We start from the raw sequence: 70,863 nt of genomic DNA on the forward strand, positions 1-70,863 counted from the left end.
TGGCTTACATCTCCAAGCAGGGAGGGACTCATTCGAGGAAGTTGTTCGAGATCGCAAGGGACCTCCTCATTTGGTCAAAAGATCGAAAGCTCACGCTGGTAACGAGGCTCATTCAGGGCGATATGAATGTCATGGCAGATCGCCTCAGCCGGAAGGGTCAGGTCTTCCCCACAGAGTGGACCCTTCACAAGAATGTTTGCAGCAGACTTTGGGCCCTGTGGGATCAGCCAACCATAGATCTATTCGCTACCTCGATGACCAAGAGGCTCCTCTTGTATTGTTCTCCGATTCCAGACCCAGCAGCAGTTCGCGTGGATGCCTTTCTGCTGGATTGGTCCCATCTCAACCTGTATGCATTCCCGCCGTTCAAGATTGTCAACAGGGTACTTCAGAAGTTCGCCTCTCACAAAGGGACACGGCTGACGTTGGTTGCTCCCCTCTGGCCCGCGAGAGAATGTTTCACTGAGGTACTGCAATGGCTGGTCGACGTTCCCAGGACTCTTCCTCCTAGAGTGGACCTTCTGCGTCAACCTCACGTAAAGAAGGTACTCCCAACCTCCACGCTCTTCGTCTGACTGCCTTCAGACTATCGAAAGACTCTCAAGAGCTAGAGGCTTTTCGAAGGAGGCAGCCAGAGCGATTGCCAGAGCAAGGACGACATCCACTCTCAGAGTCTATCAGTCTTTATGGGAAGTCTTCCGAAGCTGGTGCAAGGCCAATGCAGTTTTCCTCAACCAGTACCAATGTAACCCAGATTGCTGACTTCCTGTTACATCTAAGGAACGTAAGCTCCCTATCAGCTCCTACGTTCAAGGGTTACAGAAGTTTGTTGGCAGCGGTTTTCCGCCACAGAGGCTTGGATCTTTCCTCCAACAAAGATCTACAGGACCTCCTTAGGTCTTTTGAGACCTCAAAGGAACGTCGGTTGTCCACTCCAGGCTGGAATCTAGACGTGGTCCTAAGGTTCCTAATGTCATCAGGATTTGAACCGCTCCAATCAGCCTCTTTTAAGGACCTCACATTAAAAAACTCTTTTCCTCGTGTGCTTAGCAACAGGTAAAAGAGTAAGTGAGATCCACGCCTTCAGCAGGAACATAGGTTTCACATCTGAAACGGCTACATGTTCCTTACAGCTCGGTTTTTTGGCTAAAAACGAGCTTCCTTCCCGTCCTTGGCCTAAGTCGTTCGAGATCCCAAGCCTGTCCAACATGGTGGGGAACGAACTGGAGAGAGTACTTTGCCCAGTTAGAGCTCTTAAGTACTATCTAAAGGTCAAAACCATTACGAGGACAATCAGAAGCCTTATGGTGTGCTATCAAGAAGCCTTCTCTACCATGTCTAAGAACTCAGTTTCTTACTACATCAGGCTTCTGATTAGAGAAGCAAATTCTCATCTGAAGGAAGAAGACCTTGCTTTGCTGAAGGTAAGGACACATGAAGTGAGAGCTGTGGCTACTTCAGTGGCCTTCAAACAGAACCGTTCTCTGCAGAGGATGCAACCTATTGGAGAAGCAAGTCAGTGTTCGCATCATTCTATCTCAAAGATGTCCAGTCTCTTTACGAGTACTGCTACACCCTGGGTCCATTCGTAGCAACGAATGCAGTAGTAGGCGAGGGCTCAGCCACTACATTCCCATAATTCCATAACTTTTTAACCTTTCTCTTGAATACTTTTTATGGGTTGTTCGGTCGGCTAAGAAGCCTTCCACATCCTTGTTGATTTGGCGGGTGGTCAATTCTTTCTTGAGAAGCGCCGAGGTTAAAGGTTGTGATGAGGTCCTTTAGTATGGGTTGCAGCCCTGTATACTTTAGCACCTTTGGGTTGATTCAGCCTCCAAGAGGAACGCTGCGCTCAGTAAGGAAGACGAACTTAAAAAAGAGACAGAGTAACGGTTCAATTCGACTTCCTTACCAGGTACTTATTATTTCATTGTTATTTGAGATAACTGTTATATGAAATATGGGATACTTAGCTATCCTTTAATCTTGTACACTGGTTTTCACCCACCCCCCCTGGGTGTGAATCAGCTACATGATTATCGGGTAAGTTTAATATTGAAAAATGTTATTTTCATTAGTAAAATAAATTTTTGAATATACTTACCCGATAATCATGATTTAATTGACCCTCCCTTCCTCCCCATAGAGAACCAGTGGGACCGAGGAATAATTGAGGAGGTGTCAACAAGAAGTACTTGAGTACCTGGCCACAGGTGGCGCTGGTAAGAACACCCCCTTCTAGTATTGTGATAGCTGGCGTATCCCTCCATAGAATTCTGTCGGGCAACAGAGTTGACAGCTACATGATTATCGGGTAAGTATATTCAAAAATTTATTTTACTAATGAAAATAACATTTTACTAATAAAAATAACATAATTCACACGGGAGAAAAGCCATACAATTGCGATGTCTGTGACAAAACATTTACTGCAAAACATAATCTCACTGCACATTTAAGAATTCACACAGGAGAAAGGCCCTACAAATGCAATGTCTGTAGCAAAACATTTGTTACAAAACTAAGACTCGCTGCACATTTAAGAATTCACACGGGAGAGAGGCCATACAAATGCAATGTCTGTAGCAAAGCATTTACTTGGAACCCATCTCTCAATAAACATTTAAGAATTCACACGGGAGAGAGGCCATACAAATAGCGAATTCTTTACTTTGAAAAACTATTTCACTAAACATAAGAAATCACATGAGAGATCTATTGCAATGTCATGAATGTGGTAAAACATTTGATATAAAAGAAAGACTCGATAAAAATTTATGAAGAACTCACATGGAAGGGAAACCAGTCAAGTGATAGGACTGTGGTAAAGCTTTTTGGTCTAAAAGTTTCAAGAATCATTATAGAAGGAGGTGCTATAAAATCTGATATTGTGATCTGGAATAAAGAAGAAAAAACAGCAAAGATTATAGATGTGAGAGTTCTTACCCCTTCGCACGATTGCCCAGACCGTTAGCTCTCAGAGTCGACGAGGTGGTGATGCCTCCAAACAGCTCATGCGAAGCACAGAGTAACACCTTAGGTCAGGCACTAGCCAGTTAGTTTTTTGGACTTACACCCACCCAACGGTGAGTCTGCACTGTAAATATGGTAAGGGTTTGTATGTAGTGCGATAATAAATGACAAATTTGGAAGAAATTTGCATTTTCCCTATGTATACAATTCTGGAGCTCTTAACACATACTGGTCCTGCCATCACCTTCCCCCAGGAAGTTCTGCCGCAATTGCACAATGACTTTCATTTACAAGTGGTGGTGTGAGCAGAGTGGTTGGTCCAACCCTTGCTCTCCCTTCGCTAAGTAGCTAAAAGTTTTACAGCTTATTCCAGCTGTTGCCAAAATGCGTCTCTGCTGTAAAGAGCTCCAGGTTTGTATAGTTAGGAAAAATACAAATTATTTCCAAATTTGTCATATTAGCATAATTGTTACTATTAGAAGCCAAGGTGCAAAAGCAAATTGCCACTAGCCCAAGGGACCAAATAGTTGACAGTCTGGTGCAGTGAAGAAATAGGAATGTAAAGAATAAACTACATAAGAGAAATGGAAAATGAGATTATTTGAAAATAGATAACAATGTTGAATAAATGAGCATTATAAAAACCAGGAAATGAAACATCGTCAACAGAAAAGCATTTGTACCAAGTTTGAACTTTGAAATATCCGCTGATTCAGTTGCAGAATAATATACAGCATTAAGCCTTTTGAAACAATGTTGGTGACCTTGTGTCTTTTTGAGAGTAATACTGGATGATTGTACCTGCTTCCTGTACTGTAGTGAAGTTATGAATGTTAGCAGGAAGGAAGAATCAAAATCTAGTCTACTTGTATTGGAATATGAAGCCGTGTAATTATTTACAAAGTACTATGGTATGGAGATAGCTTCATTTTGGGGGTTTGAATATAAGTTTAGTAATAAGGTAGAAAAGTATGATTTTTTAAATTTTTGTGATTTTGTTGATGTTATCTCTTTTATGGTCTTAGTGATTAGTTTAGGTTTTATAATTTTCCATTGGATTGTCCTTGAGAGGAGAATCTTCATTAAAATATCTAAATATTTGGTTTCTCTTTCATTTCCACAATTACTCTTCTCAGACATTCCAATCTGCATTGGTCTCTCTGGAGAGAGAGTTTCTCATCAAATGATTTTACAGCATTCTTAGTACAGTACTGTATTCAGGTTTCACAAGAATGAAGTTAAGATTTAAAGATATTTTGCTGAGTAATATTCCAAGTCCCAGGGCTGGGTCTTGTGGGTAAAATCCATAACCCAATTTGTTTAAGAATAAATTCTACAGATTTCAGTATTAATGTGAGTTAACGAAATTAGATATCTGATGTTTCTGGGTCGAACCTGTGGCGCCCGGTGAAAAGTCCTTCTTGTATACCTTTTCTGATAAAATCCTTCCAATTATACCAGAGAAAGATAAAAGCATGGAATGCTGAGGTTACAACCCTCGCGCGAGCACCTTTTGGGTGTCGTGTATAAAGCAAAGGCGCGTGAAATCCACTATTCACAGGTTGTCTTCCATTTAGTTAATTCCTTCGCCAAAGGGATGGGCCGATACAGAGGCACTAGACACACCCCCATCGCCGCACCACCCATGCCACGACGCGAGCGCCATCTGAACAACATCCTTCTTTTTGGAATACAAAATGTTGAATTGTTTCGTTGTGCATGGCGGCCATTGTTTGTTCACTTGTTTGGGAATTCTTCTTTATCTGCCCGTTTAGTACTCTGTCACTTAGGTTCTTGGTTAAGTCCCTGGCCTTATGCCTTTAGAACCGTTATTATTTTTATTTTTATTTTTTTGTGTATTTATGCTCATGGTACTTTTTGCTAGTAAGTCCAGCCTACGAACGAGATAGCGATTTAGCTTTGTTTTTGTTTAGTAACCGCCCGAGGCGTTCGTCACTCGACTGTGCTATTTATTTTAAGTTTTAACGGATGCTATTCTTCGATCGTAGTGTTATATGGATGTACATTTTTATTTTATACGTTTATAATAGTGTTTTGTGATTTTTAGTCCTGTTTTTGTGTCCAAGAGAGCGAGAGATTGGGGTCCCCGTTTTCTGTTCGCAGTCACGAGTTACCCCTTTCTCTCGTTTTCTTTCTTAGTTCCGGTGGGGGAGCGGATTTCCCGTTTTCCGTTTTGTGCGTTCAGCGGGTTCTCCCTCCCTCACCTCTCCCCCTCTGGGTGGATGATAACTTATGAGTTATTTATTTTTCGTGACTTTTCAATTGTTAGCGTTATTTTGGTCCGTGTTTCGTCCTCTCCCCGTTACGGCTCGGGAGTAGTTATGAACGTTTTCCACTCCGCCTTGAGTTATACTCCGCCACGAGGGATTCTCAATAACTTTCGTTCTATTGTTATATTTATATTGTTTACTACATGGGACGGGCTTCATATTGTTTAGATACGACCCTCCGGTGGCCCTTACTTCGGTCTCAGGCCACGGCCATATCCACAATAGCCTTGGTTATTACAACTGTGTTTGTTATTCACAATAATTATTCAGGACCTTTCTTCTCCCTCCGGCCTCACCGGAGATCGTAAATACGCTTTACTATAATCTAAGCTTTAGTCTTTAGCTACGACTTAGCTTTTTATCTTTCACAATTGAATTATTAGCCACAATTGAATTATTCAGGGCATCTCATTATCCTCCGGCGTCACCGGAGGTCGCCCAAACACTTCACACTTAAAGTTGCCTTAGCTAATTAGCTAAGGCTCCTTTATTCAGGACATTTCATTACGATCCGGCCTCACCGGAGGTCGCCCATACACTTCACACTTATATTTGCCTTGCCTTTAGCTAAGGCTGGTGTTTGTATTTATTTTAAGGGCATGTCACTGCTTCCCCGACCCTTGGAGGTCGGCGGATTGCTTTAAGCTTATTATCCTTATGTCATTAACAGACATTGGGTGCATTACAAATATACAGACAATTGAATATTAAAGTGCCAACAATGGTATGGGGCGGTATCAACTTAAAGTTAATAGTCAGTTGTTTGGTCAATGCAATATGGGTGCTTAGGTAATTCAGTGAGTGCCAGAACTCTAAAATAATAGGTTTTTTATCCCTTATCAGAGTTTCAAGCAACACCAGACTCATATCTCCTTTCTTTTACAGAAGGCCCGTTGTACTGCTGAAGGATGCTCTGCCTCGTTCAGCGACCCCGTTGGGCATGACCTCTGCCGGTCTCATGCTCACTGCTCCATTCCCTTTATCCAGGAACCGGGACAGGCCCAATACCCAGTGTGGTTCCCGGATTTGTGCTCGTTCTGTTACGAGTTGTCGTCAGTTCTGCTGAATGATGATGTAAGTGGGTTTTCCCTTGTTCCTTATTTCTCGTTGGCAGACACTAATATAGACATGAATATGATATACACAGTATATTTGGGAGGGCAAACCCCCTCCTCCATCACTAATCACTGCAAATCTTACAGGCCGATGATGTCTCTCTTCGGTCAGCAAGGGCTACTCTTCGTCCGTGGGTGTCGGGCTTTGGCAGGAATGCCCCGTCTGGCGCACCCTATCTCCTCGATGGGGATATGGCTTCCCGTCTCTTCCCAGGCTCGACTACTGCTGCAGTCTCTCCTGACCTTGCTGCCCCTTTAATTGAAGAAGTCAGGGCTACCATTTCCGTGGAGGACGAAACCCTCGTACCGATGGACATGGCTGGTCTGGATATAGACGTAGAACCCAGGGACGAGCAGGTAAGTGGTGCCGAGTTGGTGGAAACCCTTTTCTCTCCTACTCCCTCTTCTACCTCTTCCTTTCTAGGTTTTGATAACTCTAAGGCTTCTCCTCGGGATCCCTCTGCCTCCGTACGACCCAAGGTGAAGCCACTTCGAACTTATAAGACTTCAGCTTTGCCAGTATCAACGTCACCGGTCCCCGGACCCTCGACAGCTCCTGATATTCATATTGCTCCTCGTAAAACCACTACTCCTAAGAAGTCTAAGTCTACCAAATCCAAGAAAAAACCAACGGGTGACTTTCAGGTACCCTGGGCTGATCTCCTCCCCATCCAACTGATCAAAGGATTGGTCAGGGATCAAGTTCAACATCACTCTGGTGCAATAACAGAGATTAAGGATATGATGGCTACTCTGATCCGCGCCGGAACTCAGTTCCCTCCCCCTTCTGCCCCAGACGCATCGAAGCTGCCGCCCTTCGATAAAAACAATCCTTGGCGGTTTGCTTTGCATGCTCCATTCGTAGATGGCTCCCTAACTCTGGAGGGCATGGGCACCCGCCCTCTAGAGGACCTGGAGTTCTATCCCCCGGGCCTAGCATTCCCGTTCAATGGTTTTGTACGGTTAAAGGAACACGCATTGGTCCGTATGGACAAGGTACCGAAGGAAACGGTCATATTTCCAAAAGAGCAGGCCCAGGCTATCTGGGCCAGAACACTATAAGAGTGGGGGTGTATTAACTCCAAGCTCACCCCTCACAAGGGTTCCTACACTATTTTTACGACAGCGGCCTCCATCTCTTTGCCGCTCATAGACAAAGTCACAGAGTTGACTATACAGGCCATCAAAGAAGGCTCTTCCAAGCCGGCTCTCAAGGAGACGGACCCCACCTCTTTGCTTATTCCGGGTTCCTCGGCAGCCTGGGATGCTGCGGCCTCTACCTTCACGGTGGGGAAACTAGACCCGGACTGTGCCTCTACTCTTTTCTCTGAGAAGCTTCCCAGATTAATAGAGAGTCTTCTCAAAACTGAGTTCGAGACCCGTACTAGACTTGCTAGGTCCCTCCAATCCATCACCTCCATGGAGTCCCTTGCATCTCTTTACCCAGAGGAAACGCTGTTCAGAGTCGCCACAAAGAACCAGCTGCTATCCTACCAAATAGATCTCCATGACTTCTGGTCAGCTCGGGTTAGTTGCAGGAAGTTCGTTCTGTCGGAGGCCACCATCAGGCATGAGCCGAACAGACTGATAGCTTCCTCCTGCTGGGGTAAGACCCTCTTCCCTCAGACCGAGGTGGATAAGGTTCTTCAGGATGCAGCGAGGGCAAACCAGAATTTGCAGGTAAGGTGGGGTCTCTCAGCCAAAAAGAGGTTCGAACCCCAGAGACACACATTCTTCAAGAAGAAGCTGAGGTTTAGTCCTTACAAAGCGGCCCGGGGTACCTCGTCCCCACAGCCTTCCGCGGCCTCGACTTCTCGACAACAGGCGCCTCCTCAGCAGGTAGTCTACCTCGCTGCTCCCCCTGGTACACAGCCCAACCCCTCTTGGATGCCCTCACCTGCATACAACCCTGCCTACGAACCCTCCGGTTCCTTTCGTGGATACCAAAGAGGGAGTTCCAGAGGTAGAGGACAGTTCCGCCAACGCGGCGGGCCCAGAGCAAGGGGTTCCCGTGGAGGGAGGGGCCCTAAGTTCACTCCCTCCCAATGATGTGATGCCGGTAGGAGGGAGACTTTATCACTTCCGGGATCATTGGACCTTCAGTCCATGGGCTCACAGCATAATATCAAGGGGCTTGGGTTGGAAATGGTCACAGGGATCCCCTCCTCCACCGGTGACCTTCTTCCAGAGACCCACTCCCATCCTGGAAGAGTACACTGCGGAGTTACTCAAGAAGAGAGCAATCAAGCGGGTTCGATCCCTGAAATTCCAAGGCCGCCTGTTTACAGTCCCGAAGAAAGACTCGTCGGCGTTGAGGGTAGTTCTGGACTTGTCGAAGCTCAACTCTTACATCCTTTGCGACAAGTTCCGTATGCTGACTATCTCTCAGGTACGGACCTTACTTCCCCGTGGGGCCGTCACCACCTCTATCGATCTTACCGACGCCTATTATCATGTCCCAGTAGCTCGAAACTTCTCTCCTTACCTAGGCTTCCGTCTCGGCAAGAGAGCCTTCGCATTCAAAGTCATGCCCTTCGGTCTCAGCATTGCCTCCAGGGTATTCACGAAACTGGGGGAGACGGTGCTCGAGCAACTCAGACACCAAGGGATACAAATCGTCGCCTATCTGGACGATTGGCTCATTTGGGCCCAGTCGCACCAGGAATGCAAAAGAGCTACGTCGAAGGTACTCCATTTTCTCGCCAAACTGGGCTTCCAAGTCAACCTCCGGAAGTCCCGCCTACAACCATCAAGCCTCTTCGAATGGTTAGGCATCCGTTGGGACCTCTCAAAGCACAAGCTCTCCCTTCCTACCAAGAAGGTGAGGGAGATAGCTTCCAAGGTCAGGAACTTTCTCAAACACAAACAGGTGTCCAGAAGAGCTTTAGAACGAGTCCTCGGCCTACTCCAGTTTGCCTCACTGACCGATCTCCTATTAAAAGCCAAACTCAAAGACATCAATCGAGTTTGGAGGAAGAGGGCGACAATACCTTTAAGAGACAAGGCCTCGAAGATCCCCTCTGTCTTGAAAATGAGACTACAACCATGGTCCGATCGGAGGAACCTCTCCAAGTCGGTTCCTCTACAGTTCCCCTCTCCACAAGTGACAATTCATACCGACGCATCTCTGAGTGGTTGGGGGGGTTACTCCCAACATCAGATATGTCATGAGACAGTTCCATATCAATGTTCTCGAAGCCATGGCGGTGTTCTTGACCCTGAAGAGAATCTCCCCTCCGAGGTCGCCCCACATCAGAGTAGTCTCAGACAGCACGGCCGTAGTCCACTGCCTCAACAGGGGGGGGGTCCAAATCACCCAACCTGAATCAGATCCTGGTCACTATCTTCACCTTGGCAGCCGACAAAGACTGGTTCCTGTCAGCAACTCACCTAGCAGGAGTCCAGAATGTGATAGCAGACGCATTATCCAGGACGAGCCCACTGGAATTGGAGTGGTCCCTGGACATGCACTCCTTCCGGTGGATACTCAGGCTGGTTCCAGGTCTCCAGGTAGATCTATTCGCGACCCGACTCAATCACAAACTCCCATGTTATGTGACACCGAACCTGGACCCTCAGGCTTATGCCATGGACGCATTAACCCTGGATTGGAACCATTGGCAGAAGGTCTTCTTATTCCCTCCAGTGAATCTTCTACTGAAAGTCTTGCACAAACTCCGCTCCTTCAACGGGGCAGTAGCTTTAGTGGCACCTCACTGGCCAAAGAGCAGTTGGTTTCCTCTCCTCCTCGAGTTGAAACTCCGTCCCTTCCGGATCCCATTCCCCAAACTGACCCAGGTGGTCCAAACACGGACTGTGTCAGATTCCTCAAGGATAGCCAAAACCCTAACTTTGTGGATTTCATGAAGTTTGCGGCACGTAGGGACGCAAACATCGACCCAGATAATGTCCTCTTTATAGAATCAGACAAAAGGGACTCAACGATTCGCCAATATGATTCGGCGGTTAAGAAACTAGCGGATTTCTTAAGGACTTCAGACCATTCGGTTATGACTCCTAATTTAGCCATCTCCTTCTTTAGGTCCATTTTTGACAAAGGCCTAGCAGCTAGCACTATAACCACCATTAAGTCAGCTCTGAGGAAAGTCTTCCTGGTTGGGTTTAACATTAACCTGGCGGAGTCTTATTTCTCATCTATTCCAAAAGCATGTGCTAGGCTTCGACCTTCGGTCCGTCCTCAAAAGGTCTCTTGGTCTCTAAATGATGTCCTCAAACTGGCCTCCGACACGGACAACGAATCCTGCTCTTATATCACTCTTCTTAGGAAGACTTTATTTCTAACAGCTTTGGCCTCGGGTTCCAGAATCTCAGAACTAGCAGCTCTCTCACGAAACTCAGAGAACATGGATTTCCTCCCTTCAGGTGAGGTACTTCTTTCACCAGACAGGGCGTTCCTAGCTAAGAACGAGGACCCCCAAAATAGGTGGTCCCCTTGGAAGATTATTCCTCTTCTCCAAGATACTTCTCTATGTCCGGTCACCACTCTCAGGGCCTTTTTAGCCAGGACTGCTACCCGATCGTCTGGCCCCTTGTTTATCAGAGAACAAGGAGGTACCATTTCCATACGTGGCATTAGGCAACAGATCCTATACTTCATTAAACAAGCCAATCCGGGATCATTTCCCCATGCTCATGATATCCGATCGATAGCTACCTCCATCAACTATTTCCAGAATATGGACTTTGATAACCTTAAGAAGTACACGGGTTGGAAATCTCCTATGGTCTTCAAACGCCACTATCTAAAGAACTTACAGGCTCTTAAATACCCAACGGTTGCAGCTGGGAGCCTTATCTCTCCCCATTGATCTTTTGTTCTTCCTTTCATCCATCTCTTCTCTTCTCCCTCCTACCCGCCACTCGCACCACGACGCCGCTTCCTTGGTGGTTCGTTAGCCCTAAGTGTATTACATATTAGGTTAATATGATTGTAACTATTATTGTTTTCCCTTGTTATAAAGTTGGGATATTCTTAGCCATGTCAGTTTTGTTGCATGTTTTCCTCTGATACTCAGAGGTTTCCTTGTTATCATGTTTGTTTATCCTTACTCTCACTATGCCCTGTGGCTAGTTTATATTTTATGCCTACTTACCTTAATTATATATGATTTTCTTTACATGGTGTTGTTTCTCTCCCCTTATTAAATTAGTAGTTATTGTTGGGCTTGGAAGGCATTCTCTGGTACATTTTCACCGGGCGCCACAGGTTCGACCCAGAAAAGGGATTTTGACGAAGGAAAAATCTATTTCTGGGGAGAGACCTGTGGCGCCCGGTGAAACCCTTCCCCTTATTTTACACGATCCCACCCTTTCCTTTCCAAGCCATCATGGCCAATACAGAAGGATGTTGTTCAGATGGCGCTCGCGTCGTGGCGTGGGTGGTGCGGCGATGGGGGTGTGTCTAGTGCCTCTGTATCGGCCCATCCCTTTGGCGAAGGAATTAACTAAATGGAAGACAACCTGTGAATAGTGGATTTCACGCGCCTTTGCTTTATACACGACACCCAAAAGGTGCTCGCGCGAGGGTTGTAACCTCAGCATTCCATGCTTTTATCTTTCTCTGGTATAATTGGAAGGATTTTATCAGAAAAGGTATACAAGAAGGACTTTTCACCGGGCGCCACAGGTCTCTCCCCAGAAATAGATTTTTCCTTCGTCAAAATCCCTTTATTAATTAAGTTTACAGTATATTGATTTTATTTGTGGTACAGAGCAGTAATCATGTCCAGAGGCTGTCATGGTTTGTTTTTGGAAATCCAATTTGTTTGGACTCATAGCTCACCCTAATGTTAACTGTACTAAGTACAATCATTTGGGTCTAATTTCGTGTCTTAGTTGTCAGTGTTTGATTAAGAAAAGTAGAAGATTGAAGGATTAAAAGCAATTTTTTTTTTCTGTAACTTTTAAGAAATATTTCTTCTGTCACTCTATACCTTCGCTGTTTATAGGGATATTACTTTCGGCGAGGCTGGAAGATGAGCCATAAGACCTTTAGTGAGGGATAATTACCTAAACCGCCAGTTAGCAGAAAGGTTGTGGGTAGCCGGCTACCCTGTTCACTCACACACTGGGCTGAGCATCTACTTTACTTTCGGCTTGGTGGAGAACGGACATTGCTGCTCTCCTGCTCCCTTACCTTTTTGACTTGCCATTGAGTGATAGCTTTGAATTATTCTTTGTATGTGCCGTAACTGGAATACGAACCTACCCTATTCAATAGGGGTATTACTTTCAGTGAAGTTGAAATGACGAGCCATTAAGATTTAGTGAGGTTTAACTTACCATTCCGCTAGTTAGCGGGCTTGGGGAGGGGGGGAGTAGCTTGCTACCGCTCCCTCTCACACACCGGTGATTTACTTTGCTTCTGGCTCGGATGGTAAACGTTGTTGCTGCTTTTCATCCTCACCAAGTTATATTTTGAACTGCCATTAGTGCTTTTTGTTTATGCTTTCTCTTTAATAGTGTGTGTTTGTGTTGACTTGCGCAACCATGCATACTTGCCCTGGACTTGAAGGCCAACCCTGCCGGACCTTCACGTCAGCCATGGGCACTAACTGCCACACCCTTTCTCCCACCTGCAGAGGTCAACGGTGTGATTGTGGTAATAAGTGTAATGAGCGTCGGGAGTGGTCTGCTTCCCAGTGGGAAAGATTTTGGCGAGGGCGGAAGAAGAAGTCAAAGCGGGATATTTCTCTTTCGAAGGTTCCTTTGTATGAAGGGAAAATAACACAAGATCTCTTCTTCTGCCTCCCGACCTTCTTTCGAAGCTCCTATTCTTTCGGGCTCTTCTGAGAGACCGTCGAGCAGTAATGTAGACTTTAATTTTTGCCAGCCTTTTTCCTTGAGAGATGGTGTTGTTTCCCCTAGCGAAGTGGCCCCACCTCTCCCCCCGGGTAAGGCCTTTTGTATGGGTTCTGTGTTACAGGTGTGGTCGTCCTTCCGGCTCCCGGGTCCGCAATGCGAGTTTGCAGCCGTCGTTGACTTCTGAGTTGGATCCTCTAATTCTTGTCGATGTTGTGGTGTCAGAGGCCTCTTCTGTCGCCGCTGTCGACGCCCCTGACCCTCTAGACTCTCCTGCTGTTGCTGACGACTATGTTCCCCCTGTTCTGTCCATCCTCCGAGGGGGAAACTAAGTCCATCGTCTGTGTCTCATATGAGTGGTTCTCCCGTCGGGTGAGTTCTCTCATAGAGACTCCTCTTCGGAGGATTGCTGATCAAGGTCAGCTTGCTGCTCAAGGTCAGCTTGCTGATCAAGGTCAGCTTGCTGCTCAAGGTCAGCTTGCTGATCCCACGTCGCAGAGCTCTCCCTCTGCTTTGACTTAAAGGGTGCCCTTCACCATCATTGAAAAGGTTCTTCAGCCTTGTCTTCACAGCCGTCGCCCACAGAGGAGCTGCCGCTTCAGTGGTCTTCTGGCCCTCAACTTTCGCCCTTTCCTGGTCCTTCTCCTGACGACGCTGCGGCTAGTCCTCGGACTTCAGCCCTGGACTCTTCTGCGTATCGTTCACGATCGCCATTGGTGGATGTTCGCCCTTCCAAAGGGCACATCCCTGTTCCAGTTCGACATTCCAGTCGACCTCCTGACCTGTCGTTACTGTTCCCATCTCCTGTACATCCTCGGATGTTCTACCTAAGTGTAACGGAGCGCAACTCTCTCCAGCTTGCCAGCTCTTTGCAGTGCACATGTGCTCTCCAACAGCACGTTAGTGCCCGGCTGCACTCAAAACTCTTTCCTGAATGTATTTCTCTCCACTGAGTCAGCGCTCTCCAGAACATTAACGTTCCCTTGACCGCTAGCCTTCTCCTTCTCATCCTCTGCCCCCTCCAATGATCCAGCGATCTCCCGATTGCCAACGCTCTCCAGCACAGCCCTGTCCTTCCAAAGAGTAGTGTTTGCCAACTCGCCAGCACTCGCCAGTGCAACTCCACTCTCCAGCTCAAGCTCGTTAGCGCTTCCTGAGACATCAGTGCTTTCATGCGCAGCCTCGGTATCAGGCTTACCAACGCTCTCCTGCTCGAAAGCGCTCTCCAAACCAACAGCGCTCTCTTGTACGTCACCCCACTCCCAAGCGCCAGTGGTCAACTGTGCAATAGCGCTCTCCTGTGCCAAAACTCTCTCCACCTCACCAGCACCCTTTGGCTCGCTGGCACTCTCCAGCTTATCATTGCTCACCTGCGCGCCAGAGCTTTCCTACGAATTTACCGGAAAATGCGCGCCAGCATCCTCCTTTGTGGCGTCGTACTGCGCGCCTGTGCGTTCTCTAGAAACCGCACCAGCATCATCCTGCTCAGCGTCTTACTGCACGCTATTTTTCTCATGTGTGCTCTCCGGGCCGGTAGCGCTCACTGTCCCACTTGCGCCATGGCCATGAGCAGGTTCTACAGGCTCCTAGGTTTTAAGGAACATCGAGTAGACGTCTCACCATCGCATCATTCCCCTCCCTGCAAACGCATTATAGCGCGACCGCCGAGGAAAGGAGGAGGGGTCTCCACAGAAGGGTTCAGGATCCCGAAGCTGCCTTCCTCGAAGGTGGATCCATCAACAGCAGAGACTCCTCTCAGGGAACTGTTGGTCCCTTTCCCTTCAGGGCCTTCAGGGGATCTGTCTGACAGTGCGTCAGTCAGTCAGGGCTATGGTCAGAGCAGTGGTGCAAGCCTTCAAGCCTGCTCTGTCTGCCAGCTCTTCAGAGTATTTTACAGCTATAGCAGACCTACTGTAAGGAACCACAGCCTCTTCTCCCCTGTTGAGGAAGAAGGTCTCAGATGTGGTTACTTCCCCTAGGGTAAAGCTGACTCCTATTAGGCTATCAAGGTCTGCTCGTGCATCTTCCACCGGACACTGTCCTACCTCACCTCTACCGAGGGGGTAATGCAAGGGAGGGGCTTCCTCTCTTCCACCTTCAGAGGAAGTTTCCCCTCGCACGGAGAGTTCACCTCTGATGGAAGTCAGGAGGGACATGACAATGCAGCTTTCGATGATGGAGCCCTTCCTCCTTCCACGAAAGGAGCCGAAGGACTCCAAGACTCTTCCTAAGTCCTCTTCAAGAACCTCCAAGTCTACAGATGCAGCCTGTCACTCGAGGAATGTGCGCGACCGACCTGGAGAAGAGCTCTCGGGGGTGGAAGAAGGAGACTTCGCTGCAAGTCCAAGTCCAACGTTGGGAGGAGAGCAGAAAGAGTCGGATCATGCATTCTGTCAGGTTCTGACTCTCATCAGGATTCTCAATGGGTTTATCAACTGAGAGAGCAAAGAAACGGTGTCTTTTGCACCTAGAAGCCCTCAGAGACCAGTGCATCCTTGCCTTGGACTCAGGGCGTGAAGGGTGCCAGGGCTACGATCATCCTACAGCTCTTTGAGCTCTCCTCCTCACAACATTCCGGCTCTACCACCAAGCTTCTCCCACCTCCTGTCTGCAGCAGAGGAGCTATTCTGAGATCTTAGACGTGCCTCGTCCAACTCCTCTTCTTCCCATACAGGCTACTTTGTGGCTTGATGTTTGGTTATGGACCTTGGAAATTCTGGTAAGAACTGAGGATTTCTCAAAGAAATGTACCAGGGTTCTCACCATTACTCCCACCTTTACCAGGCTTCTGGGAGTCTCCTGCTTGAGGTGGACCCTTTGCTTCCTCGCCTGTTCCGGCAACTAACCCCTTTAGTCCGCTAGAGACTGCAGACAGTGGACTAGGGGAGCAGTTTTTGGGTAACCCGGCCAAAGCCAGTAGGCCAGAAATGGCTCCAGTAGCTACAGCCGAGGCAGTTCCCCTCTCTCCTCAGCAGCATTTAGTTCCACTCTCCAGGCCGGCAAAGGACAGTGCTAAACATCAGTCTAGCTAGTGGTAGTGGCTCTCAACAGTTCCTGCACAGGTAGTGGCACTCTACAAGAAGGGGCAGAGGCACACTCAAAGGTACTCTTCGGGACAGTAGATGGCAGTGTCCCCCTCCAGGGCAGCAGACGGCAGTGTCCCCCTCCAGGCCAGCAGACGACAGTGTCCCCCTCCAGGGCAGCAGACGGCAGTGTCCCCCTCCAGGGCAGCAGATGGCAGTGTCCCCCTCCAGGGCAGCAGATGGCAGTGTCCCCCTCCAGGCCAGCAGACGGCAGTTTCCCCCTCCAGGCCAGCAGATGGCAACAAGCTTGGACCTTTCTCATGTCACAAGCTGGGTACTTTGTTTGAATACTTTGACCTAGACCGAAAAGGCTCTTTCTTGGTGTTAATTGCTAAGAAATTTGCATCATAAACCTAATGGGCCTGTATTTTGAAACAGGACTTTTATATTTTTTTTTTCTTTTTTTGGGTGTGTGGGTGGCCTAGGAAAAAAACCAGGTACTTGTGTTTTGTATTGATATAGGGGTGCCCAATTAGTGGAAGGCTTTTTTTTTTCAAATAATTTTTCAGTCTTGTATTGTTTTTCAATTCTTATTCCATGTCATAGCAATGAACATTTGTTACTAAGTCGTCTTCCCTTCGTTCAAGTATCCCCAGTACATGAGGACAGATGCCCACTTACAAGATGAGGAAGTCTTCAGGTGTACACCTCCTCCCTCTTTCTGATCTGGGCATTTTATCAAGGCAAGGGAAGCCAGTCTTCTTTCCTTGGCCCTCATCGCTCCCTTCTGGCCTCGGAAGGACTGGTTCCCAGACCATTTTGAGTTCCTAGTGAACCCTCCTGTTAGATTGCTAGAGAGACCTGATCTACTCAAACAGCCTCACTTTCATTGTCTTAATCAGGGGCTCCACATGCTTCATCTTCATGCTTGGAGCCTGTCAGGAGGTTCTCAAGGTAAAAAGGCTTTTCATCTAGTTAGCCTAAGCCATGTGATGCTCTACATGTCAAGTTTATCAAGTAAATAGGCAGTTTTTTTTTAACGCTGGTGCCAGATGAAAGGTCATTCTTTTTCCAGACCCTCTCAGCCTAAAATTGCAGAATTCCTGGTCCATCTTCACAGGGATGGAGGGTATCTGTAGGTCTTAAGAAGGCACTTGACAACACAAAGGCAACCAGAAAGAAAAAACTTATGTTAGTAATGTTAATTTGCCATAACAGTAGAACCAAAGCAAAGGCAGAGGGAGTGATATGGAACAGTTTATGGTATGTGTTCATGTCTGTGTAAGATAACTATAAAGCATTTTGCTGTTTATAATTCTGGAGGAAGGCTCAGATTTTGATGGTGACTGGAGAGGAAGTACAGTAAAGGAAATAAGACATTGGATGAAATGTCTGTCTCTTTGAAGAGCAAGGGGAAAACTATATAATGAATAAAACCAATAATGTCACAGGAAATACTTTGGATTATAGAATCTACAGAGGATATGAGATTTGTAGATGCCTGAAATGTGTAACAAGAACAGATAGAACACCCATCAAAGTCTGTGGTTTGTATGTTTAGGAAAAATGCAAATTACATAACTTTATGAATTTATTTTGTTTTTAGAAAATTCCATTATTTTTATTCGGTTTTGCTCTTCAACTGATTGTAGTTTTCTATTCTTCCAGACTTTTCATCCCAAAGGAAGGAATCATCCACCTCTTGCTGCTAAAGCTTGTAAGCTACTGAAGGTATATGCCAGAGACATAAGACTGGAAAAGAAAGGGTTATGTTGGAAGTTTTTGTTGTACTGTATGATGTCTGAGAATAGGAAGTTTAGTCTTAATTTCCTCTTTGAAGTCTATTGAAAATAATATTAAGGGGTTTGTCATCTTGTGATATGGAGAGGATGATGAATTCTGAACCACCTTTTGAATTTTCAATGAAAAGTGAAATTGAAGATCTATTTTCACCTGCAGTCGATCCAGAAAATAATGATACGTCTGGAAGTGTTGCTCTCTTTAATGATGGCGCTCTTTTCTTGGATCCAAAAATGGAAGTCAAAGTAGAGCCAGAAATATTTGATTCTAGCGAAAGCAACTTGACAAATTCCTACGGGTACGATGCATCGGTGAGTGAAAACGGTTCAATAAGTTGTAAAGGGGATGTCGATGATGAGGAAAGTGTAGACACTTACTTAGGGACAGTTGTGAAAGAGGATAAAGGAAAAGAAAAAGGAAGACTTTCATGTGTAATCAGTGGAAGAGAATTATTACAGAAAGATGTTTTGAATCAAGAGGTGAATCAAATAAATGAGAAGCAGATAAAGAAAAGGATCTTTGGTAATGTTAACTCCAATGCCCTAGCTAGAAAGCGATGCACATGCAGTGAATGTGGGAAAACGTTTTCTAATAAATTTAATCTTACAAAGCATTTAAGAAATTACACGGGAGAGAGACCATACAAATGCAATGTCTGTAGCAAAACATTTAATGTAAAAAATAATCTCATTCGACATTTAGGAATTCACACGGAACAGAAGTCATACAATTGCGATGTCTGTAGCAAAACATATACTACAAGAGCACATCTCACTGTACATTTAAGAATTCACTCGGGAGAGAGGCCATACAAGTGCAATGTCTGTAGCAAAACATTTACTGCAAAACATAATCTCACTGCACATTTAAGAATTCACACAGGAGAGAGGCCATACAAATGCAATGTCTGTAGCAAAACATTTACTTCAAAACATAATCTCACTGCACATTTAAGAATTCACACAGGAGAGAGGCCATACAAATGCAATGTCTGTAGCAAAACATTTACTGCAAAACATAATCTCACTAAACATTTAAGAATTCACATGGGAGAGGGGCCACACAAATGCAATGTCTGTAGCAAAATTTTTCAATATTAAACTTACCCGATAATCATGTAGCTGTCAACTCCGTTGCCCGACAGAATTCTATGGAGGGATACGCCAGCTATCACAATACTAGAAGGGGGTGTACTTACCAGCGCCACCTGTGGCCAGGTACTCAAGTACTTCTTGTTGACACCTCCTCAATTATTCCTCTGTCGTGCTTCCGGCAAGACGTTCTGGGATACGCTTATGATCTTCGAGTTGTTTCACGGCTAATTGGTGAAGTATTCTCTCAGATTTCGGCTGTCGCATTACTGGAAACCTTCTTATATTAGCTAGATAGCTTTTATATAGTCCTGATTAACGGTTAACGATCTTTTGCTTGATTTTGGAACCCCCTTTTTGGCATAACTCTTTGGATTCAAGATGTCTGACATTTCGCAAGCCCCCTCCCATAGACGATGTAGGTCTTGCAATAGGCGTATTCCGAAGGCCTCGGTAGATCCTCACACCGCTTGTTCTGACTGTAGGGACAGGCCCTGTCAGTTAGAAAATCGATGTGAGGAATGCGCCGGACTTTCGGAACTGGAATTTGTCCGTCTTTTGAAATATTCAACTAAGTTAGAGAGAGGTAGAGTTAGGAGGAGTTCTTCTCACTCTTCACTTTTTTCCTCACCTCATGATCCCCTACCTTTTCCTACCCCTGTAGTGGCTACCCCCGAACCTACTGTTTGCCCTCCGCCTGATATGTCTGTTGTTTTGCGTGCTATTCAGGCCTTAGGCGATAAAGTAGAGTCAGTGGTAAGTGACCATAAGTCTCTGATGGCCGAAGTCAAGGAACTTAAGGTCAAGAGTGCAGTGGGTGGAATTAGTGCCAGTGCTGTGACGAGTGCTAGTGTCAGTGCAGTGCCAAGTGCTAGTGTCAGTGCCAGTGTGGTGCGTGAGGATACTTCTGTGCGAGCCAGTCGTCCTCCCAGTCCGGGACCTCTTGCAAGCTCCCAAGCCCAGGGGAGAAGCAATGTCGAAGGGCATAAGGGTTCGGCAGGCCTTGTTAGGCGCACAGAAGTATCCTCGGTGGTTGCGGGCGTGTCTTCCAAAGACCGTCACTCCCACCTGCAGACGATTGAGCCCGTCTTTTTCTCGTCCGCTGATCAACTGTCAGGGAAGAAACGTTGGTCTCAGGTCTCGAGACCGCTTAAACGCAGAGTCCAGTCCGCGAGTGCTCAGCCAGGTTGCAGTCATTGGCTCAGCTCTGACTCGCCGCAGTCATCGGTCGACTGCACTCCGCCCAAGAGGAGTAAGGTTCTGCCACAACAGAGCTCGACTGTTAAGGCTTTACCTCAGCCTACTGTAGTTTCTGCTGATCCTAAGTGGACTCTACTTCAGTCCATGCAAGCTCAGCTTTCGGACTTGATGCGTGAGTGTCGGGCTGAGAGTGTTGCGCCTCCGCCTCCGCCTACACTCCCTCCGCCTGCTCTCGCTCCGCCTGCTCTCGCTCCGCCTGCGCTCGCTCCGCCTGCGCTTGCTCCGCCTGATCGCAGTACCACCTGCCAGGCGTACGATGTTGAGCCACATTCTGAGTTTGCTGTTCCCAGTGGTGTTCAGCCTCCGCCTTCTTTAAGGCAACCTTTACTATGGGATCAGGAGGATTATACCTCTCTTCCTCCGCCTCCCCTTGCTGCTCCACCAGTGGTGCAACACTCGGTTGAGGTACAACAACCTCTTCCGTCCATGAGTCAGTCTCCTCAGCTCTCGCTGCAGCGAGCTCAACCCTCCACAAGGCAAGCACCACTACACCTTGGCCTTGCGCCTCAGGAGCCTCAGCTTGCGAGACATTTACCTTGTTCTGCGCAGCCTCAACCTCATCACGCTCCGCTCACACCACAGGAACAGGAACTTGCTACTCCGCTTCCACCAACCGCTCAGCAAGCGCAACTCTTGGGTTCAACCACTCATGCTAGGAGTCAGCCTCCTCCACCCATGCGCCTTCCTTCTGCTTCGTCTTTTATTCAGCCTTTGCAGTCTGAGCCTCAGGTTCTCCCTCAACAGTTACTTGAAGAGGAAACCACTAATATTGTTCCTTCTCGTTCTGACTCTGCTGTTCAGCATTCTGGTCCGATCTCTTTGCTACACTCTGGTGATGAGGCGTCTGATGATGAGGAGGCACACCTGGATCCCTCGTCAGACGTGGATGAATCCAAGCCTTCTCCACAGTCTATTGACTTTCGTAAGGTCTTGGCTCTGCTTAGGGAGGTTTACCCAGACCACTTTGTCTCTGCTATTCCCCGCTCTCCGCCATCTGAGTTTTCGCTGGGAATACAACAAGCTAAGTCCTCCTATACTAAGCTAGTCCTAGCAAGGTCCTCTAAGAGAGCGTTAAGGATCTTAGGGGAGTGGCTGCAGACTAAGCAACACCTTGGCAAAACTTCTTTCATGTTTCCGCCAACTAAGCTCACTTCGAAAGCGAGCGTTTGGTATGCCACAGGAGAAGCACCAGGCTTGGGAGTACCTGCCTCTGCCCAGGCTGACTTCTCAAGTCTGGTAGACTCGCCTCGGAGAACTGCAATGAGGCGCTCTAAGGTTTGCTGGACCTTCTCAGACCTGGATCACTTACTGAAAGGAGTGTTTAGAGCATTTGAAATGTTCAACTTTCTAGACTGGTGCTTGGGGGCCCTCAGCAAGAAGACCTCTCCTGCGGACAAGGATTCTGCCATGCTATTAATGTCCTGCATGGATAAGGCCATTAGGGATGGATCTGGTGAGCTTGCGTCGATGTTTGTATCAGGGGTTTTGAAGAAAAGAGAACAGCTGTGTACCTTCCTTTCCTCCAGCATTACACCTTGCCAAAGGTCACAACTCCTTTTTGCTCCGCTCTCGAAGTTCCTCTTCCCCGAAGAGCTGGTTAAGGACTTGTCTGCTGCCCTGATACAAAAGGACACACACGATCTTGTAGCCTCATCGGCTCGTAAGTCTAAGGTTGCTACCTCAGTCCCCAAGACTTATCGCTCCCCAGTGGCTGATACCCCTGCTACGAGGTTCATACCGCCCTTTCGTGGTAGAGCCCCCAGCCGAGGAAGCTCCCGTCCAGACTCTTACAGGAGCAAGTCTAGGAAAGGCTCCAGGACATCTAAAGGAAAAAACTGACTCTCCGCATCTCCAGACAGCAGTAGGAGCCAGACTCAAGATCTTCTGGCGAGCATGGGAGAAGAGAGGTGCAGACGCCCAGTCTGTCAGTTGGCTGAGGAACGGTTACAGGATCCCATTCTGCCTCAAACCACCTCTGACCACATCGCCCATCAACCTCTCTCCCAACTACAAAGAAGAGGACAAGAGGCTAGCATTGCACCAGGAGGTGTCGCTACTTGTGCAGAAGAAGGCAGTGGTTATAGTCCGGGACCATCAATCCCCGGGCTTCTACAACCGTCTCTTTCTTGTGGCCAAGAAGACAGGAGGTTGGAGACCGGTGCTGGACGTCAGCGCGCTCAACGCGTATGTCACCAAGCAGACGTTCACGATGGAGACGACGAAGTCGGTCTTAGCAGCGGTCAGGCAGGAGGACTGGATGGTCTCGTTGGACTTGAAAGATGCTTACTTTCACGTTCCTATTCATCCAGACTCCCAACCTTTCCTGAGATTCGTTTTTGGAAAGGTTGTCTACCAATTCCAAGCCCTGTGTTTTGGCCTAAGCACAGCTCCTATGGTCTTTACTCATCTGATGAGGAATATAGCAAAATTCCTACACTTATCGGACATCAGAGCCTCCCTCTACTTAGACGACTGGCTGTTGAGAGCCTCCACGAGTCGTCGCTGTCTGGAGAATCTCAATTGGACTTTAGACTTAATCAGAGAGCTGGGTCTACTAGTCAACATAGAGAAGTCTCAACTCATTCCCTCCCAATCCATTGTGTACCTGGGAATGGAGATTCGGAGTCAGGATTTTCGGGCTTTTCCATCGGCCCCCAGGATAAGCCAAGCCCTAGAGTGCCTCTTGAGCATGCTGAAGAGGAGCAGTTGCTCGGTGAGACAGTGGATGAGTCTCACAGGGACCCTTTCATCACTGGCCCTGTTCGTCGAGCTAGGGAGACTCCACCTCCGCCCTCTTCAATTCCATCTTGCAGCTCATTGGGACAAGGGTTCGACTCTCGAAGCAGTCTCTATCCCAATCACCCAAGAGATGAAGACCACTCTCCTGTGGTGGAAGCACAACCTCCTTCTCAGGGAGGGTCTATCGTTGGCTATTCAGACCCCCAATCTTCATCTCTTCTCAGATGCATCGGACTCGGGCTGGGGTGCGACCTTGAACGGACGGGAATGCTCGGGAACGTGGAACGAGGAACAGGGATTACTCCACATCAACTGCAAGGAGCTTCTAGCAGTTCATTTAGCCCTGTTGAACTTCAAGTCCCTCCTGCTAGGCAAAGTGGTGGAGGTGAACTCAGACAATACCACAGCCTTGGCTTACATCTCCAAGCAAGGAGGGACCCATTCGAGGAGCCTATACGAGATCGCAAGGGACCTCCTCATTTGGTCAAGAGGTCTAAACCTCACTCTGGTCACGAGGTTCATTCAGGGCGATATGAACGTCTCAGCAGATCGCCTAAGCAGAAGGAATCAGGTCATTCCCACGGAATGGACCCTCCACAAGAGTGTGTGCAACAGACTTTGGACCTTGTGGGGTCAACCTACCATAGATCTGTTTGCCACCTCCATAACCAAGAGACTTCCGCTGTACTGTTCCCCTGTTCCAGACCCTGCAGCAGTTCATGTGGATGCTTTTCTACTGAACTGGTCCCATCTCGACCTGTACGCATTCCCACCGTTCAAGATAATAAACAAAGTTCTGCAGAAATTCATCTCGCACGAAGGGACACGGCTGACGCTGGTTGCTCCCCTTTGGCCTGCAAGAGAATGGTTCACAGAGGTACTTCAATGGCTAGTCGACATCCCCAGGACTCTACCTCTTAGAGTGGACCTTCTACGTCAACCTCACGTAGACAGGTTGCACCCAAACCTCCACGCTCTTCGGCTGACTGCCTTCAGACTGTCGAAAGATTCGCTAGAGCTAGAGGCTTTTCGAAGGAGGCAGCCAGTGCGATTGCCAGAGCAAGAAGGGTTTCCACTCGTAGAGTCTACCAGTCTAAGTGGGAGGTCTTCCGAAGCTGGTGTAGAGCCAATTCTATATCCTCTACCAATACCTCTGTGACCCAAATAGCTGACTTCCTTCTACATCTTAGGAATGAGAGATCCCTTTCAGCCCCTACGATTAAAGGGTATAGGAGTATGTTGGCTTCAGTTCTCCGCCACAGAGGTTTGGACCTGTCTTCCAACAAGGACCTTCAAGACATTCTTAAGTCTTTTGAGACGTCTAAAGAGCGTCGTCTATCCACTCCAGGCTGGAACCTAGACGTAGTCTTAAGGTTCCTTATGTCACCTAGGTTCGAACCTCTCCAGTCAGCTTCCTTCAAGGACCTTACCCTCAAGACTCTTTTTCTCGTCTGCCTTGCAACAGCTAAGAGAGTCAGTGAGGTTCATGCCTTCAGCAAGAACATTGGTTTCACGACCGAATCTGCAACATGTTCTTTTCAGCTCGGATTCCTAGCAAAGAACGAACTTCCTTCACGTCCTTGGCCTAGATCGTTTGAAATACCTAGCCTCTCCAACATGGTAGGTAACGAACTAGAGAGAGTTCTTTGCCCTGTCAGAGCTCTCAAATATTATCTTAAGAGGTCTAAACCTATTCGAGGACAGTCAGAAGCCTTATGGTGCGCCATCAAGAAACCTTCGAGGCCCATGTCCAAGAATGGGGTTTCGTATTATATAAGGCTTCTGATTAGAGAAGCCCACTCTCACTTAAAGGAGGAAGACCTTGCATTGCTGAAGGTAAGGACCCACGAAGTAAGAGCCGTAGCTACTTCGATGGCCTTTAATAAAAACCGTTCTCTGCAGAGCATAATGGATGCAACCTATTGGAGGAGCAAGTCAGTGTTTGCATCATTTTATCTTAAAGATGTCCAGTCTCTTTACGAGAACTGCTACACCCTGGGACCATTCGTAGCAGCGAGTGCAGTAGTAGGTGAGGGCTCAGCCACTTTTTTTAACCTTTCTCTTGAATGCTTTTATTGTTGTTTTTATGGTTGTTACGGTAGGCTAAGAAGCCTTCCGCATCCTTTTGATTTGGCGGGTGGTCGATTCATTCTTGAGAAGCGCCTGGGTTAGAGGTTTTGTAGAGGTCCTTTAGTAGGGGTTGCAACCCCATATACTTTGGCACCTTTGGGTTGATTCAGCCTCCAAGAGGAACGCTGCGCTCAGTAAGGAAGATGAACTTAAAAAAGAGGCAGAGTAACGGTTCAATTCGACTTCCTTACCAGGTACTTATTATTTCATTGTTATTTGAGATAACTGTTATATGAAATATGGGATACTTAGCTATCCTTTAATCTTGTACACTGGTTTTCACCCACCCCCCTGGGTGTGAATCAGCTACATGATTATCGGGTAAGTTTAATATTGAAAAATGTTATTTTTATTAGTAAAATAAATTTTTGAATATACTTACCCGATAATCATGATTTAATCGACCCTCCCTTCCTCCCCATAGAGAACCAGTGGACCGAGGAATAATTGAGGAGGTGTCAACAAGAAGTACTTGAGTACCTGGCCACAGGTGGCGCTGGTAAGTACACCCCCTTCTAGTATTGTGATAGCTGGCGTATCCCTCCATAGAATTCTGTCGGGCAACGGAGTTGACAGCTACATGATTATCGGGTAAGTATATTCAAAAATTTATTTTACTAATAAAAATAACATATTTACTGCAAAACATAATCTCACTAAACATTTAAGAATTCACATGGGAGAGGGGCCACACAAATGCATTGTCTGTAGCAAAACATTTATTACAAAATCAAGTCTCACTGCACATTTAAGAATTCACACAGGAGAGAAGCTATACAAATGTAATGTTTGTAGCAAAGTATTTACTAGTGAAGCACATCTCACTGTACATTTAAGAATTCACACGGGAGAGAAGCCCTACAATTGCGATGTCTGTAGCAAAACATTTACTTCAAAACATAATCTCACTGCACATTTAAGAATTCACACGGGAGAGAGGCCATACAAATGCAATGTCTGTAGCAAAACATTTATTACAAAACCAAATCTCAATGCACATTTAAGAATTCACACAGGAGAGAAGCTATACAAATGTAATGTTTGTAGCAAAGCATTTACTAGTAAAGCACATCTCACTGTACATTTAAGAATTCACACTGGAGAGAAGCCCTACAATTGCGATGTCTGTAGCAAAACATTTACTTTAGAACATAATCTCACTGCACATTTAAGAATTCACACGGGAGAGAGGCCATACAAATGCAATGTCTGTAGCAAAACATATACTGCAAAACATAATCTCACTGTACATTTAAGAATTCACACAGGAGAGAAGCCATACAAGTGCAATGTCTGTAGCAAAATATTTATTTCAAAAAGATATCTTACTAAACATAAGAAATCACATGAGAGATCTATTCCAATGTCATGAATATGGCAAAACATATGATTTAAAACTGAGACTCGATAAACATTCAAGAAGAACTCACATGAAAGGGATACAATCAAGTGCAAGGACTGTAGTAAGGCTTTGTGCTCTGAAGGTTTCTTCAAGAATCATTATAGAAGGAGGTGCTATAAAATCTGATTTGTTCCAATACGAAGTACTTACCTCGAACTACTTTCTTAGGAGTATCTGGGATCTCCTCCCATCTGACCAGAGTTTTGTGTAGTTTACCTTAAACCCATTTTCTATGAGGGGTAACCTCAGGCGGAGTGATACACTCCCTGAGAGAATGCTTGCTCAGGTCTCGACCTCCAGTAAGTTCTCTGGTCGCGTCGCGATATCATCTCGCCGCTCTCCTTAATCCCAGTGTGACTTGTGTGTCCCACGCAGTACCCACGTGGTTCAATTGTGCTTTTTCTTTGTGCTTTCCCTGTGCGCGCTTGTGTCTCGTAGTGCTTCTCCATCATGGAGCATCCTCACCGTTGTCCTGTGCCTATGGCCGGCAAATTGTGTGGAGCGTTCCTCTCGAAACCCGAAGTTGATCCGCACTCCTTGGGTTCCTCGTGCAGGGGCAGCGTGTGTTCCCCTTCCGCCACGTGTCCGGAGTGTGAGTCGTGGAATGAGGTGCAGTGGGTGTGGTATAGCACCAAAAAGAAGAAGGCGACGAAGAAGTCGCCTAAGAAGACCAACGTCCCTTCCTCCCTTGCTTCGACTGTCGCCTCGTCGGTCCGAGCTTCTCACCGAACCTCCCCTACCCAGAGTAGGGGACGAGGTATGTCTGTTGTGGGGAAGAGGCCCGTGGCCCTTTCCCAAGAGTCAGACCTTCATGACAGTAGGTTGTGGCGTCCTTCCAGGCGAGTGAGGGGCTTGAGGGAGGGGCAGGAGTGTTTGCGGGAGACGGGGGCCTGGTGGTGCCTGCAGGTCACGTCTCCTTTGATGACCCCATGTGGGATAAGAATGTTGCTAATTCCTCTCCAGCCTCTTGGGCGTGCTTTTCAAGTGGTTCAGCAGCTGAGGGCGACGTCGAGAAGGAGCTTTCCCCACCGTCGGACCCCACTGCGTGGGTTCCCCCTAAGATGCCCTTCAGGTCCCCGATGAGGATGGAGGAAGATTTCGGGACCTGATCTCCCACGGGAAAGCCTCCTCGCTCCCCCCCTCTCCAGCGCCGTCGGCCGTCTTCCCAGAGGCCTGAAAACTTTAAATCAATCAATCAATCAATCTTCCCAGAGGTGTTTTTGCAAGCGCCTTCTTCCACGGAGCGTCGCAGGATTCCTCCTACACCACCGCGGTAGGCGAGGCCTTCGAAGAGGGCCTATAAGTCGTCGTCTGTCTCCTCAGTGGAGGAGCTTTCCTGCTCTTTGGAGGACGAGGTGCTGAGGAAGCTCAGGAGACAAAGGGGGAAGTCCCGCAGGAAGTTGTCGCGCTCTTGCTCCCCCTCGAGGTCGCGCCACGAGAGTCGGCGCCCAAGATCCCCCAAGAGCAGCGAGTGGGTGATGGTTCACCGCGACAGGCTTCTGGAGCTAGCTGCGGCGCCGGGCCCCTCAAGTTGGCGTCCGAGGACGAGCTCCCCGGATAGATTCTCCTCCGGCAGCAGCAGCACCCAACGGAGGGACTCCTCATGGCAGGTTCCAGTTGACAGGCTTAAGACCGCGAAGGTTCCGGCTCCATCCGCCCAGCGGAGAGAGTCGCCCCTTCGGTCTGGCAGCCGAGGCCTGACCTCCAAGGGCCACCTAGCTCGTCACGAGCGAAGCCCTCGGCTTTCCTCGACGGGCAGGCCCGCAGATTCGAGGACCTCCAGGAGAGATGTTCGACCCAGGATGGAGGCCCCCGTTCCGTCGGCGATGCTCAGCCTTCGTCGGGAACCCTCGCGAGAGCGTCGGTCCAGGACTCCCCCACGTGTGAGGTCCTCCGTTGGAGTACTCCCGTCACATGTACCAGCACCCCCGTCAGAGGAGCTCGACGACCATGGAGAGGGGTCAGCAGCGAAGTTATGGGCCTATCGGAGGGTGATAGGCCTCATCAGAAGTCACCACAGGCTGGACGTACCGGAACCCTCCTCCGAAGATGCATGGCGTTCCAGCCTCAACAGAATAGTGGACGCCCTGGTCCAGCAGCACCCCTAATTTGCCCTCCCTTTGGCGAGGGACGTTAAGTTGGGAAGAGTCCACGTGGACAGGATCGTGGCCAACCACGCCGAGTCACCCGGTCAGAAGGCCGACGTTCAGAAGGTCCTCCATCGACGCGCCTCGCCCTCCTCGGCCCGCTCCTAACCAGCCTAGGAGAGACAACTCGGTAACAACATGGTCCCAGTCGTCTCAGCCCTCCCGTAGGGGATCAGCCTCGACCCAAGCCACCTATAGGCCGTCCTTCGTGGCGTCCAGAAGAGGGCGTTCAGGCCGTTCCTCGAGGAGAAGATAGGGAGGGAGGTCCCCTACTCCTGCTGAAGCCTCAGGCGGGGGGATGCCTCAAACGTTCTTGGCAAGCATGGGAAGAACACGGAGCAGACCCGTGGGCCGTGACAGTTCTGTAGGAAGGGTACAGGTTGCCCTTCCTAGTGGAGCCTCCACCTCTGATACCAGACCAGCAGGTGGAGTGGCTAGCTCCCAAGGATCCCTTGAAACGGACAGCTCTGTAGGGAGAGGTCTCAGCGATGTTGGCAAAAGGGGCAATGGAACCTGTTCAGGACCCAGGTCCGTGGTTCTACAGCAGGCTGTTCCTGGTGGAGAAAGCGACAGGAGGATGGAGACCGGTCATAGACCTCTCAGCCCTCAACAAGTTCGTCTGCAAGACCGACTTCCAAATGGACTCTCCAAAATCAGTCTTGGCGTCCTTGAGAGAAGGGGACTTCATGATGTCAGTAGATCTCAAGGATGCTTACTTCCAGATCCCGGTTCGTCCCTCCAGCAGGAAGTACCTACGGGTAAGATGGGAGAACCAGACGTTGCAGTTCAAGACCCTTTGCTTCGGGTTGTCCACTGCCCCCCAAGTCTTCACAAGGGTCTTCACAACGGTCTCAGTCTGGGCACACGAACAGGGCATTCGCCTGATTCGTTACCTGGATGACTGGTTGCTACTTTCAGCCTCAGAGGAAGTACTGAAGGAGCAAGGCGTGATGTTGCTGCAGTTCTGCAAAGTTCTGGGGATCACCATCAACCTAAAGAAGTCCCAACTGATACCCTCCACCAGGACGACCTACCTCGGTATGGTTCTGGATTCCCGGTTAATGAAAGCCTTCCCCTCCGCGGACAGGCTGGACAACTTAGACCAGGCCCTCCGCCCCTTCCTGACGGACCAACCCAGGAGAGCGAAGGACTGGCAGAGACTGATAGGCCACCGTGTGTCTTTGGAAAAACTAGTCCCCCAGGGCAGGCTAAAGCTCAGGGAGGTCCAATGGAACCTGAAGGAAAGCTGGATCCAAACGGATTCCCCGCCACAGAGTGGTCCCGGTGTTTCCGAACACGAAACGGGTCCTGGAATGGTGGAGCTGCAGGACGAACACCCTCAAAGGGATGCCCTTTGCGGCCGACCCTCCGGAGATGCTCCTGTTCACGGACGCATCGAAGGAGGGGTGGGGTGCCCATCTCTAAGGGAAATCAGCAAGAGGGAACTGGACAGCCCTAGAGAAGACCCAGCACATAAATGTTCTAGAGATGAGGGCACTACAAAGAGTGTGCCTGGAGTTTGTACACCTACTCTGGGGAAACACCGTGGCGTTGATGTACGACAACGCCACGGTAGTAGCTTAATTAAAGAAGCAGGGAGGCCTAAGGTCGAAGGAGCTGTGCGTCCTCACGTTACAACTTCTGGAATGGACTGAAGTGGAGCAGATAAGAATATCAGTGAGGTTCATCCCAGGGAAAAGGAACGTCCTCGCCGACAGCCTCAGTAGGATGGGGCAAGTGGTAGGGTCCGAATGGTCTCTACACCCGTCAGTAGCCAGGTCCGTCATTCAGAGATGGGGTTCTCTGGTGATGGACCTCTTCGCAACAAGGCTGAACACGCAGCTCCCCGTGTTCTGTTCTCCTGTTCTCCAGACCCAAAAGCGGCGTTCGAGGACGCCTTCCAACATCCTTGGGACAATCTCGACGTGTACGCTTTTCCCCCCTTCGGGATGCTCAGGCAGGTCCTCAACAGGGTAAGAAGGACGAGCAACCTACAGCTGACTTTGGTAGCGCCCTGGTGGCCGGAGAGAGAGTGGTTCGTGGACCTAAGGGAATTAACACAACAGCCACCCTGGCCCCTTCCGGACAGGCCAGACCTTCTCCAGCAACCACACATACAAAGCTTCCACGAGAATCCTCGGTCCCTCCGCCTTCACGCGTGGAGGTTATCGAGCGCCTCCTGAGGAGGGAAGGCTATTCGTCGAGTACAGCATCAAGGATGTCGGGCTACCTGAGATGGTCATCGACAGCTGTATACGAGGCTAAGTGAGCCACCTATACCAAATGGTGCGCCGCTAGGAACATCAGGCCCCTGACGGCCTCCATCCCGCAAGTAGCGGACTTCCTAGTTTACCTCAGGGACATGGTCAACATGTCCATTCCAGCCTTCAAGGGAGTCCGCGCTGCTCTGGGCCAAGTTTTTCTCTTGAAAGGCATAGACCTGGGTAACTCCAGACATATCTCAATGCTCATTAAGAGCTTTGAGAAATCATGCGCCCCGCAAGCTGTGAAGGTGCCACAATGGGACGTGGCAAGGGTCCTGAAAATGTTATCCGAACCTCCGTTCAAGCCCCTGAAAGACATCGTGGACAAGGATCTCACTCTCAAGACGGTTTTCTTGCTGGCGTTAGCATCAGCTATACGGGTAGGCGAGATTCATGGTCTGTCCTACGAAGTGGCTCACTCGAAAGGTTGGCGAGAAGTCACATTCAAGTTCGTCCCTTCCTTCGTAGCTAAGACCCAGAACCCTGCCGTATGCGACCCCAGATTTGAGGGTTTCTCAATTCCGGCAATTCCCCGGTCGGACGACGTGAAGTATTTGCACCTATACCCCGTCAGGGCAGTGAGGAAATACTTGGAAAGAACAGCAAGACTCTGGCCCGGGATCAAAAGTCTTTTTGTTTCCACAGGCCTCGTGAAGAAGCCAGTCTCGAAGAATACCATCTCCTTCTGGTTGCGGCAGGTCATCATCAGGGCCTACAGTAAGGCAGGAATCCCCCTGCTGGGGAAACACAAGCCCCATGACATTAGGGGCCTGAGTACTACATTGGCCTTCGAGAAAAGTATGGCAGTGGGCCAGATCCTAAGGGCAGGTACCTGGGCCAACCAGTCTACCTTCACGGCGCACTATTTGAAGGACTATTCAAGAAGATCCCTGGACGGGTTCTCGATAGGTACCGTTGCTTCCGCTTTCCAAACGGTTTAAAGGGAAAGCCTCAGTGATAACCGCGGGTAACAAACACAAGAGACACAGGTTCGTTCCTTAAACCCCCTTGTACCTTCTTTCCCTTTTTCCACATCAAGTGGGCTCTGTGAGGGCCCCGAGCCAGAGACGAGTACCTCAACAAGAGGAAGACATGTCCCCTAGGATTTCTTGCACAGGTGAGTTTCTTATACACTAGATGGGTTTTTGTGTAGTTTCCTCTCAATCGATTTTCTATGTTGTCAACACGACCTAGCCTACTTTCTAGGTCTCTGGATATTCCTCAGCATGGTATCAAGACCTTTTTAGGGCCACGCCCACCTCCTAAAGTATAAGTCTCCTAAGAAAGTAGTTCGAGGTAAGTACTTTGTGTTGGAACAAATCACAAATTTTAAGTAATTTGTATTTTTCCTAACAGTACTTACCTCAAACTACTTAAGAGTAATGGCCCACCCTGCCTTCCCTGAGTGTCCTCTGGTATTCTTAAAGACCTTTGCAACCATGAACTTACTGGAGATCGAGACCTGAGCAAGCATGCTCTCTGACCCGGGGTTAGCCTCAGGGTGCGTATCACTCCGCCTGAGGTTACCCCTCATAGAAAATGGGTTTAGGGTAAACTACACAAAACTCTGGTCGGATGGGAGGAGATCCCAGATATTGTTGGGAAAAATACAAATTACTTAAAATTTGTGATATTTTGATCTGGAATAAAGGAGAAAAAACAGCAAAGATTTTAGATGTGAGAGTTTTTACCCCTTTGCACGATTGCCCAGACCGTTAGCTCTCAGAGTCGACAAGGTGACATGATGCCTCCAAACATCTCATGCGAAGCACAGAGTAGCTCCCCAGGTCAGGCATTAGCCAGTTAGTTTTTTGGACTTACACCCACCTAACGGTGAGTCTTTACTGTAAATATCGTAAGAGTTTGTATGTAGTGCAGTAATAAATGACAAATTTGGAAAAAATTTGCATTTTCCCTATGTATACAATCCTGGAGCTCTTAACACATACTGGTCCCGCCATCACCTTCCCCCTGGAAGTTCTGCCGCAATCGCACAGTGACTTTCAGTTACAAGTGGTGGTGTGAGCAGAGTGGTTGGTCCAACTCTTGCTCTCCCTTCGCTAAGTAGCTAAACCCAGGTTTGTATAGTTGGGAAAAATACAAATTATTTCCAAATTTGTCATAGTAACATAATTATTACTATTAGAAGCCAAGGTGCAGAAGCAAATTGCCACTAGCCCAAGGGACCAAATAGGTGACAGCCTGGTGCAGTGAAGAAATAAGAATTTAAAGAATAAACTATATAAGAGAAAAATGAGATTGTTTTATGATAGATAACAATGTTGAATAAATAAGCATTATAAAAACCAGGAAATGAAACATCGTCAACAGAAAAAACATTTGTACTAAGTTTGAACTTGGAAATATCCGCTGATTCAGTTGCAGGGGCAGTAGTTGATTGGCTTGGTCACAGCCTAAATAAAGCTTATAGAATAATATACAGCATTAAGTCTTTTGAAACAATGTTGGTGGCCTTGTGTCTTTTTGAAAGTAATACTGGATGATTGTACCTGCTTCCTGTACTGAAGTTATGAATGTTAGCAGGAAGGAAGAATCAAAATCTAGTCTACTTGTATTGGAGTATGAAGCTTTGCAATTATTTACAAAGTACTATGGTATGGAGATAGCTTCATTTTGGGGGTTTGAATATAAGTATAGTAATAAGGTAGAAAAGTATCATTATTTTCTAAGATTTATGTGATTTTCTTGATGTAATCTATTTAATGTTCTTAGTGATTAGAGCTTTGGTTCCCAACCTGGGGGTAAATTACCCCCTGCGGGTAATTTAGCAATTTTTCGGGGGTAATGGAGGGGTGACAGAAAAATGTTAAGAATTCTGAAAATCAAGTAAGCATTGGTATTAGGATTAATGTTAACTTAGTCTTAGTATTTTAAGTTGTAAAGTAAACCTATTATAAGTAAGTAACAAAGCTAAACCAAATAACAATAAATATCAAAAACTAATATACAGTATTAGAAAAGAAAAAATATATAGCTAAGTGTGTGGTAACCGAAAAGTATTTTCACAAGTATGCTTCAGGACACAAGTCACTCAGTAACCCCGATGACTCATCGACGAGTCCAGTACGCGTCACTCACTGCCCGAGTCTGCCTCTATTTCACACTGCCAGTTTCTCTGTGAGCATCAGCCGAGGTGGACATGAGCTGGTATGTATGTGTACTGCCCTGTGCAGTTTATACTTAGTATTTACCCACTGTTACTGTGAGTTTGTGTTATTAATTTTGTAAAATATAATGTATGCGTGGTTCTTACGTTTTCAATGGTTTTGCTAGCATTAGTGGAGTATGCGAGGCTGCGTACGTTCACTATAGTCTCATGCTACAAAATGCTCTTGTGCTGACAAGCATAATACATGCAGCCTGGCAAATGTATGCGTGTGTGCTTGCATCAGTGAACTTGTGTTAGCTGCCATGCGAGAAATTATGTACCTCGCGTTTTGCAGTGTATTCACGGATATTGTGTTGAATAGGTGTTGCGTTGAGGTTTTCAGTAGTGGTGTACTGAGGTTTTGGTGTTGCGGATTTTGCTTGTGATATTCGAGTTGTGTATGGAAGTGTAATTTAGCGTTTTAGTGTAACTGTGTATTCGAGTGTGTGTGAGTGCAGAATTTTTTATTTTTATTTTTAACACAGTTACATCATTCCTATGCTGAATAAGCTCTTCTAATGTTATCTAGAATGCCATGAAAAACTGAATAATAAGTTCTCAGTGTTCACTTTTTTATGCATTTTTTTTCTTTTTCTGCAGATTGAACAATAAAATGTCCAAAAATCGAATCTACTCTGACGCCTTTCTTCGCCATGGCTTTGTGAATATACCATCCGGTGGAGAGGATCGGCCACAATGTGTGATATGTCACTAAGTGTTGACAAATGAAAGCCTGAAGCCATCAAAACTCTCAACTCACCTCCAGAAGTGCCATCCAAATCTTCAAAATAAGGATCAGGCTTATTTTCAGCGCCAGGATCTAGCACTGAAGAAAATCCAGTTCGGTTCATCTGGAATTCAAGCCCAAAAGCTTCAAGCTGCAGTCGAAGCATCCTACTTTGTTGCATATAAAGTTGCCGAACAACAGAAATGCCACACCATTGCAGAGAATCTGATTATGCCTTGTGCATACGAGATGGTAAGCAAGGTATGTGGGGAGGAGCAAGCGAAGAAACTGAGTGTCATATCTTTATCAAACAACACCATCCACAGACGAATCGATGACATGGCATCAGATATCTTGTCCCAAGTTATAACAGAGATCAAAGAAAGCTCATATAGCAATTTCTCCTTGCAATTTGATGAATCGTGTGACATAGCAAGTTGTGCTGTTCTCCTTGGGTTCGTCCGTTACGTCCACCAGGACAGGATCAAAGAAGAGTTCCTATTGTGCGAGAATCTGCTGACAACCACGAAGGGAGAAGATGTCTTCAATATCATCAACAGTTTCTTTACCAAGAATGGATTGGATTGGAACAGCGTTCAACAGGTAGGGAGCGATGTTTATATAAGGTCCAAATTAGTATAAATACAATGAATTACATGGCATATAGTTTTATACTGTCATATGCATGATTAACACATAAAACATCGTGCGTCGTACTGAAAAACTAAAGTACCAAAATAATTAAATTAATACCATATAATTATAACGCAAAAGATGAGTAACAATGACTAACTGACGCAATCTATAATAATTTTTCTTTTTAATCCAGGTCTCCGTCGATGGAGCACTGGCGATGATGGGTGGTCATCGTGGATTACGGGGCCTCATACAAGCTGTCAATCCAGAAATTTCTGTAGATCATTGCATCATTCATCGGTACTCTCTTGGATCGAAAAGCCTGCCTGGTAATCTGAAGTTAGTGTTTGAAGATGTGTTGAAAATCGTCAACTTCATCAAGTCCAGGGATGTGAATTCGCGCATATTCAAGGAGCTGTGCAAGGAAATGGGAGAAGAGTGTCACGAGGCAAGGTTGTACATCGTGTCATTGAGCTCCGAAAGGCTATTCAGGAATTTCTGGAACAAAAAGGATCTCCTTTTGCTACCAAGTTCACTGATAAGGAGTGGCTTGCTCGACTTTGTTACTTGGCTGACATATTTGCGGAGCTGAACAGTGGTAATCTGCAACTCCAGGGCCGAAACACGACTGTCATTGATGCCCGTCACACTGTGGCTGCATTTCTGGCGAAACTGAGACTCTGGATTCGGCGCTTGGAGAAAGGAGTGATCGCCCAGTTCCCCACCCTAGACCAGTTTATTGAGGAGAATAGTCATGATACTGGATCTCTTCTACAGACCATCAACAAAGAGATGAGCGACCATTTGAAGGGGCTTGAAACAAGCATGCATCACTACTTTCCAGAGAGTGACCAAGAAACAGCCAGTCTTCAGTGGATCATTCATCCCTTCTCTGTACCTGATGAGGCCATTCATGATGATGATTTCCCTGCAAAAGAGGAGTGGATCACAATGCGAGCCAATGAAGCCTTGAAAATCGAATTCCAAAACCAAAATGCAGATTCCTTTTGGATTTCACGACTAGCCGACTCACCAACTCTGTCCAAGAGAGCCTTGAAGTTGTTGGTATCATTCTCAACAACGTATCTGTGCGAGAAGGGGTTCTCAACTGTGCTGGAGATGAAAACAAAAAAGAGGACTCGCTTGAATGTTGCAAACAATGCCAGGCTGGCACTTTCAACCACGAAACCAAGAATTCCTCAACTAGCTTCAAATATGCAACTCCAACCATCTCACTGATGCTCTTGACATCTTTGGTAAGTCATTAGAGATGCAAAATGTACTAATACAATAAATAAAAGAAATTATCTCTAATGTTTTAGTTTAGCCATATATATATATATATATAAATGTTGACAAGATTTTGTGAAAGGGGTAACATGCTTAATGTGGCATGCTAAATTGGGTAACAAGCTGAAAAAGGTTGGGAACCACTGGATTAGAGGAAAATCTTCATTAAAATGTCTAGATATTTGGTTTTTCTTTCATTTCCACAAATGCTCTTCTCAAACATTTCAATCTGCATTGGTCTCTCTGGAGAGAGAGTTTCTCATCAAATGATTTTACAGCATTCTTAGTACAGTACTGTATTCAGGTTTCACAAGAATGAAGTTAAGATTTAATGATATTTTGCTGAGTAATATTCCAAGTCCCAGGGCTGGGTCTTCTGGGTAAAATCCATAACCCAATTTATTTAAGCATAAATTCTACAGGTTTCAGTATTAATGTGAGTTTACTAAATTGAATATCTGATGTTATTAAGTTTACAGTATTTGATTGTATTTGTGGTACAGAGCAGTAATCATGTCCAGAGGCTGTCATGGTTTGTTTTTGGAAATTCTATTTGTTTGGACTCATAGCTCACCCTGATGTTAACTGTACTAAGTGCAATCATTTGGGTTTAATTTCGGGTCAAGTTTGTTTTTGTTGTTTGCATATGGGAAATAGAAGCCTGAAGGATTAAATAAAATATTTTTTTATGTAACTTTTAAAAAATGTTTGTTTGTTCCGTCACTTTATATAAACCTTGGCTATTTATAGGGTTATTACTTTCGGCGAGGCTGGAAAATGAGCCATAAGACTTTTAGTGAGGGTTAACTACCCATTCCGGTAGTTAGTGGGAGTAGGGGGGATAGCTTGATACCGCTCCTTTTAACACTCCGGTGATTTAGCTCTCTTTGGTTTAGGCTCGTTGTCGTTCTCCATCCTCTCCAAGTTATATTTTGGACTGCTATTAATTGCTTTTGTTTGTGCTTTCTCTTTAATAGTATGTGTTTGTGTTGACTTTTGCCACCATGCGTACCTGCCCTGGACTTGAAGGCTGGCCCTGCGGTACCTCATGTTGGTCGTGGACACCAACCTCCACACCCTTTGTCCCACCATACAGAAGTCAACGGTGTGATTGTAGTAATATCTGTAATGAGTGTCGGGAGTGGTCTGCCTCCCAGTGGGAAAGGTTTGGGCGATGGCGGAAGAAGTCAAAGCAGGATATTTCTCTTTCCAAGGTTCCTTTGAAGGAAAAAAAAAACACAAGACCTCTTCTTCTGCCTCCCGACCTTCCACCGTTCTGTCCATCCTTCGAGGAGGAAGATAAGTCCGTCTTCTGTCTCCTGTGAGTGGCTCTCACCATTAGGGGAGTTCTCTTATAGAGACTCCTCTTCGGAGGATTAATGGTAAAGGTGAGCTTGCTGTTCCCACGTTTCAGAGCTCACCCTCCGCTTCGCCTGAGAGATTGCCTTTGACCATCGGTGAAAAGGCACTTCTTTGGCCTTGCTTTGCAGCCGTTCCCCGCAGAGGAGCTTCTGCTTTAGTCGTCTTCTAGCCTTCAACCTTCGCCCATTCCTGGTCATTATCTTGACGACGCTGCTGCTAGTCCTGTCCTTGGCCGTGGACTCTTCTGGGGATCGTTCGCGATCTCTATTAATGGATGTTTGCCCTTCCAAAGGGCACTTCCCTAGTCCAGTTCGACCTTTGTGCTGACCTGCCGTCATCCTTCCTGTCTCCTGTACATCATCCGGATGTTCTTCCGAAGCGTTCAGCTGCGCGCCAACACTTTCCAGCTCGCCAGTGCCCTGTAGTGCACCAGTGCTCTCCAACAGCATAACAGCGCCAGCATGTATTCCAACGCTTTCAGAGCGTCTTCGCTCTCCAGTGCTTCGACGTTTGCCTGACCACCAACCTTCTCCTGCTCGTCCTCAGCACCCTCAAAGCCCCAAGCGATCTACCGATTGCTGGCGCCCATCAGCGTAGCCCCTCCATTCCAAAGAGGAGCATTTGCCATCGCTTGCCAGCCAACCTACGCTCGCCAGTGCAACAGCGCTCCCCAGCTCAAGCTCGTCGGGCCTCCCCAAGACATCAGCGCTCTCCAAACTAGCGTGTGCCAAAGCTCTCTACAGCTCATCAGCACCCTCCAGCTTTCCGGTGTTCTCCAACGCCCACCTGCGTGCCAGTGCTCTCCTGCGCATTCACTGGAAACTGCGCACCAGCATCCTCCTGCGCAGTGCCTTACTGCGCCCCAGCACTCTCCTGCTCGCCACCGTTCTTCTGCACACAAGATCTCTCCGGCCCACCAGTGCCTGCTATGCGCCTGCGCTCACTGGCTCACTTGCGCCATGGCCATGAGCAGGCTTCTACAAGCTCTATGTTTATTGAACTACAAATTGACAGGTCACCATTGCCTCATTCCCATCCCCGCAAAGGCATTACAGTGCTACCAGTGGGGAAAGGGGAAGGGGTCTTCACAGAAGGGTTCAGGATCCTGAAGCTGCCTTCCTCAATGGTGGACCCATCAACAGCAGAGACTCTTGACAGGGAACCTTCGGTCCCTTTCCCTTCAGGGGATCTTTCTGACAGTGCGTCAGTCAGTCAGCAGCTGTGGTTCAGTGCTATGCTCAGAGTAGTGGTGCAAGCCTTCAAGCCTTCTCTGTCTGCCAGCTCTTCGGAGCAACCTTACAGCTCCAGCATACATATTGCAAGGAACCATAGCATCTTGTTCACCCCTGTAGAGGAAGAGAGGAGTCTCAGATGCGGGCACTTTCGTGAGGGTAAAGCTGACTCCTGTTAGGCCAACAAGGCCTGCTTTTCCTGCATCTTCCACCAGACACTCTCCTACCTCACCTCTGCCGAGAGAGTAACGTGAGGGTGGGGCTTCTTCTCTTCCACCTTCGGAGGAAGTTTCCCCTCGCACGGATAGTTCTCCACCACCGTGGGAAGTCATGAGGGACATGACAATCCGGCCTTCAATGCTTGAGTCCTACCTCCTTCCTCGGAAGGAACTTAAGGACTCCAAGACTCTTCCAAAGTCCTCTTCAAGGACCTCTAATTCTACAGATGCAGCCAGTCACTCAAGGGATGTCCGCAACCCACTCCGAGAAGAGCTCTTGGGTGTGGAAGAAGGAGACTTTGCTGCCAGTTCAATGTCGGAAGGAGAGCTGAAAGTGTCGTAACATGCATTCTGGCAAGTTCAGACTCATGAGGGTTCTCAATTTGTTTACCAACCCAGAGATACTCCCTCGAGAGGGCAAAGACCGGTGCCGCCTTGCGTTGGTCTCAGGAGCTGAAGGGTGCCAGGGCTAAGATTGCCCTACAGTCTTCTGTGGTTGGTGTAGTGGAAGGGGTATTTCTCCTCTCGATGCCACCATTCCAGCAATAGCAGAGTTCTTCGTGTATTTACGTGAAGAAACACGCCTGTCAGTCATGGCGGTAAAAGGCTATCGCTCAGCCTTAAGCGTCACCTTTAGACTAAATAGAATGGTCATTTCTTTAGCCTCGCCTTTAGACTGAATGGAATGGCCATTTCTTTATCGCTAGAACTTTCCTTACTCATACGGAGTTATAAACTTACCTGTCCTCTGTCTGAAGTGAGACCTCCCCCATGGAACGTGTTTCGAGTTCTCAGGTCTCTAAAGAGACCTCCGTATAAACCATTATCACCACCTAACCTGGAAGATGATGTTCCTGATAGCTTTTGCTTCGGCCAAGCGAGTCAGTGAACGTTATGGTCTCTCATACAACATCTCCCATTCAAGGGGAAGGGAGAGAGGTAACGTTCATCTTCGTCCCTGAGTTTGTTGCTAGGACTCAGAACCCGGGAGTAGCGGATCCTCGATTTGACTCCTGGATTTTGAGTCTTCTTTCTGTAACAGATGACCCTGATCATCTCTTACTCTGCCCAGTGAGGAGTTTGAGGCTGTACCTTAAGAGAACAGCTAGAGCCTGTCCCCATGTGCCTGCACTCTTTGTCAGTACAGGGAGGACCAAGAGGAGGGTCACCAAGAACACCATCTCAGCATGGATTTGCAAGGTCATAGACCATGCGCTGAATCCTTCACGTCGCCCCAGAGCTCATGATGTCGGGCGTAGCTACATCCCTGGCATTCAAGAGGAACTTCTCAGTGACAGTTTCTTCAGACTGGGGTGTGGAAATGTAAGAACACTCTCACAGCCCACTTCCTGCAAGATATGACCCACAGGAGGCTCGATACCTTTTCTATTGGCCCTATGTTTGCTGCACAATAGCTGCTATAAAATGCACACTCCTTATTGGACAAGTATCAGAAGGTTGAGGACACTGTATTCGGTTTTAGTCAGTGAGAATTCTTTTCTTCATCGTCCTCTCTCCTGGAGAAAGCAGCATCCTAGGTTCTGTGCATAAGCTGACCTCAAACTACAGTAGGTAAACCATGTTTTCTTGTGTACCTAGTATAAAGCTAATACTGTCGCGTCCCCATACCCTGGTGAGGTGGTATTGGGAAAGTCTTGGTTACAACAGTTTTTACTATAAAAGACTTGGAATAACTTTTACCTGGATGGTCACATTTCTCAATATCTCAACATATAGCTTGTGTAGGGCGTGTTGGGACCAGGGCAACACCTGCCCTGAGTGTTGGAGGTGGTCTGCCTCACAGTGGAAGTGCTTTGGACGTAGGTGCAAGAAGTCTAAGAGAGATTCTTTGTCTTGAGGGTGTTCCTTGAAGTCGAAGAAACTTCGGACTTCTTCATTCCACACACACACACACACACACACACACACACACACACACACACACACACACACACACACACACACACACACCCCCCGATCTCTTCCCGAATGTCCTGTTCGATCAGTCTCCCGGGGAACGGTCAAGCAGAAGCATAGACCATTTAACATCAGGTCAATTTTGGGGTTTAAGGGACGTAACTGTTTCCCCTGGAGAAGCGGTTCTGCCCTCCCCTCGGGGAGTGGCTGCTCTTTTTCTGATATTTTACAGGTGTGGTCATCAATGGGTATGGCTGGTCCCCTGTCAAACAAGGCGTTGTTGGAGCTTCTCCATCTAGGTGCTGAGAGGAAGAGGACATTGGCTTCGTCTGAGGTGGAATTGTTGCCGATGAGTGCTGTCCTTGGCTATTCTGGAGTTTCTGCCACCTTGTCTAAAGAGGAGTCTCCCCCTTTGCCTTCGCCTGCTTTGCAACTATAAAATGAGACATAATCCTTTGTGTTTCACAGTTAGGCAACCTCTTTCTTGCCAGTTATCTCTTGCTTGACCAGAGAGAATGATTGCATAGCATTCATTACCATAGTGTTTATTGATTCTGTATAGTTCACAGACTGTAAGTGGACCCTTCAGTGAAAATAGGTTAAAGGCTGGATACCATTTATCATGTATTATTTCTATCTCATGATTATTCTTATCACTGACTGTCGTTTTCCTATCATAATATAACTGCTTCATATATATTGACAGATTTTCCATGGGTAGTGTTTCACATACACGTCCCCAGAAACAAGTGACCATAAAGTGTCATAGAATGAGTTCAGCAGCAGTCAAAGTTAAGGGTTGTCAATGTCCAAACCCTGCTGACTTCTTTTGGAGATAATGAACCACAATGTTGTGTGGTTCTCCTTTAAGCTTGAAGCTTTTTTAAGTCGCAAGCTTGGAACTTTTTTATGTTCCAAGCTTGGAACTTTTTTATGTTCCAAGCTTGGAACTTTCTTATGTCACAAGCTTGGAACTTTTTTTGAATACTTTGACCTTGACTGAAAAGGCTCTTTCTTGGTGTTAATTGCTCAGAAATTTGCATCATAAACCTAATGGCACTGTATTTTGAAAAAGAACTTTTATATCTTATATCTTATTTTTGGGTGTGTGGGTGTCCTAAAAAAACCAGGTACTTGTGTTTTTGTATTGATATAGGGGTGCCCAATTAGTGGGAGGGTTTTTTTTTATTCGAATAATTTTTCAGTCTTGTATTGTTTTTCAATTATTCCATGTTATAGGAATGAGCTTTTGTTACTAAGTCGTCTTCCCTTTGTTCAAGTATCCCCAGTACTTGAGGACGGAGGCCCACTTACAAGATGAGGAAGTCTTCAGGGGTACACCTCCTCCCTCTCTCTGATCTGGGCGTCTTATCAAGGCAAGGGAAGCCAGTCTTCTTTCCTTGGCCCTCATCACTCCCTTCTGGCCTCGGAAGGACTGGTTCTCAGACCTTTTTGAGGTCCTAGTGAAGCCTCCTGTCTGATTGCTAGAGAGACCAGATCTACTCAAACAGCCTCACTTTCATTGTCTTCATCAGGTGCTCCACATGCTTCATCTTCATGCTTTGAGCCTGTCAGGAGGTTCTCAAGGTAAGAAGGCTTTTCATCTAGTTAGCCTAAGCCATGTGATGCTCTACATGTTGAGTTTATCACGTCAAATATGCAGTTTTTTTTTTACACTGGTGCCGGATAAAAGGTTATTCTTCATCCAGACCCTCTCAGCCTAAAATTGCAGAATTCCTGGTCCATCTTCACACGGATAGAGGGTATCTGTTGTTCTTGAGAAGGCACTGGACAACACAAAGGCAACCAGAAAGAAACAACTTATGTTAGTAATGTTAATTTGCCATAACAGTAGAACTAAAGCAAGGGTAGAGGGAGTGATATGGAAGAGTTTGTGGTATATTTTCGTGTATGTGCAAGATTACTATAAAGCCTTTTGCTGTTCATAATTCTGGAGAAAGGCTCAGAGGTGCACAGCAGTATTAGCAAGACAATTTTGACGGTGACTTGAGAGTAAGTACAGTAAAGGAAGTAAGACAATGGATGAAATGTCTTTGTCTTTTTGAAGAGCAAGGGGAAAACTATTTAAAGAATGAAACCAATAATGTCACAGGAAATACTGTGGATTATAGAATCTACAGAGGATATGAGATTTCTAGATGCCTGAAATGTATAACAAGAACAGATAGAACACAGACCAATGTCTGTGGTTTGTATGGTTAGGAAAAATACAAATTACAGTACTTTATGAATTTATTTTATTTTTTAGAAAACTACATTATTTATATTGAGATTTGCTCATCTCCAACTGATTGTAGTTTTCTATTCTTTCAGACTTTTCATCGCAAAGGAAGGAATCATCCACCTCTTGCTGCTAAAGCTTGTAAGCTACTGAAGGTATATGCAAGAGACTTAAGATGGAAAAAGAAAGGGTCATGTTGGAAGTTTTTGTTATTAAGTATGATGTCTGAGAATAGGAAGTTTAGTCTTAATTTCCTCTTTGAAGTCTATTGTAAATAATATTAAGGGGTTTGTCATCTTTTGATAGGGAGAGGATGATGAATTCTGAACCACCTTTTGAATTTTCAATGAAAAGTGAAATTGAAGATCTATTTTCACCTGCAGTCGATCCAGAAAATAATGATACGTCTGGCAGTGTTGCTCTCTTTAATGATGGCTCTCTTTTCTTGGATCCAAAAATGGAAGTCAAAGTAGAGCCGGAAATATTTGATTCTAGCGAAAGCTACCTGAAAAATTCCTACGAGTACGATGCATCAGTGAGTGAAAACGGTTTATTAAGTTTTAAAGGGGATGTCGATGATGAGGAAAGTGTAGACACTTACTTAGGGACAGCTGTGAAAGAGGATAAAGGAAAAGAAAAAGGAAGACTTTTATGTGGAATCAGTGGAAGAGAATTATTACAGAAAGATGTTTTGAATCAAGAGGTGAATCAAATAAATGAGAAGCAGATAAAAAAAAGGATCTTTGGTAATGTTGACTCCAATGCTCTAGTTAGAAAGCGATGCACATGCAGTGAATGTGGGAAAGCTTTTCGTGATAGATATAGTCTTTCATTACATTTAAGAATTCACACGAGAGAAAAGCCATACACATGTAAAGTCTGTAGTAAAGCATTTACTACAAAAAAACTTCTCACTGGACATGTAGGAATTCATATGGAAGAGAGGCCATACAAATGTAATGTCTGCAGAAAAACATTTACTTTAAAATATAATTTCACTACACATTTAAGAATTCACATGAAAGGGAATCCATACAAATGCAATGTCTGTAGCAAAACATTTACTACAAAAGCACATCTCACTGTACATGTAAGAATTCACACGGGAGAGAAGCCATACAAATGTAATGTCTGTATCAAAACATTCAATGTAAAAGGAGGTCTCACTAAACATTTGAGAATTCACACGGGAGAGAAGCCATACAATTGCGATGTCTGTAGCAAAGCATTTACTACGAAAGAACTCACTAGACATGTAGGAAATCATATGGAAGAGAAGCCATACAAATGTAATGTCTGTAGCAAAACATTTGCTTCAAAACAAAATCTCACTACACATTTAAGAATTCACATGGAAGAGAATCCATACAAATGTAACGTTTGTAGCAAAACATTTACTAGAAAAGCACTTCTCGCAGCGCATTTAAGAATTCACTCAGGAGAGAGGCCATACAAGTGCAATAACTGTAGCAAAACATTTACTACAAAACAAAGTCTCACTACACATTTAAGAATTCACACGGCAGAGAAGCCATACAAGTGCGATGTCTGTAGCAAAGAATTTACTTTGAAACACCATCTCACTGGACATTTAGGAGTTCACACAGGGATTCTCACCAGATCAGCTAAGTCTTAATCCTGGACCCCAGCAACCATCAAGGGAAGGAACCAAAAAATAAAAGGATACAATTTCAAAGTGTTAAATGGTCCCTTGCGGGGTGGGGCAGACATAAAAACCAAGTATCCGAGGAAAAAATTAGAGATTTGGATTTACCACCTGAGAAAATTGGTATTCTAGACTGGCCACAAGGAGAGATAGGTAGCATAGATGTCAAGACCAGGAAGATTCTCACCCTGCACAAAGTCACATATAGAAACCAGTGTATGGACAGAATATACTTCCCACGCAGAGAAGATGGATTAGGCTTAACTGAAATCAGTCAAGCCTACAGAGCTGCAATAGTAAGTATAATGCAATACTTAAAAGGCTTTGAGGATGAAAATATCATAAAGGTTGCCCAACATCATAATGGAACCCTAGAGCCAACTAACTTCAATAGCAAAGCATGTTAAGAACGTTGCAGAATTGCTAGAAGAAACAAAGGGCCGTGAACAGACTCCAGCACCAATGATAGCCAGGAAGACCAGGCACAAATTCAGTTCTGTAGAGGAAAAACTTTGAATGGAAAGGTGGAAACACCAGAATAGGAAGATTCCAAGAAGAACTAGAAAAAGGTTACATAGACAAAGAAGTCACTCAAATGGATAAAGAATGGAAATTTAGTTTTTGATGGAGAAAGGATGATAGTAGGAGCACAAGCCTAAGGCCTCCTAACAAACGGTTTCAAGAAAATGACGGGCACATCAGGAAACGACCTGTAAAGGTTTTGTCCAGCAGCAGTTGAGAGTGTTGGTCATCTGGTTTCAGCCTGCCAGACCCTACATGCTGACGGTCACAGCTCGCCACAATAACGTGTGAATATATACATTATTATTACGAATCAAACGCATAAACTATGTACTCGTTTACTACTTTATTGCAATTCTGACTATTATGGTTTACAGTACAATAATACCTTCAATTTTCCCGCTGATCAAAAACCTTCATATTCTAATGGGGTCCATTACAATATTCAGGCAAATCTATAGAACTTATATTATAAAAAAAGATACTGCTATACACCATCAAGTTCATTCTTATTTTATTAGACACGATATCAATACTTTATATCGTGAAATAATAAGCCATTTACATCATTCTGTGATTGAAAATGAAGTCCCTTTCTAAAATAACATTCTTTGAGTGACATGTAAACATGAGGAGGCCTGGCTTGAGGTAAGCTACACTTTTATTTCTATGTTATATCTATAGATAATCCTTTGGATTTAATTCATTCGTTAGACATTATAATAGACAGGAAACTTGCCGTTTAGACATAAAATGACGGTAAATACAAGATTTTGTTAACACTCTGAGGACGACTAAATATGTTAGTAGTAACTCTACAGCAAATATTTACAACGGCTCCTCATCACGGTTGACTTTGTCTTACCTTCTTCACTATTAATTTCTTGGGTTAATGTAAATCATGAATAAATAAACACAAGTTTACCTAAAGGATTATTTTTATTGATTTAAAATCCGGATTATTAGTTTATTTGGAAGATTTAATTCATGAAAAATAAGGATACAAACTCTGATGAAACTATTCATCATATTGTAACATTTTTACAGTATCTGTATTTAGAATCATTTCAATACTAAGAGAAATAAAATTTGTCATTATTTTTATGTTTTACAATTTCTCAATCTTTCAAAAATATATGTAATGAGAGAGAGAGAGAGAGAGAGAGAGAGAGAGAGAGAGAGAGAGAGAGAGAGAGAGAGAGAGAGAGAGAGAGAGAGAGAGAGAGAATGTTGTTAAATTTGAATAGGTTAAGGAAGTAGTGGAAGATCAAATAGGAGAACCATATGAGAAATGTTAGGGAAAAAATATCATAGAAATATGGAATAAATATGGTATTGAAATAGAAGAAGTAAGAAAGTATGAAAAGCAAGAACTCTAAAATGAAATAAAAAGTAAAGTGGCAATTGAAATTAAAAAAAAATAGAAGAATAGAAAGCAGAGATGACCAAATTGAGGTTTATGTATAGGCCTAGTAATGGTAGAAGAGATTTCATAGGAGAACTTGACACTGATGAGGTTGTAATAGTTATGAAAACAAGGTTAAATACGCTAGAATGAAAGGAAGATTATAGAAATAGGAATGATAATAATAGGCTTTGTGTGTTGTGTAGGGAGACAGGATACTACCGAGAATATTTTCAACTAACGGGTTAAGGAAATTTAAAAACCCCTACTAAAGAGGTTTCCCTTTATATTAGAAAGGTCATAGGAGTTTGAAGTAAAAGTATGCAGTCTGTGAAGCTGTGTTGTTTAGGAGGTAAACTAATAATAATGAATTTTCTGAAGATTGCAACACTTTTCACCTAATGTGCTCCATCTAGTAGTATGCCCACAATCCAATGTTGTGGAGAGAGCAACGAGGACCCTTGAAGTAGAGACCTCTTGCAAATAGTGACACGCCTTTTACATAGTGCCTCAAAATAAGCCATTTAGTTAGAGGAGAAGCCAACACCATTGTGAAATTGTGTAAACTCAACTTGGTGTGACTGGGGATATTTGTGAAAGAAAATGTCAACTGGGCGTTGTGAATCGGAAGAAGGTAAGATAACTTGAATCTGTTTCTGGTTACTGATAATTTTGGCGTCTGTTTACAAGACCACGTGTTTTCACTGTTGTGGAGAGAGCAACGAGGAACCTGGAACGTGGACCCTGAATCACTTGCCTTTCGCTTTTTTCAAAAGTTTATTTAATTGGGTTGCCACTATCGCCTGTCAAACCGTCTTTGAGGATTGACTTCTTAAAATATTTTATATTTCCTTGTTTCCTTTCCTCACTGGGCAATTTTCCCTGTTGGGGCCCCTGGGGTTATAGCATTCTGCTTTTCCAACTAGGGTTGTAGCTTAGCTTTTAATAATAATAATAACAATAAGCCATGGGTTCATAAAATATTCTTAGTAATATACGAAAATGTATTTGATTTATAACTGACTTTTTGGGTGAATGTAGTTCGTTGGGACAGGGTAAGATAAGAGCACGGCAGTCTAAGGATACGGCTCCTAGGTTAGGTTATATTATGTTAGGTAGGAAACAGAAACATTCATATGGCGATGTTCTTGTGTCTAAAATGTGGTTTATCACTCTGTCCCAACAAACTACAAAGGCTCCGCATCGTGAATGCTGGTCAGAAACATTGTTCGGAACTTTTTGAGTGACTTGCTCAAGATATCCCTTATCGAATAATAACATATCGCGGCCCTCAGAATTATATTGCTGTTTGTATATACTAACAAATAGTGGTTTTGAGTTTCCATGGGGCTCCCTAAATGGAGTGAAGAGATGAAAAAACAATGTATTGACAGTGGCATGTATATATTAACAAGGAATGCATAAAGAAAATGCTGGAGATGCGGCATGAAAAAGAGTATATAATAAGACTAACCTGGCCGAACTAGATCTGTTTTTGCGTGACCTAGCAGCGTTGTTCATGGTGTCTTCTTCTTCTTCGGCTCTCCCTGCACGGGCCTGCCGAAATTCGCTCGGTGCCGGAATTTTGATGGTCCTTCTTCACACACGTCGCAGAATAACAACAAATTAGGGTCCTGATGTGAATTTCCAGGTGTCCTACCATTGCATATGGTACTTAACGAACATGTTGAAAAATACGTTCCAACAATGCGAGTGCTGAGGGAAATTGTTTTCATGTACAGCTATATTACTTATATCGTCCTGTTTACATTGAATTACACATCTTAAATGCATAAGATAATTTAATTTTATAAATTAATTGTAATTTACAAAATTATAATTAAAGCATTTTCCAAATGACAGGCACCCTAGAGATGATGATCTAACGAAGCTTATCCAATCAAGAGATTTGTCCAAGGCTCCATAGCTGCGGCTCCACAGGTAATTATACTTGAATTTATCGTAATTGGTCCAATTATATGCTATTAGTAGTATTTATTTAAGGAGGAAGTTCCTGTTGTTTTATTCCAGTTAATATTTTTTGTAAATTATATCAAATAGGCCAGGGTACGTCACAAATAGGTTTAGACTAGGGTACGTGTTGGGTGCTACTTTAGCGTGAGGTCTACCGCCATATGTACGAAGTGTGTATCGCTAGAATAAATGTGTGGAAATTTATGATAACATTTTCATTTGTTCCAACACGGATTACTTACCTCGAACTACTTTCTTAGGAGTATCTGGGATCTTCTCCCAACCGACCAGAATTTTGTGTAGTTTACCCTATCTCCGTTTTCTATGCGGGGGAACCTCTGGCGGAGGAATATGTGCCATGAGGCGACCCGGCGTCAGAGAGCGTGCTCGCTCAGGTCTCGACCTCCAGTAAGTTTTCTGGTCGCGTCGTGATTACATCTCGCCGTGCTGATTATTTATAACTTTTGAGAATTGTAAGAGAACCTTACAAACCCACCTAACCTAATCTAGTAGTTCTCAAGTCACAGCCCCTATCCGGGGGCAAGCCCCCCTGGACCCCCCTTCCCAGGTCACAACTGCTAGCTGGACCTCCTAACCAGGTCTCAAACTAAAAGTAAATCACAAATAAATCCTTTTTGTTTTGGCAATCTTTACAGAAGCTTTGCAGTAGAAATATGCTGGTCTTCCCAAAAAAATTAAGTTAAAATCGGGACTTTGAGGCATTATTTCGCTGTTAATTTCACATGAGTAACAATAGCTCTGCACTGAACAGAGAGCATTTCCATCATAGTCAGTTGGTGACATAAATGAAATTACACAAAATTTTGAAATAGATTGATGTACTTCTTCCCTCTTGGAGACGTCTTTATGTGATGGTGGTTGAGTTGAAACCGATGGGGTAGGTGGGAGAAATATGGCTGTTGTAGAACAACATACGGGAACTTATGAAGAAGTACTTCTTGTAAACTGTTAATTGGTTTAAAGAAACCAGCTGAAAAATACATCATTGTAAATGCACAGAAAGCTCCCCAAACTCATGGGAAACAACGCATGTGCAAAAAGTTCCCTTCTGTCTCTCAGATGTAAACAATGGACTTGGAGTGAAAAACATATCTCACATTTTGACGGACCAATATGTAAGTTATTATGCCCCAACCCCTATTAAACATATAGAGAAAAATACCAAACTAGCCAGCACTCGTTCATTTCTTATAGCGAATTCCAGTTTCGTTGTAAAGTATCTAATGTTTACCATGAAAACAATATCTTTTATGGCTTTAAAAAACGGTTGCACGGTGTAATTATGGTAATATTTCGATAAAGTCCCACCCTGCATGTACCGCTTGCCAGTACATAGAAGCTTGAAGTTTTTCTTTTTTCGCGAACAAATTAAAATCCATTAGATTGTATCGAAATATTAACATAATTATAGGTATTCTGAATGTTTTTGATAATGATTTCTGGTGGAAAGCTATAATTTTTTAGTTATGGTGGGTTGACTACCGAGTAATACTAATGAAGCACGGTTAAAACACTGGAGTTTTTATTTGCTAGGACTTACCGGACGTAGCCTTTTTATATCAGCGGCCATTTCCTCCTGTGTGTATAGAAAATAGACAACAACTAACCTAAACTTCTCCCACCTAGCCTAACCTAACCTACAAGCCGTGTCCTAACCTACTTACTTATTGGGGGTGCTAATGCCCCCCTGCGATCCCCCTTACACGGCCGTATTCATAGTCTGCCTTCATGATACATACAGGCGGCCGCTATCTTACTTACACCCCTACCGGGCTCACAGAAAAGGTGCCTTTCCATCTTATTTTCTATGGAGGTGTTGTAGCTTAGTTAATAATATTAATAAACGGATTTTGAGCGAAGCAAAAAATCTATTTTTGGGTGAGATAGCCATTTCGTCCTGATGGAAGGTTCCTTCAGTAGCTTCCTAAGGGTATATTTGACTACAGTGGATATTCCCAGAGAATTAAACTAAAGGTTATCACAGAATTCTAACTTCTGGTGCGAGTACCCTAAAGGTTTCCCCTCTAGGATTTCGTATATCAGCAGGGGACGCATGTATTAACACGTCACATAGCTATCTGCACCCCATATAGAGTTAACGCTTCAATATGGAAAGGTGACTGAGTAACTGAGGAGCCGTTCCAAAGTTACTCTCATTCGTGGCTACTTTTGGTACTCGAGACGTAAACAAACGGGCGCCATTGTTAATGACGTCACGTCCGTCTTTATTCCTGAGCTCAGCTCCTACCAATCTCCGCGATACAGTATGTCAGGGAGGGGCCTGGAAGGCTTGAACTGGAACCGTTGGGTGGGTCCATCAGGACGACATGGCTATCTCACCCAAAAATAGATTTTTCGCTTCGCTCAAAATCCGTTTTTTGGGCTCAAGCCATGTCGTCCTGATGGAAGTGTACCAGAGAATTAATGTATCTTGGATTTTTCCCCAATCCAAGTGCCTAGGTCTTCGAGCAATATTCCTATGGTCTGGTGACCTTAGAGACTCTGACAATCTTAGTAGATGTCCTTACCAGAGGTTCTACTATGTTCTGGCTTCCTGCTCCCCTGGCAGGGAAGTCCTGGTGGACAAGAGGAATATCTCAAAGTGATCGGTTAAAGAACTACTCACCTGGTGGAGAGATCATGCCGGTCTCGGACACAGATCGAAGGTTAATATTCGTGTAGGAACATTATTAAGTCATTAGGTGAGTATATAATATAAAATACTTATATTATTCTCGTTATCAATAGAGGAAAAGGGGTAAATGAAACTATAACAATCATATATTTCTTAATAAAGAATAGGAGCGAAAGGAGACGCACATGGTAAATAAAATAGACATTTTATTTCTAAGATTGCAAGTAATTATAGAAATTAATTACAATAATGATTATAGAATGTATTTACAATAATAATGAATAATGTACATAAAAATATAGAAAGACGATGATCTTGAGTCTGAAAAGGAAATTTTCTTTTTAGAAACACAAGTTCCCGGGGGAACGCCAGTCTTTTAGAGTTCAAATAACACTCCATGCTCGAGAGCATGTGGCACACGTGCAAAATTTCTATGACATTTCACCTTGATAAAGAACAGTCTATTAGAAACACTAGGTGTTCATTGAATCACTATGTATCACGTTACGGTCAACACAGGCACCCGTAGAGTTAGAGTCCCGAAATAACTCTGTTCTATGCAGATTTAAGCAGCAGGTTTCATTACACTATCTGCAGCTACCACAAAACGTTTCACTTCGTGCACCTGTTTCGCATAGTGCTTGAAGAACACACGCGATGATTTCCAGCCCGTAAAGCTCTTGAGGCTTTCGAAATAAATTCCTTGAAAGAAGTTCAGGGAAGAGGCGACTTTCCTAGGATCATGACCTGCGGTTGTACTGTCAGGATCCGCTCTGCGAATGAAGTAGGTGATTTTCGCTCTTAGTTGTTTCAGTGACAGGTCACTACCCGAGGTTTCTCCTTTGAAGCGTTGTCCTCCACCGAAGTCTGAAGTTCTTCGAAGATAGACCTTAAGACTCTCCACTGGGCATAGAGAGACATCTTCCTTGAGGGGGCAGATTCTCCGAGGGCCCCATCTCTTGGTGGGTAGCTCATTCTTTGCGAGAAACGTTGGGTCGGGGAAGAGGGTAAGTTCTCCCGTGTCGGAGAATTGTATATGGCCCTCTTCTCTTGATAATGCCACTATTTCACTGACTCGGGCTCCCGAGGCGAGAGCAAAAAGGAAAATAACTTTTTGAGTCAGGTCTTTCAGAGGGCAAGAATCGTTGTCCAGGCTAGAGGCAAAATGGAGCACCTTATCCAGGGACCAGGAGATAGGTTTTGGTGGAGGTGCTGGGCGTAGTCTAGCGCATGCCTTTGGCAGTTTATTGAAGATTTCGCTGGACAGATCAATCTGGAAGGCGTATAGGAGTGGTCTAGTCAAGGCCGATTTACAAGTGGAAATCGTGTTGGCTGCTAAGCCTTGTCCATGAAGGTGAATGAAGAAGGACATGCAAAAATCAATGGTGATATCCGTAGGATTTTTTGCCTTGACGAAGGAAACCCACTTTCTCCAGGAAGATTCGTATTGCCTTCTGGTAGACACTGTTTTGTACTCCTCGAGGAAGTCTAAACTTTTCTTCGAGATCCCAAATCTTTTCTTCACGGCTAGGGAGAGAAAATCATGAGATGAAGGTCCTTGACTTTTAGTGAGGAAGCGAAGACAGTCGACTTCTGTACCTGTTGGGAGAGAACTGGGCCCGGCAGGGGGATCAGCTTGTAAATATATATATAAACATTCTTAATGTTTATGTATATATATATATATGTGTGTATAGAGATGTAGTGAGTTTTCTTTTCAGTGTTTGTGCTGTGTGTGTGATATGAGACGTCACTTGCGTAGCAAGGCCAGCACAGTTCCACTTCGTGGGGAACGGCCTCTCCCCTGGTCCATCGGTCTTCCCGTCGGCATATATCCGTTAACTCAGCCGCCGCAGGGGAATCGTCATCACCTGGACCCTCTTCATTCATCTATTATCTTCGCTTTTCCTCTTTTCCTGCGGGAAACTTGGATTCTGAGCAAAGGGAATGTGGCCTTTTAAGATTGACTACGGTCTCTCTCTACTCGAGGTCGTTCACTTTTACTACAACTACGTACTACAGGTATTACGGAAGCTCCTTTCCCGTTGCGGGTTAGGTTGCTATTCCGTTTGTTTGTCTCAATTATTTTTAGTGAAATCTAATTGTATTTTAACTTTTCAGCTTTCTCCTTGGGGAACACTTCCTTTCGTGGGGTCAGTGGTTCTCACTATTAGTGAATATTCTTAGATGATTTAGATAATTATAATTTTGTTATAAGTCTGTTTTTATCACAGTTACTCCACTCCCCCCCCATCTCCCATGGATGTCAACTGGGGAAGGAGGGCGCATACTTGATTCTTATTTTATGTTATTCCCTCTGGGTTCCTCTTCGGAGTTCCTCCCTGGGAATTTTTGTTAATATAATTATTTAATTTTATTTTCCCCGTTAACTATGCAGTTTTTCTTCGTTCGACTAAAGAGTGCCAACGAAGCAGAGCTGTCCTGTTCATGCCTGGGGAATCTGCTGTCGCTGCCGTCCCTCAGAGGACGTCGTCATGGGCGTTATCCCTTCTCTTAGAAGTACTCCCATGACAACATGCCAGAACTTCAGATCATCTTAGAACGCTAAAGGAGGTTCACCTCCAGGGGTTGGACAACTTGCCTTCCGAGGGAGGTTTCCTCCCCAGGTGTGAGGTTTTCTCCCTTCAGAGGGAGAACTTCCCATACCTTAATAAATTCATCGCCTTCGACTACGGTGACTGCCCTTCGGCCAGACTTTTCTCCCCCCTTGCTGAGTTTCTCTTCCTTTAGGGGTGGGCACAGTCTTGGCAAGTCTCTTCTACGAAGTGTTCACCTCTCTCGTTCGCTAGAGAGGCCACTCATAGAGACTCCTCTTCGGAGGATCGCTACTGCTAAGGACAGCTTGCTGATCCACCGGCCCTTAGGGGCGTCACCACGAGTGTCTTCAGGTCTCTTCTACGAAGTGTCACCTCTCTCGTTCGTGAGAGAGGCCACTCATAGAGACTCCTCTTCAGAGGATTGCTACTGATAAGGTCAGCTTGGTGATCCAACGGCCCTAAGGAGCGTCATCACGAGTGTCTTCAAGTCTCTTCTACGAAGTAGTCACCTCTCTCGTTCGCGGGAGAGGCCTCTCATAGAGACTCTTCCTCGGATGATCAAGCAGACCTTCCAGTTACCTCAACTTTGTGCTGCAACGTGATCCTTTGGACTTCGGTCCTGGACTCTAACACAGACCTTTTACGGTCCCATCGGTGAATGCTGGCCCTTCCAAAGGGCACATCCCAGTTCCTGATCGTCCTGCCAGCTGACCTACCGATCCACCAGCGCAACCTTGCGCGGCAACGAAGGACTTCCGTCCTGGACTTGCTTACGGTCCTCATCGGGGGGATGCTCGCCCTTTTTTAAAGGGCACATCCCAGTTCCTGATCGTCCCGCCAGCTGACCCTTCAACCTACTAGTGTGTGAAGCGCGCCCGCGCCAATCTTCTTACGCGTGCAAGCGCCGACGATCTTCTTATGTGCGCAAGCGCCGACGAACTTCTTACGCACGCAAGCGCAGACGAACTTCTTACGCACGCAGGCGCCGACGATCTTCCGCGCGCGGTTACCGATTGTTTCCCGCGTGCGCACCGCTACCTTCGCACGCGCGCGCTCGCCGATCTTCTTACGCGCGCAAGCGCCGACGATCTTCATCCGAGCGAAAGCGCCGACAATTTTCATACACGCGCAAGTGCCGACGATCTCCCGTGCGCGCACCAACAATCTCGTACGCTCGCGTGCCAACATTCTGGTACGCGAAAACGAGCCGACAATCTTCCGCGCGCGGGTGCCGATGGACTCCCGCGCCCGCGTCGATGATTTTCCACACGCGCTAGCACCAACAAGCGTACTAGCACCAACAAGCGCGCAATAGTCTACCGTGCAAGCGCGCCGACGACCTTACGCGCGGGCGCGCTCCGACGGCCTTCGCGTGTGCGCGTTCCAATAATATTGAGTGCAAGCACACAGCCTTCCGTGCGCTCCGACGGTCTTCAACGTGCAGGTGCCCATGGTCTTCCGCACGCACGTGCCAATAATCTCCACGTATTACTCTCATGCATGCGCCAATGCTCCCACTCTTGCGCAACCAATCATATGCTTCGGTGCATTCTAGATAGAATGCACAAACTACACACTGCCTTACGGCACACCAGCAATCTTCCTCACTTTCCTGCGCAGTTACGGTCCCCGGATTCATACGCCAGCTCTTGCCAAAGAGTCAAGCCTCGCAAATCCAATGCACCAGCCCTTGTCTAAGAACCAGCGCTTGCCTGCTCTCCAGGCAGATATTAAGCACCAGCACCACCCTGTGTGCCATCGCTCCAGATTCACCTACACGCACAATTATCAGTAAAAGGAGTAAAACTTTTTGGACAGGTCACCATTGCCCCATTCCTCCCCGCAAGCACATAAACATTGCCACCGGGAAAAGAGGAATAAGGCTCCGCAGAGGATTCAAGATCCCGAAGATTCCATCCCACAAAGGAATAGAATCGGGGAATCCTTGGTCCCTGTCTCTGCTAGTTTCTTTTTTCCTTGACAGACCAGCAGCAGCAAACAGGAAAGCATCAACAGACTGATCTCTAGATCACTGTTTACTGATGGCTACTTCACAGTTTACTGATCGCTAGGTCGCCGATCACCAGATCGCCAATTGCTAGCTCACTGCTGATTTGTGACCTCTAGTCCCCCCCAATGACTAACGATCTCCAATTGCTAGCATTTCCAATCATTGATTGCTAGTCAATAACCAGTCATCAGCTTGCTGATCACTAGATCACCGATGGGCAGCTCATCCTTCTTCGATCATTGAACTCAGCTCGCTGATCTCTGACCAAACAGGGGGGATCATAATCAGCGGGCTGTTCTCGAATTCACCATTGGTGCACAGACTACCGATTCATGGTCATCTGTTACTTGCCAGCAGTTCGTGACTCGAACTTACTAGTCAACTGCTTCCTGTAGTTCCTAGATCAGAAGTTATAAACTTCTCGTTACTGGCCATTTGCCATCATGCTAAAGTTATTGGTAAACGTTCGACAACCCTCATCAACTTGCGAGCACTCTCCAACTGCACAGCCCAACGGTTAATCAGTGATTAACATTTTCCAGATTAATTCTATTCTAAGGAATAGCATCAATCCCATCAGGGCGCGTGGTAAGGCTAAGCGTGGCCTTCCTTCTAAAGAATTCTCTCAGAGAAGAATCCTTACACTGGATATCGCTCCTGTTCCTTTACGACACGAGCCAAGACTCCAGCGTCGACAATCTTCCATACAAAAGGATCATCAAGGAGCTGTCCCCTTGGGTCAATGCCCACTCCATGTTGGAGTTCGATTGAGGGTTAAGACCTCAGGTCTTCTTATGCACACTGGACCTTAAGGACACTTACTCCCAGGTCCAAACCATCCATCTAGGAAGGTTGGGAAATTCAGTCTAGACAAACAAGAAACACCAGTTCAAGGCACTGTGCTTCGGTCTTTCCATTACACCCATCCTAGTCTCACAGGATCGGCTTCCGTCTCCGCTCTCTCGGGACGACTGACTGACCTTAGCAGACTCAGTTGCAACCTTGCATTAACACTGGAATTTCTGAAGTCTTTTTACCAAGATCCAGTGATCAGGGTAAACCTACGGAATCTTCCCTACTTCCCTCCCAGTAGACTGGTGTATCTGGGAATGATTTTAAACACCAATCTCCACCAAAACCTTCTCGAAACGAGAACGACTTCCATTCCAGGAGACTGGAAGCGGAAAAAGGAGAAAGGAAGGACCATAGTGCTGCACCACACGACCTCAGCCCTCTGGACAGAGCCCGAAGTTACCTTCACTTAGATCTCTTAAAAGATGAAGGCCAACTTTCCGCTCCTTCAACAGCCTCATCGGTTCCTAACAGACCACTCAGTGATGTGAAGGACGACACACCGCACACCACATAGAGACTCACATCGACAAGCAAATAGGACCTGGCTTGTAGAATCTTCCCATCTAATAGTATAAACACTAAGATGGGCCAAAGCCCGTTCAGTACCACTTTCAGCCCGCTTCATGTCAGACTGGAAGAACAGGCTCGCCGACAATCTGTGCACAGCATCTCAGATAGGTATACCGAATGCACTTTGGATCGCCATGTAGCTGACAAAGTCCCAACTTTACGAGGTCCTACAACTAGGGGGTCTGTTCTTAATGGCCCTGAACCTCAGGCTACTGCTGCTCACCAGCCCTAGACCCCAAGGCTCTCTGGCAACAACGGTGGGTACAGCAGTGACGTTTACGTCTCGTCCCTGTTTTATCTAGAGAAGAGCACTCAACAAGGCTAGAACATCGGTCAACCTATCAAGGATGCTCCTAGCTCCGCTATGGCATTATGCAGAAAGGTCTTCAAACCTTTTGCAGCTCCTGATAGAGCCTCCAAGAGAACCCTCTCCGCATATCAGACAACCCACTTCGACACCTACTACAAGCTATAGCTTTGCTATTAGTGTACGCCTGAAGACTACCCAATACCTCTTTGCGAAGAGGATGTATAGATACTGGAGGAGTTCCTCAGCATCAGTCTTCCAGGCAGTATCACGTCTTGTGGGGTGGGCGTCATAGGAAAGTGTCTCTTCTCTCGATATTTTGATTCCAGCAATAGCGGAATCATCAGGTATATGCAAGAGAAAAAGATCCCCTATTCAGTTTTGATAGGTAAAGATGATCACTCAACCTTGATCCTTCACCTTCATACTGAAAGAAAAGGACACCCTTTCATCGATAGACTTTTCCTAACTCATACGGACTTACTACTTGCCTTTCCCCAGTCGGAATTGAGACCTTCCTCTCAGAACATGGTTCAATCTCCGATCCCTTAAGGGACCTCCTTGTGTTCCACTTCACCAGGCAACAAATTTCCTCCTGATTTAAGAACACAATGTTCCTTCACACTCGGACAGCAACCATACGAGTTAAGGAACTTCATGGTCTCTCTTTCGACATCGCCCATTAATGAGAAGGGCGAAAGGCAAGTGTCAGTTTCGTCCCTGAGTATGTCACCAGACACGATGTCCAGAGGTGACGGATCCTACACAAGTCTCAACTAGGTAACGATCGATCCAGATCATCCGTTACTGTACCTCAGGGTGAGGTATGAGACCTTGCCTAAAGAAAACTGCAACAGCCTGCCCGGGCCCCTCCTTTTGTCAACACTGAGAGAGACTAGAGGAGGATCGCCAAAACATCATCTCGGCATGGCGACTCAGTGTCAGGGGCATAACTATGCCCCTGGTCCTTCTTAGCAGGTTACTCTGTGACGCAGGTTTTACAAGAAAGGATGTGAATGCTCCAGGTGACTTTCACAACCTTTCTCTTGCAAGACGTAACCCACAGGAACTCAATACGATCTCTATCGGTCCAGTGGTGGCTGCACAACAGCTGGTTATATACCTCAAGCTCCTTATTGGACAAGTAGCAGAAGGTTGAGGGCACTGTTACACGGTTTTAGTCTGCGTGAATGAAAAGATTTGACTGCCTCTTATTTTTTTTCTTCATCCTACCCTCTCATGGGGAGAGCAGCATCCTGGGTTCTCTGCATAGCTGACCTCAAACCACTGCAGGTAAACCATGCTTCCTTGTGTTCCTAGTATTAAGACTAATACTGTTACGTCCCCATACCCTGACGAGGTGGCATTGGTAAAGTCCTAGGCTACAAATTCCCATCTAAAGAACTTCAGGACAACTTCCTAGGACTTGTCACACTTCTTCATACCTTCACACACACAGCTTGTGTAGGCCGCAGTCCTTGCGTAGCAAGGTTCTAGCGAGGTGCAGGGACTCCTTATTTCTTGGGTGCTTACACACTCAAATAACAAGCCCCTGTGCAAAGCCAAAAAGCCAGACTGGCAGGGACATCCACCCTTCCTAATGGGTGAGTCACCCCTATTAAATAGCGTGGTTTGTATTCCAGTTACGGAACAAATGACAAATTCGTAGATAATTTGTATTTTTCCTAACTATACAAACCTTAGCTATTTAATCAAACTTGCCCGCCAGCCCTATCCCCCTTGAAGTCCTACCTCCAAGCAAAGTGAGCTCAAGCACAGGTGTGTGTGAGGGGGGGAGGGGTAGCAAGCCACCCTCCCCTACCCCTGCTAACTAGCTTTGTGGGTAGTAAACCCTCGTTAAATTTTAATGGCTCATCATTTCAGCTACGCCGAAAGTAATACCCCTATTAAATAGCTAAGGTTTGTATAGTTAGGAAAAATACAATTTATCTATGAATTTGTCATTTTAGTGCTGCCTTTGACCATGTTAATCATGAGGCCCTTATTTTAAAAATCACAGTTGGGAGTGGGTGGGTCGTTTCTTAGCGTTATTATTGATTTTTTAATAATAGATCTCAAAGAGTTGTTGTTGATGGGCATCATAGTGACTATAGGAATGTGATATCCGATGTTCCACAGGGTAGTGTTCTTGGCTCATTACTTTTCATACTATATACACATGACATGTGGTTTGGCCTTGAAAACAAGCTTGTTGCATATGCAGATGATGCTACTCTCTTTGCATCAATTCCATCCCCTGAATGTAGATCTGGGGTTGGTGAATCCCTTAATAGAGATTCAGCTAAAACTAGTGCATGGTGCAAATTATGGGGTATGAAGTTGAATCCTAACAAAACTCAAAGTATGATTGTAAGTAGGTCAAGGACGGTGGCTCCTCAACATCCGGATCTCAGTATTGATAATGTTTCTTTAAATTTGTATGACTCTTTTAAAATTTTAGGTGTGATTCTCGACAACAAATTTACTTTTGAGAAACATTGTTTGTCTTCTTCAATTGCACAAAAAATTGGCTTATTGAGAAAGTCTTATTAGATTTTTGGTGATCAATCTATTCTGAAGAAGTGTTTTAATTCTTTCATTCTACCTTGTTTTGATTATTGTTCTCCTGTCTGGTGTTCAGCTGCGGATTCTCATCTTAATTTGTTGGACAGAAACTTACGGTCTATTAAATTTCTTATTCCTGATCTAGATATTAATCTTTGGCAACGGTGTTCAATTAGTTCATTATGCATGTTGCATAAGATTTTTCATAACTCTGACCATCCTTTACATTCAGATCTCCCAGGACAATTCTATCCAGTTCGTAATACTAGGGAGGCAGTTAATTCTAATAGCTAGGCCTTCTCCATCATGAGGCTCAATACGACACAGTATTCTAGAAGTTTTATTCCAGCTGTTACCAAGTTGTGGAATGATCTTCCTAATCGGGTAGTTGAATCAGCAGAACTTCAAAAGTTCAAAGTTGGAGCAAATGTTTTTTCTGGGCTCAATCCCTGTGCCGCGCAGTGAAATGCTCCTTATGCACCATTTCAAAGGAATATAACTGCTAATATTACCAGAGAAAAAATGTAAAGGAATGCTAGGTTGAACTAGCTCGCTCACCTAATGGTGTCGGTATAGACTGGGGCGAAATACCAGAGGTCTCGTACCATTTAGATTTCTCCTCTTCGAAATCCCCCAATAGTGAGGTGCCGTTCAACCTCCCCTGCCTCGCAGACCAGTACTACTAACTCAACCCACGCTTGCCCATCACTCCTTTCAAGCACCTGTTTGATATAAGTCCAAGTGTTTTATTTCGTGTGTTTCATTGGATTTATCATCAACTTTCTCTCGATGGCCGATTCCCAAGATACCCCATCGAAGTTAAGTACCTTATCCATGAGTTTTTAACGAGATTGGGCAGTGTCATCTTTGTTTTTATTATTTAGAAGTGTTTATATATGAGCGGCGTCCCCGTTCTTTCTTTCGCCTCTGCCCTTTGTCTCGTTAGTTCGTCCGTCTTTTATATTCGTTCGATCCTTTAGGAGTTTTTTCCTTATATTCATTTAGTACACCAACTTTATGCTTTCATATAGCAATATTCATTTAGTACACCGACTTTATGCTTTCATATAGCATTTATTTTATGTTATCCTATGATATCGGTGTTAGCGTTTCATCAGGAGTAGGTTATGTTGGTATGCCTGCATTCGTGCGTGTTGGTGGATAGCGTCAACATTGAGATTGTTTCGCTAGTTCTAGGAGCTTTAATTTCGACCATCTCACTTATTATTAGTAAAACCTTTTGTTTTATTACGCTCCACCTAGTTTTACGTTTGGTTCGAGTGGGACTCTCGCGTATTTTGTTGTTTTTACTGTTCGATCTACCGCTTCAGTAACTAGGTTGGTACCCCTGCTTTCCATCTGCTGATGGCGTCATGCTTCCTCCCCTACCACTCGCCCGAGTCCCTCTCTCGCCATATTTTTTCTGCATGCCTAACCTTACTTACGTGATTTCGCTTTTAATTCATTAATTATTTTTATGTATTTGTGCATTGATATTATATTTATTGCTTACTCCGTTATGATCATATTTTTGGGATTTTCATGTCATGATTAGGGGATCTCCAGTTGGTAGCCCTGTCTACCACTGCGCACTGGCGATTTCCCTGTACCATTACACCCCCCCCCCAACAAGTTGGGGAGGTTATTCCATCCCCCCCCCCCTTCAGTGTACACCCTTCCTCTCACTCGATGGTTGTTGGTTATGATTTACGGGTCAAGTATGCTTGTACCTCAGTCTTCCATCAACGTTCCGACATATTGAGGACTGAGTATACCAACGGGGTATGACTTAGTCTCATTCATTCATACCGGGCGGTTTCGTCTCCCCCCTCCCGTCGCCATCGGTCGGGGAGGGGGAAGGCCGGGACCACCGGGGACTATCACACGTGATTAGTCGGTATATCTGCACCTTGGTGTAACCTTGCTTTTAATTACGGTTGTTAGAATGAGCACTTATATTAGGAGTGTCCTCCCCTACGGTACCTCATGCTATTATCGTCCGTATAGGACTTATTATATCCCATAGCATTATTTTATATTCTACATGAATCATTACCTTTGTCCCGGTACCTCAGGTAAGGTAGGGGGGGGGGTTCCACTGGCTCCCCCCGCGCTCTCCCGTTGTACCCTCCCGTCATCAGACATCGGAGCCGCCGAGCTCTTAACTACATGATCGGTTGACACTGACACGGTTTTGATTAATATCCTCCCTCCGGGAGCCCTATTCATTACAGACATTAGTTTTTTATCATAATTGGCGTTTTCTATTTATGTACTTTAAGGATGTATCTTGGGTACTTTAAGTTTACTTTAAGTTACTTTAAGTTTACTTTAAGTTTACTTACCAACCCTGTTCCCCGGCCACGGGGGCCCCGGAACTAGTTATGATTATATATTAATCACTGTTTTTTGCATCCTTTTTCATACCCGGCTCTGCCGGATTGCTATTGGAATAGTCTCAGTTCTCTGCATGTTTAGTCTAAGGCTATACATTTATTTTATTAACTGGCAGGTCCCGGACCCTCCGGGACCCCTTATAGAGAAACTAGTAGATGCTCATGGACTATTCCTTTTACAGGTGGTCCGTTGCCGGATGACAGCCTGCGCGGCCGTCCTTCACCAGCCTTGCGGCCATGCTGTCTGTCGGTCCCACGCGGACTGTGGGATCCAGATGGACGATATTTTGGTATGGCACCCTGACAACTGCCTTATCTGTTATGACCTTATCTCCACCCTCGCTTCAGATTCGGTGAGCCTCTTTCAGTCATTTTTGTATTTACTTCCCTTCACTGGGCGACATCAATATGATAGATAATCATTGACTTCTGTTATGAATCTTCGGGTTCATTTATCATTTTGTCCTCGGGTTTGCTAACCTTATCCCCGTTCTTTCAGAGTTCCCAGGCGGTTAAAACTTCAGCAAGAGCCACTTTGAAATTGTGGGTAGGCGGCTTCGCCCGTAACGTAAAGGCCAGGAAGCCCTACGTCCTCTCAGAAGATTATTGTAGACTTATCTACCCGAACGCAAAATCTTCGGCAGCAGTGCCTAGGCAAGTGGCGGCTCCTATAATTGCTGACATTGCGGAAATCGTAGAACTCAATCTCGTCCAGGATACAGACATCCCTGACGACCCGGACCCCATTGAAGACAATGTTACGGCTCTGACCTTAGACATAGAGCCCATGGTTTTTGACGAACCTGACACAGGTAAGGTTGTAAGTGAGGCAGGTGGGTCTGGCGCTAAGACCTCTCTTCTTAGCCCCTCTTTTTCTCCAACTTCTAATAATTTTTCCTTTCTTGGTTTTGAAGGGAACCACGAATCCTCCCCAAGATCGCTCTCGGTTCCTGCCAAGGTCAAATCTCAGAAAAGACCTTTAGTGAGGACTCGTCAGAATCCTACACTACCTGGATCATCGAAGCCCAAGAAGGCTCCCCTCCCCGGAGCTCCTAGTGACTCGACTAGCACTGCCCCTATGTCTCAGGACCCGGGAGTGCAGTCATCCCCCTTAATTACCACAACCAACCTCGACCCGGAGGCCCTCACGAATATGTTGTCGAGGGTCGTTACAGAGCAGATTAGTTCTATACTTTCTGCCGTCACCAGAAGACTAGATACCCTGGAAAGTGGACTGCCTCAACAACAGCAGTTCCTCATCCCGGACGCCTCAAAACTTCCACCCTTCACGAAGAACAACCCGTGGAAAATGGCGCTCCACTGTCCTTTCACGGACGGAATGTTGACCATCGAGGGTTTTGGGACCAGGCCCATTGAAGATTTTGAGTTCTTCCCTCCCGGTCTTCAATTTCCTTTCCCCGGCTTCGCCCGGCTTACGGAAGAGGCTCTTGTCCGACTAGATAAGGTCCCTAAAGAGACCGTTATCTTTCCAAAGGAACAGGCTCAGTCTGTTTGGGTTCGAACCTTAAATGAGTGGGGTTGTACAAACACCATGCTGACCCCCCACAAGAGTACTTACACCATGTTTCTTGTGGACGAACAGACCCCCACTCCTTGCGTCACCAAAATGGTTGAATTAGCCCTTCAGGCAGTGACCGAAGATAAGCCTTTGCCACAACTCCGGGAGACAGATCCTACATCTCTGCTGTTCCCATCAGATAATGAATGTTGGCTTAACATTCAATCGACATTCACTTCTGGTAAGCTATCCGCGGACTGTGCATCGACGCAATTCAGTGAACGCCTCCCAAGACTACCTGAAACCTTAATCCGACTCGAGTTCGAGTCCCGGTCTAGGTTTAGCCGGAGCCTCAACATCTCGACTATGGCGGAGATGTTTTCTCTTACTTATGACGAGGAACACTCTTTTAAAGTTATGACTAAAGCCACCCTGCAATGTTTGTTAGCAGACTGCTACGACTTCTTGGTGACCAAAAGACGTTGCCGTAAGCATGTCTTATCTGAAGCCACTATCCGCCATGAGCCAAATAAGCTCATTAAAGCCTCTGCTTGGGGTCCGGACCTTTTCCCGGAGGACATGGTCAACTCGGTATTGAGCGAAGCTGCCAGAGTGAACCAGAGCCTCAAAGTCCGTTGGGGTCTCACTCCCAAACGGAAGTTCGAACAATCGAGCATTCACTCCCGGGGCAGAAAAAGGCTACGCCCTTATAGCTCTACCCAATTCCGCCAACCTATTCAAGTAGTCCAGTCGGCCCCGGTCTCTCAGGGCATCCAACCCTCCACCTCCAAGTCTCAGCCCCAAGTGAAGTATGTCCTCGTCCCTGAAAACCAAGTGGCTTCGAACTCGTTTACCTCTCCTGTTTATAACCCGGTCTATGAGTCCCGGTTTTCCTCCCAAGGATACCAACGAGGCAGGGGCCCCGGTTCGAGGGGTTCTTTTCAGAACAGAAGCAAAGGGAGATATTTCTCCCGTGGAAAAGGGTCACGTGGTGGCCGAGGCGGTAAAACCTCCAACTACTGACGGTCTTCAGGTAGGAGGGAGACTTTATGTGTTCCGGAGTCGCTGGATATTCAGTCCTTGGGCCTTCAGCATAATCTCCAAGGGCCTGGGGTGGAGTTGGATAGAAGGGCCTCCTCCACCGAACAGATTCCATCAACCCTCGACACCGGACCTACTTTTGTTTACCCAAGATCTTCTTCGCAAGAACGCGATCAAGGAAACGAAATATCTGAAGTTTCAAGGTCGCTTATTCAGCGTTCCGAAGAAAGACTCCGACAGCCGAAGGGTCATCCTCGATCTGTCTCGACTAAACTTGTCCATTCAATGCGACAGGTTTCACATGCTTACCGTCTCGCAGGTGCGAACCTTGCTTCCCCGTGGGGCCGTCACCACCTCCATCGATCTTACCGATGCTTACTATCACGTTCCAATAGCGAGACACTTCCGCCCATTCCTAGGATTCAGACTGGACGACAAGGCTTACACGTTCAAAGTGATGCCTTTCGGGCTCAACATCGCGCCCAGAATCTTCACGAAACTGGCGGAATCGGTCATTCAGGAACTCCGATCCCACGGAATCCAAGTCGTCGCATACCTGGACGATTGGCTAATCTGGTCAGACAACGTCGAGGATTGTCTCAAGGCAACAAACAAGGTGATCCAATATCTTCAGTTTCTGGGATTCCAGATAAACTTCGGAAAGTCTCGTCTGACACCAAAGACCAAATTTCAGTGGCTGGGATTACGGTGGGACCTACGTTCTCACACTCTATGTCTCCCCAGGTCCAAGAGGATAGAGATTGCGAAAAATACCAAACGCTTTCTCGGGGAAAAGGTAACTTCCAGAAGGAACCAGGAGAGGATTCTAGGGTCCCTACAATTCGCTTCAGTGACAGACCTCCTTCTGAAAGCGAAATTGAAAGACATCAACCGAGTTTGGCGCCCCAGAGCGAACACCAAACGTCGGGACAAGAAGACACGCCTTCCTCCCATTCTTCGGAAGAGGCTTCTCCCATGGACAACCGCCAAGAGCCTATCAAAATCGGTTCCGTTGCAGTACCCCCCTCCAAGGATAGTCATCCACACGGATGCCTCCCTATCAGGTTGGGGAGGCTACTCCCAACACAGGAAAGTTCAGGGCCTTTGGTCTACAATGTTCCAGCAATTTCACATAAACGTCCTGGAGGCCATGGCTGTCTTACTAACCTTGAAACGTCTTTCCCCGGCCAAGAAACAACATCTGAGGATAGTCCTCGACAACGAAGTCATAGTCCGTTGTCTAAACAGAGGGGGCTCCAAGTCAGGTCCCATCAATCACGTGATGGTGGCAATCTTCTCCCTGGCGGCCTCAAACCAATGGCACCTATCCGCCGTTCATCTGGCTGGAGTTCGGAAGGTTGTGGCAGACGCACTCTCCAGGACGGTACCGTTGGAGTCAGAATGGTCACTAGATCGCAAATCCTTTCAATGGATCCTCTTCCAAGTGCCGGATCTCCAGGTAGAAGACCTCTTCGCGACGGAATCCAACCACAAGCTGAAATGTTATGTGGCCCCCAACCTGGACCCTCGGGCTTACGCCACGGATGCCATGTCTCTCGACTGGAACGCCTGGGAAAGGATTTACCTTTTCCCACCGGTGAACCTACTGATGAAAGTGCTGGACAAACTTCGAACCTTCAAAGGTCAAGTAGCCCTGGTGGCCCCCAATTGGCCCAAGAGCAATTGGTTTCCTCTTTTACTGGAGCTGAATCTCCACCCTCACCAGATTCCCAACCCGACTTTGACCCAGATAGTACAAACGTGCACTGTGTTCGCTTCCTCAAACATTCAGACCACCCTAACTTTATGGACTTCATGAAGTTTGCGGCATACAAAGGGGCTAACATAGACCCCCAGAATACTTTATTTTTAGAATCTGACAAGAGAGACTCCACTCTTCGTCAATATGACTCAGCGGTCAAAAAACTAGCTAAGTTTTTGAAAGATTCTAGTACTGACTTTATGACACTAAACCTAACGGTAACCTTTTTCAGAACCTTGTTTGAGTCGGGCTTAGCAGCCAACACTATTACTACCATCAAGTCTGCCTTGAAGAAGATTTTTCTAATCGGCTTTAATATAGATCTAACAGATTCATTGCTAGCTTCGATCCCAAGAGCCTGTGCCAGACTGAGACCATCTTCTCGTCCTAGCCCGATTTCCTGGTTTCTCAATGATGTTCTTAAACTAGCGTCAGAAACCGTCAACGATTCATGTGAGTATATCCCTCTACTCAGGAAAACTCTCTTTCTCGTGAGTTTGGCATCTGGCGCCAGGATTTCGGAATTAGCTGCCTTATCAAGGGATCCAGGCCACATAGAGTTCCTTCCGTCAGGAGAGGTCCTCCTCTCCCCAGACAAGGTCTTCTTGGCCAAAAATGAAGACCCTCAGAATAGATGGTCCTCCTGGAAAATCATCCCTCTCCTTCAGGATCCTTCCCTATGCCCGGTTACCACTCTAAAGTCCTTTCTATCAAGGACTTCCTATAAGACCTCGGGACCCTTGTTCATCAGGGAGCGGGGAGGGACTATAACTTTGAAAGGGATCAGACAACAGATCTTGTATTTTATTAAACAGGCCAATCCAGAGTCTTTTCCTCACGTCCACGACATTCGGGCGGTAGCGACCTCAATAAATTTTTTCCATCATATGAACTTTACAGATATCTCTAAATATACCGGATGGAAATCCCCCTCAGTGTTCAAGCGGCACTATCTTAAACAATTAGAGGCCCTTCAACTCGCTACCGTAGCTGCAGGGAGCGTGGTATCCCCCGGACAAATTCCTTCTAACTAATCCCTGAATCCTATATCTTCCACCTTCTTCCTCTTACCTGCCTCACTTACAGTTCCTACCTGAGTTCGGTTTGTTGTATCACACCCATGGGTGTTCCTAGTTCGTAACATTGCCATTTTATTATTGTTCAATTTATTCTTCCATACGAACTGTATTTCTTTAGTGTTCAAGTGTATGTAATTTGTTCCAGTGTTTGACCTTAATTGGTTTTGTTTTAAGTTAATGTTCTTTTGTCTTCCCTTCCTGGGATATTATACCTTATCATGCTGATGTTATTAAAGACGTCCGTCTTCTACGTTAACTTTTGATTAAACCACTGTTTGTTATGTTGATTTTTATTCGTTCCCATATAGTTAATAAAGTTTGCGTTCGTTTTCTCTGGTACTATTTCACTGCGCGGCACAGGGATTGAGCCCAGAAAAGGGATTTTGACGAAGGAAAAATCTATTTCTGGGCGAGAGACCTGTGCCGCCCAGTGAACCCACCCTATTTGCTCCCCCCCTGTTCAGACCCCAAACTTAAGGGTGCTGTAAGGAGTGATGGGCAAGCGTGGGTTGAGTTAGTAGTACTGGTCTGCGAGGCAGGGGAGGTTGAACGGCACCTCACTATTGGGGGATTTCGAAGAGGAGAAATCTAAATGGTACGAGACCTCTGGTATTTCGCCCCAGTCTATACCGACACCATTAGGTGAGCGAGCTAGTTCAACCTAGCATTCCTTTACATTTTTTCTCTGGTAATATTAGCAGTTATATTCCTTTGAAATGGTGCATAAGGAGCATTTCACTGGGCGGCACAGGTCTCTCGCCCAGAAATAGATTTTTCCTTCGTCAAAATCCCTTTATGTTGACCAGGCTGACATGAGTCCTTTTATAGTTTATATATGACATGTCTGTTTTTGATGTTGTTAATAGTTTATATAGGACATATCTGTTTTGACGCTGTTACTGTTTTTAGAATGATATATTGTTAATTTATTCTCATCATTTATTTATTTCCTTATTTCCTTTCCTCACTGGGCTATTTTTCCCTGTTTGACCCCTTGGGTTTATATCATCTTGCTTTTCCAACCAGGGTTGTAGCTTGGCTAGTAATAATAAAGGGATTTTGACGTAGGAAAAATCTATTTCTGGGCGAGGGACCTGTGCCGCCCAGTGAATAAGCTCCTATTAGCACTTATTCTTAGGTAATTTACTGCTAAATATACCAGAGAAAAAATGTAAAGGAGTGCTAGGTTGACTAGCTCGCTCACCTATTGGTGTCGGTATGGAATTGGGCGTATAATCCAGAGGTCCCGCACCATTTAGATTCATCCACGACAAATACCCCCAATAGAGGAGAGCCGTTCAACCTCACTCGGCACCACCAACTCTGCATCCGCTCAGAACCCAACTCCTTAGCACCCAAAGTTTGGGGACTCCAAGGGAGAGGAGCTGGGAGGGTTCACTGGGCGGCACAGGTCCCTCGCCCAGAAATAGATTTTTCCTACGTCAAAATCCCTTTTCTGGGCTTGAACCTGTGCCGGCCAGTGAATATATACAAGAGAAATGTCACCAAACTTGAAAAATAAAGGAAAAAACATAAACACAAGGGAAACACAAGTTACTTTAATCAGAGTTGAGTGCCAAAAACAACTATAAAGGTACCTTAAAAAGAACATAAATCCACTTGGTAGAACAATTGACAAAAAAGGTAAGGTATAATAATGCCGTGAGTGATGATATATACAGATACTCAGGAGTCATAAAATTAACAAATATAGGAATAGTAACCAGGTGCGAAACCAACGAATACAAATAGGGTATAAATGAGGCAGGTAAGGGGGAGAGATAAAATGACAAGGAATTAACATGTGAGTTACCTGGGGGTAACTACGCTCCCTGCAGCTACCGTAGGAAATTTAAGGGCTTCCAAATGTTTAAGATAGTGTTTCTTGAACACTGACGGTGACTTCCACTCTGTGTACCTAGAAAGATCCGTAAAATTCATGTGGTGAAAAAAGTTCACCGAAGTAGCAAGCTCTAATATCATGTGCAAGAGGAAAAGAGTCAGGGTTAGCTTGTTTGATAAAATACAAAATTTGTTGCCTGATCCCTTTAATGGTAATGGTACCGCCTTGTTCTCTAACGAATAGAGGCCCGGAGGAGTTAGAGGAGGTCCGGGATAAATAAGACT

General features: G+C 45.8%; 2 protein-coding genes across 2 annotated transcripts; both read left to right on the top strand.

Annotated features, from left to right (window-relative positions):
* The first annotated feature begins 17,895 nt into the window (after positions 1 to 17,895).
* On the top strand, positions 17,896 to 19,124 carry LOC137636643 (zinc finger protein 813-like). Its single transcript, XM_068369040.1, has one exon. It carries the CDS (start codon positions 18,105 to 18,107, stop codon positions 19,122 to 19,124), a length of 1,020 nt encoding a protein of 339 aa, XP_068225141.1. The 5' UTR covers positions 17,896 to 18,104.
* A 6,791-nt stretch (positions 19,125 to 25,915) lies between these two features.
* Positions 25,916 to 26,849, top strand: LOC137636641 (zinc finger protein 880-like). Its single transcript, XM_068369038.1, has one exon. It carries the CDS (start codon positions 25,921 to 25,923, stop codon positions 26,614 to 26,616), a length of 696 nt encoding a protein of 231 aa, XP_068225139.1. The 5' UTR covers positions 25,916 to 25,920; the 3' UTR covers positions 26,617 to 26,849.
* The last annotated feature ends 44,014 nt before the right edge of the window (positions 26,850 to 70,863 follow it).

This window comes from Palaemon carinicauda, unplaced genomic scaffold (assembly GCF_036898095.1).
Source record: "Palaemon carinicauda isolate YSFRI2023 unplaced genomic scaffold, ASM3689809v2 scaffold346, whole genome shotgun sequence".
Classification (NCBI taxonomy): domain Eukaryota; kingdom Metazoa; phylum Arthropoda; class Malacostraca; order Decapoda; family Palaemonidae; genus Palaemon; species Palaemon carinicauda.

Coding starts and splice junctions, on each gene's coding strand:
- LOC137636643 (XM_068369040.1), top strand. CDS start 18,105: ATGGAGAGGATGATGAATTCTGAACCACCTTTTGAATTTTCAATGAAA.
- LOC137636641 (XM_068369038.1), top strand. CDS start 25,921: ATGGGAGAGGGGCCACACAAATGCATTGTCTGTAGCAAAACATTTATT.